The 72089-nt window shown below is 36.4% G+C and overlaps 4 protein-coding genes across 4 annotated transcripts; 1 reads left to right on the top strand and 3 right to left on the bottom strand.

Annotated features, from left to right (window-relative positions):
- Positions 1 to 20996: 20996 nt before the first annotated feature.
- LOC113339245 lies at positions 20997 to 24780 on the bottom strand. Its single transcript, XM_026584545.1, has 7 exons — positions 24432 to 24780; positions 23827 to 24336; positions 23455 to 23604; positions 22864 to 22992; positions 22700 to 22726; positions 21966 to 22471; positions 20997 to 21746 (listed from the first exon to the last, which is right to left on the bottom strand). Exons 1-7 carry the CDS (start codon positions 24667 to 24669, stop codon positions 21069 to 21071), a joined length of 2238 nt encoding a protein of 745 aa, XP_026440330.1. The 5' UTR covers positions 24670 to 24780; the 3' UTR covers positions 20997 to 21068.
- Positions 24781 to 25879: 1099 nt separating this feature from the next.
- LOC113339803 (desiccation protectant protein Lea14 homolog) lies at positions 25880 to 26794 on the bottom strand. The gene is made up of 2 exons (XM_026585028.1): positions 26457 to 26794; positions 25880 to 26357 (listed from the first exon to the last, which is right to left on the bottom strand). The coding sequence occupies exons 1-2, from the start codon at positions 26708 to 26710 to the stop codon at positions 26006 to 26008; spliced, it is 606 nt and encodes a 201-aa protein (XP_026440813.1). The 5' UTR covers positions 26711 to 26794; the 3' UTR covers positions 25880 to 26005.
- A 13140-nt stretch (positions 26795 to 39934) lies between these two features.
- On the top strand, positions 39935 to 44699 carry LOC113339879 (guanine nucleotide-binding protein alpha-2 subunit). Its single transcript, XM_026585101.1, has 14 exons — positions 39935 to 40107; positions 41184 to 41340; positions 41440 to 41512; positions 41719 to 41756; positions 41860 to 41949; positions 42091 to 42168; positions 42276 to 42383; positions 42474 to 42575; positions 42652 to 42707; positions 43199 to 43333; positions 43458 to 43551; positions 43633 to 43692; positions 43836 to 43915; positions 44050 to 44699. Exons 2-14 carry the CDS (start codon positions 41254 to 41256, stop codon positions 44225 to 44227), a joined length of 1179 nt encoding a protein of 392 aa, XP_026440886.1. The 5' UTR covers positions 39935 to 40107; positions 41184 to 41253; the 3' UTR covers positions 44228 to 44699.
- A 91-nt stretch (positions 44700 to 44790) lies between these two features.
- On the bottom strand, positions 44791 to 48783 carry LOC113339878 (fatty-acid-binding protein 2-like). Its single transcript, XM_026585100.1, has 11 exons — positions 48642 to 48783; positions 47258 to 47842; positions 46821 to 47046; positions 46639 to 46714; positions 46383 to 46485; positions 46083 to 46151; positions 45954 to 45990; positions 45805 to 45879; positions 45672 to 45723; positions 45476 to 45520; positions 44791 to 45284 (listed from the first exon to the last, which is right to left on the bottom strand). The coding sequence occupies exons 2-11, from the start codon at positions 47761 to 47763 to the stop codon at positions 45187 to 45189; spliced, it is 1287 nt and encodes a 428-aa protein (XP_026440885.1). The 5' UTR covers positions 47764 to 47842; positions 48642 to 48783; the 3' UTR covers positions 44791 to 45186.
- Positions 48784 to 72089: the final 23306 nt, after the last annotated feature.

Here is a 72089-nt window from a genome sequence, read left to right as displayed (position 1 = left end):
TGCGAAGAAATAGTTCGATGAATGAGCGAAGGATATCGCATACAGTATATTTAAGATGACGCATCAGATGACGTCAGAAGAATCACGAGAAAAGTGTGATGATCGTGCGAAGTTATAGGGTATGTGCAAGAAGAGTCAAAGTAAGCGTGCGTTAATTACGCATACCAGATCCGAAAATAAGGGTTTTATTAGCTGTCATCCACTATGTAAAATCCTTATATAAGGGACCGAGCGACCATGTAAAGAGGAGAGATCTTTTTGAGAGGTTAGACTTGGAATTTATGAGAGAGAAAGATATTGTTTGTTCTCCAAGTTAGAGTTCATCTCAAATCTTGTAACCATATTGAAGATTCTATGAATGAATGTATGAATTTTAAGATGATTACTTGAGTTGATATTGAGATTACAGTAAGGGTGTGGTTGTAGGATTTCCTGCAACTACAATCTAATTGCTGACTTTGACTCTAGATTTCTCTAGTCTAATACTTGTTCGGGAATACTCCATCGTCACATTTCTTTTACATTTTCTTACTAATTAAGCCTTCTAGAATATTCTTGATTAATCCAAATCAAGTTTATTCTTTCAGCACCATGGACCTCACTTTCCTGTATTTCATATGTAACATATAGAAATTGAATGGATATAGTGAAATCCAAAGGAATCAGATTGCATTTGTTCTGTCAAATTGTGGAAGGAAGATGTTTGAACGTGCACTTAAGTGTTTGTTGAAATTTCTGTTTACAAACAGTTATGTTTTACCGGGTAATAATTTAATGTCATTTAATCATTTTATAAGGGCATTTTGGTAAACAATTGTGGCAGTCAAATTTAGTCTACGACCCTAACACATCAACGGTATGTTGTACGATCCAGACCCTAATTACATCTAAAACATACAACCTTTCACAAAAGGGGATTTTTTTTCTAGCCCAATTTACATTTTTCTTATATAAAAAACCCACCATTAAATTTCAATATACCACAACCCAATAATTATTTATTTATAATATGTCTTAGATTACAAAAGTAACTTTTTACCTAATAAGGAAATTAATTTTGTTAAACAAAAAATTACAAAAACGCTCGTCATAAATTATAATCCCTAAAATAACTCTTTGGCCTCCCTAAAATACTCAGTTTTACTTATTTATATTTCTTTAAAATACTCTTCCCTTGAATATCTCCTTTGACTTCCCTAAAATTATTTTTTTTACATTTTTTATTTTTTTTCAAAAAACTATAAAATTCTCATACAAAGCTTTTGGTTCCCTAAACTATATTAATATTTTTATTTATCTCGTTAAAAAATATTAATATAATTAGGATTCATGCAAAATTGTTTTTCAAAAATAATAATGCAAGGCTGGTGAAAATCCCAATTTTTATTTTGTGAAAATTGAAATTTTCAGAGTGACGTCATGGGTGAAAATTATATTTTTTTTGGTGAAAAATGGAATTCTTGGATGAAAATTTCAATTTTCACGGTGACGTCATGGGTGAAAATTTCAGTTTTCACATGTAATATCGGTGAAAATCACAATTTCTTTTAGTAAAACTGTAATTATCACGTGCAAATATACCCATGAAAATCTTAATTATCACTAGTTCATATTTACGTGAAATCCTAAGAAACCCCATAATTAAAAGATTATGCGCAAGAAATCATAAGAAAAAATAAGAAAAAAAAAGGAAAACTCAAAGAAAACTTGTGAAAAATCGGTAAACAAACTCACCAAAAAGAACTAAATCAAATACCTATAAACAACTTTGAAGCCACTAGATATTGAAGAAAAAGTAAAAAATCAATAGCTAATATTACTAACCACTTACCTTGTTAAAGAAAAATGATCAACGTTGATTTCAACATCAACAAAACTAATAAGACTCTATGAAGAATTTAACTAAAGCAACTATGGTGGCGATCAACCGAAATTCTAGAAAAAAATTGAAAGAGAAAAATAACCCGATGTGCTCACATGCAAATAATTTTACAATTAACTAAGGTAATAAGATCAATTGCCGGCCATAAATAACGACATCAACTAATTGAGGTCAAAAAGGTTTTTTTCTTTCTACTAATTAGTTAGCAGAATAAATTAGTTAGTAGGATAAAGGTTAGAAGTAACGTACACCAATAATGCCAAGAAAAGCGCCCAACATTATTTGACTTAAATTAACAATTTTTTTTTTTTGATTTTTTTTTGTTAATGAATAAAGGTTAGTTTAGTCCTGCAGAAAGTTTGAAAATTTCAATTCATTCTTAAACTACTAATCTTAGCGGTACATCTTAAATTTTGGGCTAGACATATATACCATCTTATTTACGGGTTTGTGGAAGAGGGAGGGTACTAACTTGGGTTCCTCAGAAATTTCCACTTTTACAAAATATCTCTTAAAATAATGTATTTTTGTAGGCTTTGGGAGTGGCTTCAGCCAGAAGAAGTCCAAATGTAGCTCAGCCCCTAGAGATATCCCTACTCTAAGACCCAATGTTCTCTTCCAGGTGAGGTTTTTGATGTCAAATATTAGATTGGATGGATCCTGAGTGGATTCGACAACCTATTATGGAACTCAACTTGCAAGTTTACCATATACAAACTCAACGTTCTCATCCATGTGAGGTTTTTGATGTCAAATATCAGATTGGATGGATCCTGAGTGGATTCTGCAACCTATTATGGGACTCAGCTTCCAAGATTACCATATACAGGCCCAATGTTCTCGTCCAGGTGAGGTTGGTGAGGTTTTTGATGTCAAATATCAGATTGGATGGTTCCTGAGATGATTCTGCAACCTATTATGGAACTCAGCTTGCAAGATTACCATATACAGACCCAATGTTCTCGTCCATGTGAGGTTTTTGATGTCAAATATCAGATTAGATGGATCCTGAGTGGATTCTGCGACCTATTATGGAACTCAGCTTGCAAGATTACCATATACAGACCCAATGTTCTCGTTCAGGAGAGGTTTTTGATGTCAAATATCAGATTGGATGGATCCTGGGATAATTCTGCAACCTATTATGGAACTCACTTGCAAGATTACCATATACAGACTCAATGTTCTCGTGCATGTGAGGTTTTTTATGTCAAATATCAGATTGGATGGATCTTGAATGGATCTACAACCTATTATGGAACTCAGCTTGCAATATTACTAATATGTGTCTAAAACACCCAATTTTAATAACAATTTCTCATGTTTTTCTTTTTAAAGCTCATCGACAAATTCTTGTCATCAATAACTAGACGAGATATATAGGCTGGTAACCCCTTGGGATGCATACAAAAGAAATCAACAAGGCACTATGACTTAGTGGTTCTCAAGTACTCAGACCATCTGAAATTGCGACATGGGCCTAGCACTAGTTTGGCTAAGTGGTACCAAGTTTTTAGAACGATTTTTTGGGGACCATGGATTTTTTGGGGGACCATGGTTTTATTTTGGGTAAAGACATTAGAAGTAAATCTAAGTCACCCCTTATCTAGATATTTATATTAATACCTAAATTATCCTCCTGATTAATTTTGGGTGATGATTAGTTAGTGTTAATAATAGTTAGTGTAATGATTAGTGAGATTAAAAAATCAGATGGTTTTTTTTTTAAAGAAGTAGAATTATTGAGAGAGTAAAGTTAGAGAAGATGGAGAAGGAAAACATGAAAAACGATGGATTTTACCAACCACAACCGGAGGAAGGGTATTTGGGTACCCAGGTGTGCTTCAAACTTAGATAATGTTGGTTGAATTGCTCCAAACTTTCAAAAAAAAAAATGAAAATTTTTATGTAGATTTGGGTCAGTTCGGTTACCATATGTCAAGAACATGTAACCAAACACACCTGAAAGTGTAGTTCGGTTGCGTTTTTCAAACACGCAGGTTACCGAACTCGCTCGTTAATGGAGGTTCTGGTCGTAGTGTGATGTTCGGTTATCTAGGATAAAATGGTAGGTAACCGAACTTTGAACTTAACAATTTATTTGGGTACATCTTGTGTGTTCGGATAGTTCGCAAACTTCAACGCAACCAAGTTCCCAACCGAACTGCAGGTTAAAAGTAACCTAGTGTTAGAAGTTCGGTTGGTTCGCAAACTTCAACATATTTTGTGAATCAACCGAACTGGACTTATATATGCATATATGCAACTAGGCAAACGTTCGGTTACTACGAAATTTATTTCTTGGAGAATTAGGTAGAGTTCGGTTACGAAGTTTCAAAGCTAGAGTTCGGTTACAAAGAAAACTTAACATTTTTGCGAATGGACCGAACTTGTGGACTTCTCATTATTTTCGTAAACTAAAGTTCGGTGATATCCTTATTTTGTGAAGGAACCGAACTTATGGACTTCTGTTGTTCTAATACAAGGAGTTCGGTTAAAATTATTTTTTGCGAATCAACCGAACTCTATTGGCTAAGTTCGGTTACTTTGTAGTTTTAAATTTTTTTGCGAAAAACCGAACTCTATTGGCTAAGTTCGGTTATTTTGGAACTCAAGATAGTGGCCACAACAACACAGTTCGGTTAGACTGGATTTGTTTTTTTTTCGGTTCTAAGGGTGGAGTTCGGTTACTTTGTAGTTTTAAAATCTTTTGTGAAACAACTGAACAGAGAGTTCGGTGACTTAGTTTTAAATCCAATAGAACCGAACTGTTCTTCGTGTTCTTCATTTTCAAGAAGTTCGGTTAGTAAATTAGGGTTTTTTGGAAAATCGGTCTAACCGAACATGGCTCTGTAACTCCTACTAAAATCCTATTTAGATGATTTCTATTCGATTGAAGCAATCAAAATCAAATTAAAATGAAGGGTTTGTTGGAAAATACCTCCGGAGTGGTCCCATGGCAGAATCAGGCTACGACTGGCGTCTTTTATACTCGATAAAATTATCATGTAACAGAACTTAATTGTGATTGCATTGATGTTGTTACATTTCTTAAATAGACGGTGGTGGTGGTGGTGGGAGGAGGTGGTAATCGGCGGTGGTGGGCGGTGGTGGTGGGAGGAGGTGGTGGTTATATATATATATATGATTATTAGGTTGGTTTTAAATTTAATTAGGTTAAGGATAGGTTAGTCATTTCAACGTTTTAGGACACCCCTTATCACTATAGGGAATGTGGCCTAATAAAACCATGATCCCAAAAATCGTTCAGAATTTAGGTCTCTTTGTGAGTTGTGACCATTTCTCTCTTAATTCAACCCAGACGCCTCTCTTCTTCCAGCGACTAATTATCAACCAAATCTGCTGCCGGTTCTACTAGCCATGATACCGATGAGTACTTACCAAGGGCTGAAGTTTAAGAAGTTGAGACAAAGACGGAATTATCTGGAACTGTTGAAGGTTTGGACAGAATTTACTCATGCAGAAAGACAGGGAAGAAGGATGAGCTCTGCCTCAAAGATAATTAGTGATGATTATCTGAATTCAGGAAGGTTTAAAAGAATGGGTTTGATTCGATTTTGATCTTGGCAGCAAACTAGATTAGTTTAAGGGTTTTGAATGAGTTTCCAGCCGCAAGAACACAAGGAGGAAGATGAACTTGCTGTCATGAATGTGGGGTTGAATTGAAGAGACTAATGAATGAGTTAGAGCTCTGAATGTATTATGAATTAATGGGTTTGTTTATGGAATTGAATTTTACAGGAAAGGAGTTGATTTGTGTAGCTTCCAAGGTGCTGCAGTTATATGTCCCTCATCAGTTTGCAAGATGCGTACAAGCTGTTCGACGAAATGCCTGAACCACAAGTCTTGTCTTGCAACATCAGTTCACGATTCTCTTCTGTGCCTCTACTCTAGCCATGTGATTGGGGGTCATTTTCCAGGGTTAGGACAAGTAATTGACGCGGAGATGAACTGGATTTCACTGCCGGGAAAACAGAGAAGAAGACTTTGTTCTGCTGCCATGTCCCTTTCTGTAGACCAGGTGCCTTTGCCAAGTCTTGCCGTAGCTAGCCATGAGTCAGGTGGCTGAGCACGTAGAAGGGAGAGTGTGTTCGAGATTTTGGTTCTGCTATGGGCGGAAATTCAGTGGGTTGTGTTCAATGGGTCAAGGCATATTTCAAGGCAAGGAAGGACCAGTTGAGGACGATTTGATACAAAATTTATTGAAGTTTATGCCGACAAGTCAGGTGATGGAACTATGTAACTTCTGTTCAATCTGCAGCTGAACGGTGGCGATCAATGGCTGAGATATGGAAGTTCTAGTTAGGGAAGCTTATGGGTATCAATTAGATTCGAAAATATAGCAAGAACTGGAGATATAAAAAGACAACAGAAGAGACAGATCTCATACCCCATACCTCTCGCGACTGTTTTCATCTCAACAGAGAGGAGCTTTGCTCCTCTCCAAACCCTACTATCATCAGCATACCCACCCGCATACACCACCAACAGTAGCAGCTGGAGTTCGGTTCAGTTCCATCCTCCATCACCAGCACCTGTGTACATCAGCACCAGTCCATCTTGCACGTCCATCTCCACAGCATCAAGGTAGCAGACCTGCTGGAAACTATATCAACAACTGTTCTATCTACACCACCAACTTGCGATCACCAACTCCCACCAGGCCGCAGTTTACAAAGCTGCTGTTCCATCACTACAGTCCACCACTTCATCGCGGCTGTTTGGTTTTGTATTCCTGTTTTATTTGCTGCTTTGTTTACTATGAACTCCAGTAGCTAATTGCATCTTGATTAGGGACGATTTCGACGTCCGAACTTGAATTCGAATTGATATTTAAACTGCTTGTTTCTTGCAATTTATTTCGTTATTGTTCATTCTCTACGGTGCTAATAGTGGTTATGAGTTATTTGTGAATCATTTAAGTTGCAAATTAAATTGGTTTGTGGAAGATTCTATTGCTAATTCGAGAATTCTTCGACCCGTAATTGTCTATGTATTCCGAGTACAAGTAGTAATATGTGGCTATTGACGATGAGATTTTGTTAAGTAATCATATGTATTGAATGACACTAATAGATGAGTCGAGCTTTTGTATTTGTCACTAGGAACAATCTTATCTCATAAAACTTAAGGCATTTGTTTAAGTCACACCTAGAGAGCGTACTTCTAAGAAACTTGACAAGTAGAATCCGGTAGTCGAGTGCTTCCCTGTCCGGTGAATTAAATATTCTAGGGTTGTTAGTAATGGGTACTTTGCAGAAACATAGCTATATTGATAAGATTCATGTTTAGTGACCAAGAAAGAGTCATTGATCATTTTCATCCTCATATTTGCATTTTCTTATTCAGAAATTGGATTGACAACTTTAGCTCAACTCTCCCTTAGGAATGAACCTGCTTATCCGTATACTACTAGTTAGTGTAAGAAGAGTAAGGATATATATTTGCGAGTTGACACCTCGTCAATTACCATATACAGACCCAATGTTCTCGTCCAGGTGAGGTTTTTGATGATGGATCCTGAGTGGATTCTGCAACCTATTACGGAACTCGCAAATATACAGACGCAATGTTCTCGTCCAAGTGAGGTTGGTGAGGGTTCTGATGTCAAATATCAGATTGGATGGATCTTGAGTGGATTCTACAACCATTATGGAACTCAGCTTGCAAGATTACCATATACAGACCCAATGATCTCGTCCAGGTGAGGTTTTTGATGTCAAATATCAGATTGGATGGATCCTGAGTGGATTCTGCAACCTATTATGGAACTTAAATTGCAAAATTACCATATAGAGACCCAATGTTCTCGTCGAGGTGAGGTTTTTGATGTCAAATATCAGATTGGATGGATCCTGAGTGGATTCTGCAACCTATTATGGAACTCAGCTTGCAAGATTACCATATACAGACCCAATGTTCTCGTCCAGGTGAGGTTTTGGATGTCAAATATCAGATTGGATGTATCCTGAGTGGATTCTACAACCTATTATGGAACTCAACTTGCAAGATTACCATATATAGACCCAATGTTCTCGTCCAGGTGAGGTTTTTGATGTCAAATATCAGATTCGATGGATCCTGAGTGGATTCAGCAACCTATTATGGAACTCAGCTTGCAAGATTACCATATAAAGACCCAATGTTCTCGTCCAGGTGAGGTTTTTGATGTCAAATATCAGATTGGATGGATCCTGAGATGATTCTGCAACCGATTATGGAACTCAGCTTGCAAGATAACCATATACAGACCCAATGTTCTTGTCCAGGTGAGGTTTTTGATGTTAAATATCATATTGGATGGATTTTGAGTAGATTCTGCAACCTATTATGGAACTTAGCTTGCAAGATTACCATACAAACACCCAATGTTCTCATCCAGGTTAGGTTTTTGATGTCAAATATCAGATTGGATGGATCTTGAGATGATTCTGCAACCTATTAGGGAACTCAGCTTGCAAGATAACCATATACAGACCCAATGGTCTCGTCCAGGTGAGGTTTTTGATGTCAAATATCAGATTGGATGGATACTGTGTGGATTCTGCAACCTATTATGGAACTCAGCTTGCAAGATTACCATATACATACCCAATGTTATCGTCCATGTGAGATTTTTGATGTTAAATATCAGATTGGATGGATCCTGAGTAGATTCTGCAACCTATTATGAAACTCATCTAGCAAGATTACCATATACAGACCCAATGTTCTCGTCCAGGTGAGGTTTTTGATGTCAAATATCAGATTGGATGGATCCTGAGATGATTCTGCAACCTATTATGGAACTCATCTTGCAAGATTTCATATACAGACCCAATGTTCTCGTCCAGGTGAGGGTTTTGATGTCAAATATCAGATTGGATGGATACTGAATAGATTCTGCAACCTATTATGGAACTCAGCTTGCAAGATTGCCATATACAGACCCAATGTTCTCGTCCAGTTGAGGTTTTTGATGTAAAATATCAGATTGGATGGATCCTAAGTGGATTCTGCAACCTATTATGGAACTCGGCTTGCAAGATTACCATATACAGACCCAATGTTCTCTTACAGGTGAGGTTTTTGATGTCAAATATCAGATTGGATGGATCATGAGTGGATTCTTCAACCTATTATGGAACTCATCTTGCAAGAGTACCATATACATACCCAATGTTCTCGTCCAGGTGAGGTTTTTGATGTCAAATATCAGAATTGATGGATCCGGTGACGACGAAAGCAAAATTTCCCTCGAAAGCAAAATTTCCGGCGACGGTGAAAGCAAATTTCCCAGCGACGGTAAAGCAAATTTTTCGGCGAAAGCAAATTGTCCGGCTACGCTGAAAATGACCAAAGCGAAAGTATATTTACCGGCGACGGTGAAAATGACCAATTTACCCTTGCCGGCAGCAAATTTTCGGGCGACTGTGAAAATGAGCAAATTACCTTTTATAGGCGTTTTTTACTCTTCATAGCAAGGGTACCGTTACAAATTGCCCATTCAATTTTTCAACCACAAAACTGTGTGAACTCAGACGAAAACTGGCGGTTATTATTGTCAGGTGTTATTACCGATTAAAGCTTTCTCTAGGGAATAGGCGTGACCCTACAAGAATTTAGAGTTTATTTATGTTACCAACTGTTGTGTCTTTTAGGTTATACTAATTTATAAGGGGAAAACCAAAGGGTCAGAGAGCAAATAATTTCAGAGAGAAAACTGTAGAAGGAGATAATTGTTCTCTGAATTTTTTTATAAATCAAATCAATCAAAATGGCTGGTGATGATGATCATACGATAGGGTAAAGCCCCCGTGACTGAAGAGCAATAATTGAAAGAGTGGGAAAAGAGGAAAAGACAAGAAAGGTTAATGCAGATGATTAGGCAGATGACCAAGGATGATCTCCAAAAAGTACAAAAGAGAGTAAGTGACTTCTTGAGTGATATTGAACTCGATCCTCTCTAGCAAGAAATGCATGCTGCGAAAAATAAAGTACAAGAGAAACCGGTACAAATTTTTCCAAAGAAACCAGTAGAGATTCCTCCAAAGAAGCGTATCTGTGATCCCTTCAAAGATGAAGAAGAGAAGGAAAAGTACTATGCAGTGTAGGACCAAAGGATTAGGTTGGCAGAAATGGCGGAGATCAAGGCGGCAGAGGAAAAAGAATATGGGACGCGCGATAGTGATGGAAGTGCTACCGAAGATGAAGAGCCAGTTTTTGTTGTTCATAATGTCAGTGATATCTCCACTACAGATTCAGACGAAGCTGCATCTGGCCTAGAATAGTCACTTGAGGATTTTTGCGAAGATGAGATTCTTGGGGTCAATGATGAAATTTTGTCCCAAAAGACCGATTCCGAAGTGGAGTCAGATGAAAATGAAGAGGAAGAGGGGTCTGATGAGGAGGAAGAGTGTTCTGAGAAATCGAAATCCGATGATTCTGATTCCGAGTGATCGGGTATAACGAGTAAGCCTTATCGAATGGAAAATGGTAAGTCACTGAATCATGTTTTCTTTTTGGTCATGGAAATGGAGACTGAAAATGCAGGAGATGATACAGGGGAAAGTTGTGTTTATTTGATTTTTTCATTTTGTTGTTGGTACTTGGATTTTTTGTGTGTAACTGGATATGAACGTGATAGTGTTGCTGCTAAATGTTGCTCAACACTGATGAACAGAAAGGTTGTAACTTTATGAAATGCAATATGATGAAGTCAGATTATTTATATTGTCCGATGATTGTGTGTCGATAATGTTGGAGATGTTGGTTGTAATATAGAAACTAAAACTACAATGCAAAGAATTGGAACATGTAAAAGACTAAAATGTAATGGAAAAAAATGCATAATGAAAATAATTCACTTTAGTGTTTCTTAATAGTTGTCCCGCATCTTTGAAATTGTAGAATGTTTGAAATTGCATCTTTGATTCTCTATCCAGTCTAATTCACTTGTTGGACAGGCATATACACACTTAGTCTTAATCTACAATTTGACAATGAATACAAATCACAAACATTCCTGAGATGCTGATTCTCAAAACAAAATAGAACCTTCATTCACCAATGCTGACATCCTACAACCAAATACTATGTCTGAGTCTAAGATCATCTGTCAACTGACATATAAAACCACTTGGTGGAGGCATAAAGCATGCAATGGAGATGTTCTTAATCACCAAAACATTCTCAAAACAGGATACAATTCACAACAACATAAAAATAAACCTAAAATCTGAAAGATAGAGATGTTCATACTTCATAATCACCATCAGAAATTATACCATTCAAAATCATGAGTGTGTAACCTCCAATTTGTAAAATCATTAAACCCCCAAATGAATGAATGAGAAACCCTATCTTATTTCCCTCTCACTTTCCCAATCTAATAACTCTCTTTGATATCAATTCCCTCACAAATTTGAAATCCTATCTGATTTCCCTCTCAAATTTCATTTCCCTCCTCTGACTCAATAGTTTCAACTCTCCTCTTGTTTTATTAAAAGAGTGAGACGAAGAAATCAGACCTTTTTCCCATCTTTCACTGTATCTCATTCAATCTCAAGGCGTTTTCTTTGTGCCTTTTAGCTACGAATAGATTTATCAAAATTGTTTATTTTTCTCCTTTATGGTATCAATTTGTTTAATAGATCTGTATGAAGATCACTGGTATGTTTTAGATTTGTACTTTTCCCTTTAAAATTAGGCTTTTCCTGGTTGTAATCTCAATAGATTTTAACAAGATATTTTCGACTTTTTTTGTTTTTTTTTTTACTGCTTAACATCTATGATGTACTGCTTAACATCCATGTGTAATGTCTTTCAATAGATTTCTTCTTTACATTTAAGGTTTATTGATTTTTAGTGGTTTGCATTATCTTTCAATAGTTTGTTCATATGCTGATTTTTACTATTTTACATTCTGTTTTCTCTTGGATGTTGTAATCTCTTTCTATAGATTACAACCCAAGCAAGGTTTATTCAACTGTAATCTCATTCATCAGATTGCTTATCTAGATTTATGGTTGTTTGGTTGTAATCTATTTCCCTCTTGTTCTGTATGCGGTTTGTTGTTATGTTTCCTATATGAACAGTATTGGTCCTGCAAATTTGTTTAAGCGTTTGAATAAATTCATTATTAGACAAAATCAACTTTGTCAAAATGAATTTATTTCATCCTTTAGAGATCCTTGCAGTATTTGTATACACCTACATCGATATGAGTTGTATCCTTCATCTAGGATTCTAGTCATTCCCATAAGCGCGATGTTGCTGCCGGTTTCATATATGGACAGTATTGGTCCTGCAAATCTGTTTAAGCGTTTGAATAAATTCATTGTTAGAAAAAATCAACTTTGTCAAAATTAATTTATTCCAACCCTTAGAGAGCCTTGAAGGATTAGTATACACCTACATCGATATGGGTTGTATCCTTCGTCTAGGATTCTAGTCATTCCCATGAGCGCGATGCTGCTGCCGGTTTCCTTTTTAATCGCAGGTTTGTTTTGTCACCTATTATGATCTATTCAATAATGAAGTTTCTATAAATGATTTGATTCCAAGTTGTTGAACATAAATTGCAGGATTGGCATACAACCACAAAAGTAATGGAAATTTATTTTTATGCCTAAAGATACAACACCCAACACAGAGTTTTCGGAGACAAAACATACTACTTGTCTTGTTTTTTAAGACTCTGTGCATGTGGGTTGTATCTTTTGGCACAAATCATGATCCCCTCATAGAGATGGATGTACCAAACTAGAAAAGTAACCTCATTAATTCCAGTTGGAGAGTGAACATGAGGCTGCTACATGTTTTTTAAGGTTTGTTTTTTACCTATTATGATCTCTTCAAGTATGTTTTTAACATAATTCCCGACAAAAGATGCAACTTACCACCATACAGTTTCCGGAGTTGAGATGTATTAGTTGTTACGTTTTCTCTAAATGAAGGACATCAATGAAGCAAACCTTCCAACTGACTCATCTCCACTCTAATTTCATTGGTGGGTAAACTCGTATCATAATTAGTTTGTCTTGGTTTTAGGATAGGTATACAACAACAAAAGAACAAGATATTCATTTTTATGCCAGAATAAACAACTCACCACAGAGAGTTTTCGTAGAGAAAACATATTACTGTATATCTTAATTTTCCGTAAACTCTATGAAGGTGTGTTGTTTATTTTGGCACAAATCAAGCTTACCTTATTGAGATCGATGCCAAAAACCTGACTAGTAACCTCTTTAATTCCAGTTGGTGAGTAAACTCTTAACACATTAGAGTTTATTGCATTACTTATTATGGTCTCTTTCCTTTGATGAAAATTGGTTGATTCTTACTACCCTTCCCTTTGTTTTGCCAGGATTCATTGATGCGACCTGAAGCTGTGTAAGTGTGGCAAAAATACATAGGTAAAAAGTGCATATCTTGTAATGTATTTTTTCCAGCACTTACATAGCCTTGCAGGACCAGTGTACACCAAAATAAGAGATGTGGTAGTTTTGAGGTACCTAGGATGTGTTCGCATAGCCGTTATATGAGACACCGTTGATGCGGAGGTTCGAGTTTCCTTTTCTATCTCAGGTTTGTTTACTTACCTATTATGATATTTTCAAATATATGTTTTACATGACTCCTTCCAATAGGTGCAACTTACCACCATAGATTTTTCAGAGTGGATACATATTAGTTGTTAGGTTTACTGTATATGAAGGAGATCGATGCAGCTAACCTGAAAACTAGTGTGTTTTCCTCTCTAATTCCATTGGTGACTAAACTCTTATGATAATTAGTTTTCCTTGCCATTATTTTATCCAGACTGAAATACTCACTTACTACCATTCTATTTTTGTTTTTTGAGGACTCATTGACCGGAAGACTTGAAGTTGGAGATGTGTTAGTGTCGCAGTACCATCTGAAGTGAAGAACAAGATAAGAGACTGTTGTCTGTTCCTGCAAGGATAATCAAGAGCTGGAATAAATGAAGTTGCTTCAAATGATTTTATTCTGAGCTCTTGAACAGCTCTTGTAGGATAGGTATACAACAACGAAAGAACAAGATATTCATTTTTATGCCAGAACAAACAACTCACCACAGCGAGTTTTCGTAGAGAAAACATATTACTATATATCTTAATTTTCTGTAAACCCGATGTAGGTGAGTTATTTATGTTGGCACAAATCAAGCTCACCTTATTGAGATCGATGCTGCAAACCTAACAAGTAACCTCATTAATTCCAGTTGGTGAGTAAACTCTTAACACATTAGAGTTTCTTTCATTACTTATCATTATTATGGTCTCTTTCACTTGATGAAAATTTGGTTGTGGGTTAGATATACAACAACAAAAGATCAAGATGTTCATTTTGATGGCAGAAAAAACAACACTACATCGAGTATTTATAGAGACATATTACTTGTTAATTTTCCGAATACTCGATGCATATGTGTTGTTTCTCTTGGCACAAATAATGCTTACCTTATGGAGATTGATGATGCAGCAAGCCTGACAAGCAACCTACTTAATTCCAATTGGTGAGTAAACTCTTAACACACTAAAGTTATGTGCATTACTTATCATTACTATGGTCTCCTCTAAATGAAAATTTTGGTTGATTCATACTACCATTCTCTTTGATTTTCGAGGATTTATTGATGCAACCACCTGAAGCTGGACAAATGATGAACAAGTGAGACTGTGTTGGCCTTGCAAAGTTGTATAAGCGAGGGATTAACTTGTAACCAAGATCAAGATTCTTGAATTAAGTTTGTCCCTGCCCTTGTATTGCTTTGCAGGACATTGATAGAGAAATATAATTAGAATTTATTGATGTGGAAGAATACCTAGACATGTGAACAAGTTAGAAGATATGAGACAGTGTTGGTCCTGCGAAGCTATGGAAGTAGGAAAAATGAGAAGTAACATATTCTCGTCTCTAATTCTTATGGTGAGTAAACTCTTACTACCACTCTCTCGGATTTTTTCATATGAACCGTGTATGTGGATTGGAAGTTACATTTCTGTCAAATAAATATAAACTTTTGATACTTCGGTTGTCAATGTTCAAATTATTATGATTGAATGGTATTCAACAATGAATATGTACTAAATCCACAATGACAATGCACATGTAACTGAATGATTCTTTGTCTCTCCTGCGAACATTGTTCCTAATTTGATTGTCACTAATTTTATTGTTTGCAGAAGTATCACATCCCGAATGATCATGTAAAACGAAATTCCCAAATTACTGAATGAATCTTTCTCTCCTATGAGATCTGTTTCTAATTTTGGTTTCTGTTTCATTTATTGTTTTGTCAGAATACTGGAATTGATGGCAAGATATGGTTAAGGCTACTATTATGTCAATGGATGATTTCTTTTGGCGGATGAACAACTTTTTCAGCCAAGGTATATATAATGCAGAACAACACTTGCTTATATTTAGAAACTGCTGAGAAACACAACCCTTCTCATTTGATTATAACCATATATGGAACCATGTATTTTTTTAGGATTAAACAGTTCTTCTAATGTAAAGATGATACTCATATATACTTTACGTATGTGAATGATTGAGGAGTATGTATTCCATAATATTTGAATGAATGAATTCCTTATGCTGCTAGAATGAGAATGTATGTATTGTGGAATGAGTTTGAATTCCAGGATAATTGAATGAACAAATTCCTTGTGCTACTAGAATGAGAATGTATGTACTATGGAATGAGATTGAATTATGGGTTTCATATTCAGTGTCGCAGGTTCAGAAATGAATTGCAATGCAGCTTCAGAAACTAATTGTATTGCAGCTTCATAAATGGATTGCATTGCAGTGCAGGGTCCAATTATGGGAGCTTATTTATAACAGTAAAAAACTTTTTTTTTTTGAAAACTATTTTTTTTACCAACGTCGAATCAACATTATAAAATCTGTTAGTAATTAGCACAGCTGGCAAATTCATTACTGTTGTTAGAGCATTACACGGTCGAACTCGCATGCGTTGCTATCTCAAGCATGTTTGTCAATGTTAGTGATCAAAACTATAAGTCTTTATTTATAGTCTACTATAGCTAAGTCTTGGACTAAGATAAAAAGTGTATGAGCTCAAAAACTCCATGGAAATCATCATTCAAGAAGAAGGACTACTCAAGGAACTGGTGGATCTTCATCGACTAAAAGGTATGTGGAGACTTGAACTTATCTATCACTTAAAAGTCTATCTACTCTATCTCTTATTTTGAGACAAAAGTCGTTTTGCTATATATACTTTGACTATACACATTTGCTTTTTTTAGCCGAGTTTATCTCGCCTATCTATTTCTCGAAATATGTGTTGGTAAGCTTTTGCTTTGGCCAAGTTCATCTTTACCTAGTGACGAAAGTCGTGACACATTTCAATCACCTTGAAAATTGCTTACTTTGACGAAATGTCCTCTAAGAATGTTTCAATGGTTGAAATGAGAGTTTAGATTATATAATCAATGATGGATATAAGCATTGTGTGGCAACACATATATGTTTAAGTCCTTTTTCCTTGAACCGAAGTTTGCGAACTTTGTTGATCAAGAGAACCGAAACAAGAGCCTAGAACTCAGTCCACAAACTGGAAAAGTTCTCGACCCAAGAAAATCTGTTGGAGTTTGAGAACTCCTTCCAGGAACTTAAGTCCGCGAACTAAGTCTGCGAACTTAAGCTGGTTATATCTATAGACGATTGTTTGTGAACTTATTTATATTAACTAAGGAATGCTAAATGCAAATTGTGGCTATATAGTTCATGAACCGATTCGAGTGAATCAAATCGTTTTTGCTTCGATTGTGTCTTGTGTAGTTACATAAGATTTCCTTGCAATCGAACAACTCTCTAACTAGTTCATTTGAGTCATTTGAACTAGTTATGGTGAAGAAGAACATGGTTGATACGAAAATGCTCATATGGCTAACCAATTGGTTAACTATTATTGAACCAACAAATGTTCATGTTTGGGTACGGTTACATAAACCCAAAATAGTACATTTCATTTGTGTATAACAAGCTAAGTTTTCGATCCAACGGTTGAAAGATATTAGCTTGAATCTAATCAGGTTTTCATCCAACGGTGAATATTGAATGTTTTGTTACCAAGCTAACATTGATTCCAAATTTAACCCTGATTTGAAAGACTATATAAGGGAGAACTCTAGCAACTGGGAAACCTAATCCCCACACCTCCTGTGTGATACTAGTTGTATTAGCTAGAGTCGATTCTCCTTTAACCTTTGGTTTCTTCTTAAAAATCAGGTTAACGACTTAAAGACTTCATTGGGATTGTGAAGCCAGACTGATACTTTTCTCGTAGTTGTGTGATCTGATCTTGCTGATTCTATCGCTTTGAGTATAATCGTAACGATTGGCTTGAGATCTTTAAATCCGATAGGAAAGATAGAAAAGTAGTCACAAACATCTTCGTCTCATCGTTTGTGATTCCACAATATCTTCTTTCGCCGCGTCGATTAAGATTATTGTGAGGTGATTGGTAATACTAGGATGTTCTTCGGAATATAAGTCCGGGTTATCAATTGGTTCATGTTCACCTTGATTTATCAAAAGACTGAACAAAACTTGTAGGTTTATCTGTGGGAGACAGATTTATCTATTCTGTAGACTTTTCTGTGTGATACAAATTTTTTTATTAAAGTCTTCGACTTTGGGTCGTAGCAACTCTTAGTTGTGGGTGAGATCAGCTAAGGGAATCAAGTGTGTAGTATCCTGCTGGGATCAGAGACGTAAGGAGCGCAACTGTACCTTGAATCAGTGTGAGATTGATTGGGGTTCAACTACAGTCCATACCGAAGTTCGTTTGTAGTATGCTAGTGTCTGTAGCAGCTTAATACAGGGTGGTGTTCAATCTGGACTAGGTCCCGAGGTTTTTCTGCATTTTCGGTTTCCTCGTTAACAAAATTCTGGTGTCTGTGTTATTTTTATTCCGCATTATATTATGTTATATAATTGAAATATCACAGGTTGTGCATTTGAATCAATCAATTGCAAACCCGACCTTTGGTTGTTGATTGAAATTAATTGATCCTTGAACATTGGTCTTCGGTACCATTCAAGTGATTTCTATTGTATTCAATTAGACTCGCAGATTTCTATTTGCTTGAGAAAGAATTGAATCGAGAAAGAGAGATAAAACTCTTTGATATACTTTTTGTAGATTGAGTCTTGTTGATTCTCTTAAAAATATATTGGAGTTTGTCCATACAGATTGCTAAGAGAAATATTGGGTGTGGTTGTTGTACCCCCGCTTTTTCAACTGTTACAATGAATTGTCAACGTCTGAAGACGTTAGTCTATATGTTACAAGCGATAGACAAGTGGCAGATGACAAACGTTACAGTCAGCTGTTACGAATCGAATCGTTACAGCAAGCTGTTATATCCAAAATGTTACAATTAATCATCAATGAAGCCGTTACTTTAAACGTTAGAAATGATTGACACGTGTCGTATGGAAGCCGTTACACTCAGCTATCACAGTTGTGAATCGTTACAATAACTGTTAAATCCAATCTGTTACAATCAACTAAACAACGATTAAAATCGTTGCTGTAACTGTTACAAGGAAGGACAAGTGGAAATAAGTCAACCGTTACACACAAAGTCGTCGTTACAGTATTTGTTACACCGAACTGTTATAGGTTAACCGTTACGATCTGTACAATAATGGCTATCCGTTATAATAAAATGACATCAGATAAATCTTGTGCTGACTAGATCACCGTTTGTGTATTTATTCCAACGAATGAAACCGTTATTTAATAAAATTTTATGTAACGAAATGAACCGTTGACAAAATATTTTAACACTAATAATAACGGCACATTTCCAACGTTTTTTTTGACGTAACAGTATATAGATACTAACGCTTTTTAAACGTTACAAATTCCCTGATTTCTTGTAGTGGAATTAAAGACTAAAACCCAAAACTCCTAGTAAATGTTTTTCCTTAATCACTACAATGAAGTAGGTAATTCCTATTTGTATCTATTAATTTTTAGCTCTCTCTGAAAAGAAATTCTCTAATTAGGAAATTGATTTCTTATACACATAAAATCTCTCTCTTCCATGTCATGGCTTCGTATGAAATTGATTTCTCGAACTCATTTAAACTAGGGTGAAACTGGATATTCATTCATTTAGGTTTACAAAATGGTCATAACATATGCTATGAAATTGGTTCTATTGAACCTCATTAAATTATGATGAAACTGAATTCATTCAGATTTAGTTAGAATGAAAATTACATGATTTATGCTATACATGGATGTAGCTTGAACTCGTATATATTGTTAGTATGTATGGTATAGTATTTGTACCATTGATTTCATAATTTGCTATTACCGGATAAAACTAATTTCTTCATTTGTTGTCATTCGATGAAACCTTTGTACAACCCGTTTGATTGTTGGATGAAAATAGTTTCATTATGTGTTTCCTTGGATAGCCCTGGTTTCATCTTGTGTTGGTTTCATCATATATATTCACTGGGTGAAGCATGACTTTAAACTAGATGAAACTGATTTCATCATGTGCTATAAGTAGATGCAACTGATATTGTCATGTGTTGCCACTGAATGACACCTTTGTCCACCCGTGTTATTTCTGGATGAAACCGGTTTCATCTTGTGTTACCACTGGTCCATTTGATCTACTTTTTATTGTTGCGGGAAGCAAAAGTGGGACGCAAATGTTAGTGAATCAAGAACAAAAAATAAGGATGTTGTGAAGGTTTTTGGTGAATCAAGTATAAAATACATGCATGGTGTGTAAACATTGTTGGTGATTCAAGAATGTTTGAATTATCATGATGTGAACAACTAGAAGAACTAATTAAGACTATTTGCATTCGTTTATTTGTTTAGCACCATGTTGCCATACACATACAAAAAAGAACACACTATTAATGTAGCTTGTTTTAATGTTTTTTTTTGCTTGTGAACCTTTATTTTTGCAGTTTTGAGTTACATGTATCTCAATTGAAGTATAAGTTTATATGAAAACTTACTTAAACCCGTATATGGTGTTATTTGTATGATCATGTCAGAAATGTTGAGGATCGAGGATGTGCCTGGTTTCATAATTAAGAAAGTATATTTTTTGTCAGAAATGTACATGATGAATTCAGATATATTCTGAGTAAAATTTATTTTTGTCAGAAATGTCTAAGATGAAACCTAATACATCTTGCAGAATTATGTTATCCTGACATAATTTGAAGGATTTTGTTTTAATTTGCGATGTACCTTAAAAACTTTTAGTTAGTGATGTACATAAAAACTTTTAGTTAAAAACGGTAAAAATAGTCATTACTTTTTCCAATTAATTGATCAACTGACCATTCAAATCTCTAACCATAATGTACGAAATTGATCAATTCAAATCTCACGTGCTACAATCCCCAACCCCCGGGGAAACCTGAAAAATGATGAACAGACAATAACAGGAGAAAAGGATGATCCTTTCCAAATACTGCCGCTCCTTCAAATCCACCAAAACCACATCGAAACTCCCAAACCCCAAAATCAGTCATCAAAAACCAAGCCAAGATCATCAGTAATACCACCGAAACCACATCGAAACTCCCAAACCCCAAAATCAGTCATCAAAAACCAAGTCAAGATCATCAGTAATATCAGCATCATCATGTTCAGTCTATTTGATTCTCTCCACCAACGCACCTCTGAAAACATATGTTGGTGTCACCACCAATTTTTCTCGCCGGCAAGTAAATCAACACTTATTTATTAGTTTAATAAATCACTAATTTATAATTTGATTGGACGAAAACAATATGGCATCTCAATATTGCATAATACCAAGTTATGGTGTTAATGGTAGTCGTTACATAGCGAAAAACTTATTTTAGTTAGCGGAAACTAATAAGGATATTAGAACAGTCATACTTTACATGTGTTTTTCACCCATGAATTATTATTTTAGGGCTATTAGACCAATTTTGTGTAAAGATTAGAAGTCTCTTCCGGCCTATATATATATGTAGCATATCTCTTCATCAATAATTATATTTTTCATAATTACAACAAGTTAAAATTGTTCAGACTATTTAATTAAAATCATCCATACATCTCAGCGAAAAATAGTAAATTTCTCTCTTGCTCTCCAATCAGGCATTACTGTCTCTTATTTTTATGTAAGGATACACTCCCACTAGTCTGTCTTAAGATCTTAGCTAATTTCCCCTTTGATCTAAAGAGGGTAGGCCAATAAGTAGCACGAACCATTTCGATAAATAATGGAAGCTGCAAAACTGCATAGGTGATCAGGAAAACACAAGTGATGATTGTAATAAAGAGTGGAAACCATGAAAATCTATGTCCGAGAACGATAGAAAGTGCCGCACTGAAAGCTATCATCATGGAAACTACAGACAAGAAGAGACTCAGGAGACCAAGTATCAACTTCTTCGGCAATGACTTGAGAAAATCTTTTTCGGTATAACTCGACGTTAAGATGGATAAAAAGGCAAGAACTGATGTGAGGGAAGAAAAGAGACCAAAGGCATCTGCAGCTAGAAATAGTAAGAATGACGTGTTATTTAGAAAAATTGGTGTACCATTTTTTTCGCTATTGCTCTCGCTATGGTTTCCACCAGGTATAGTAAAAGCGGCAGCAAACACTACGGTAGTCACGAGAGCAGCAACCACCATGCATGACCCAGCTGTTCTCTGCATCCATTCTTCTCCTTGCTTCATTAGTTTCTCATGTTCTTCTGTGAATAAAGCTCGAGCAGTCATCCCAGATTTGTTTGTAATTAGCCTATCTTTCTGTGGAGTGAAATGTTCCACCTCCTGAATATTTACAGATTAGTTTATAGATATTGGTTTGCAAATTTTTTGTAACTGAAAAAAGTGCTAAATTGCCTGCAAAAATCAGTCTCCCATGGAGTTGCAGCAGGTACATGGAATCCAAAATCTAGCGAACAGTCTAGAAATTACTATCTAGATAAGATGGTTATGGTTCCTTTGGTGGCAAAACTATCACAGGTCATCAATATATGAAGTACATACCTTAAACCACTGAAGTTCTCGTTGCATCCGGAGAGCTGGACCAGATATTTCACTTAGTCGTGTTGATGGTGCTAGCTTGGCAGCTAAATGCAACAATGTGTTGCCTTCTTTGTCTCTAACAGTTGCAAACTTGTCTTTATTGTCATTAGTCATATCAAGAATCAAGTTAAAAATCCTATCAGTTCTTTGTCCAATTGCAACTGCCAGTGGTGATTGCTTCTCCATATCAAGCATGACTAACTCCGGCAATATTTGAATACATTCCTCCAAGACTTCAACAGCCCCGGAGCTGGCAGCAGAACTCAATATGCTTGTATTTTCAAAGAAATCCTTGAGAAGACGTTTTTCATCTTTAATCGCCACATTTCTATTAATGTATTCAACTGCATCGTCTAGACTTTTCGTCGATGATAATACTTTTGGAAGCTCTTTACATATGCACTTAACCAACTCCAGTGCTTGACGATGCATTAACTTTTCCTTATAGGTGTAAGTGAGACCGAGGGCTGAATATTAGACAAAGGGGAAAACGCAATCAGTCATCAGCTAGGACCATTCAATGAAAACAACACCTCTGTCAGGTTTTCAAAATGCCTCTTCTACAAAAAGTTGCAACACCGCGAAGTTCAACAATTGATTTTATTTAGATAGAGTACATCTATAGCATACTGATAATTCAGTTTGAATTTAGCATAAACTGCTGGTGCACTTGCATATGTTCATCTATTACGTACCTTCGTGAAATCTCCTCGTGAAAAATCCTGAAGCAGAAAATAAGAACGGACTCAGTTAGAAATGAAGATGAGACTGAAATCTCAACTAAAGTAGTTTCTGGTGGTCGATTGTCAGATACGTTTATCATTATCAACCTTGAGTTTTTTTCTCATGGTGCTGTTACCTTGATGTTGTTGCAAGTACAAGTCCAAATCAGAGTACTCTTCACCCTTTTCTAAGTCAGCATCTGGGGAGTTATAAACATATGGAGAAGTGCGGCGCGGCTCATGAGTTGCCAAGTCCACCTTAATAGCTGTACGTGCAACCGTCCCCCAATCACAGTAAAGAGTCAAGTTCAAGGAACATACGAATTGATATAATCTGATGGGTGCCAATGGAATAGAAATTAAGAGAGCATGAAGTTTGTTTTTTCCGTAGCAACTAGCAGAATAGCTTGTTGTGAGGTTCAATTTTGCAAGTATTAATTAATTGAAGACCAAACATGGCTAGGTAGCATCATAAACTTTCCTTAGGCATCATTTGCACAAACACGTAAAAATAAAAGGATAAAATTTCATATTTGAAGTTTATGGCATCATGCTTGACAGTTTATGGCTAAATTCAATCAGCTGACAGTTCTTCTAGCCTCTGGAAACGGTTGCAACTTGCAATTCATGTGTTTCAGAAAGCATAAAAAAACTTCCTCCAAGTGATGCTTAGATAAAGAAAGCTATATTAGGAAGGCAAGCATTAATATGTATATATGGACACTTACCAGAGTACTTGATGCGTTGCCAGGGTGTTAGCCAACTTCCACTTTGAAAGGCGAAAGGCCTTTGAGCCAACACTTCTAATGCACATGAACCACTGTCATCTTTCGCGATAGCCAACTGTGGGAATTTCTTGATCAAGCGACAGGCAGTATCTATACCGATCAATATCATGGTCAATAAGTATTGCAAAGAATCATATATGCGTTCGAATTGAGACATGAGAGATGAGATGGAACGATCCATTGAGGTTTTCAAAAGTGTTGTTAACCGTTACCTAAGTTGTATATATGGTGCCAGATCAATAATCTGGCTTCACTGTAAACATAATGGGTTAGTTCCTTCTAGGAAAATGATGGAGAAGTATATAAGCGTACCGTAGTGATCAGCATTAATGATGTTGCAGATTAGTCGACCGCCTGCAGTAACATTGGTGAAGAGTTCTGTGCAATCTTTTGGAGTGACATCGCAAAGATGCTCCACCATCTCCTTTTGTTTATGTTTGAAAAGATTTTCTGCCGCAACCACAAGTGGGATGTTTCCGTCTTTATCGGGTATTCCGGTTAAAGTGGAACACTTGCTTGATATTGCCTTGACAATTCTTGTACATCCAACAATGGCAGCAAGGTGAAGCGCTGTACCACCCATATTTTTATGAGTTTCCTTGAGATCTTCACTTTCCAAGGTATTCACAACATCCTCCATGAATTTCAATTGACCTGTAGATGCCTTGTCATATATTTGTATATCGATTCTACTTAACATGATCTTTTCAATCATCTTCTTTTGATCAGATATCTTGTTATATCCATCCATCACTTCTTTCCCCTTCTCCCAATGATCTTTTGCTATTTGTGTTATCATCGCTTGGTATCCTGCTTCCGGCACTGGACACCAAGGGAAACACACAATCTAGCTTCATTAGATAAGTAAAAAAAAAAAAACAGAATAAAAAAGAGTGCATAAGATTAGTGGTTATTACCGAAATCATCGATATTGACAGAAATAAAATCATTGATGTGTATGATCTTAGGAGGCTCTTCAGTAGGAGTGAGAGTGAGTTGCTGCTGCCCCACTTGATCATTAGTACTTGCGTCTTCTTCAGGTACCGTCTCAATGGTAGTAACCTCCTTCTTTTTTGCACCTCCTGTCAACTTCAGGGAAAGTCTCCTACTTAACGATAACGAAGGAGCAGATGAAATTTTTCTTGGATCAGCCATTTTTTTTTGGTTTTTTCTTATTTTAGTATCAAACTCTATCAGTTCAATACTTATATCTGCTGTTTCTCAAAGCATTTCAGTATATACAATGGAGTGTGAATCAAACCTGTATTTGGTTTGAAATTGCTATACCTAATAATTATATGCAGTCATGTAGAGTTAGAAATTAACGTGGTCATAGCTAGATCTAACATCAAATTTGGTGCCAAAAAAATATATATTACTGACACTGCACATGCATCCCTTGTAGCCATCAAGTTGAACTTATCCAACTTGTTTTTGGAAGCGTCACAGCAGATTCATTCCATGTACTTAGCCAAGTTGAATTACAAATTTGCTGGCATTAGATTAAATATAGGTATATCACGTTCTCTGGGGAGCATTTACAAGTAAGGTTTGGTTATGATTTTGATTATAAAACAGGATTGCTAATTGGGATACTCCAACTTTTGGCATTTTTGAAAATCTGTCGATCTTTTCTTTTTTGGTACCTCCTTGATGTTGTTATTTTTGCAATGTTCAAAGAGAGGAAGAGGACTTTATGATTCCTAAACGTTGAAGATATATCAATTTTGTACATATTCTCGGGGAGAGGAAGCAGGAGATGCTTTAATGGCGCAATCAATTTTGCACCACAATAGGTGGGTCTTTGCTCCCCATGTTCATGCAAAACGGGTGTTATTTTATTAAATGTTGCATACATACGTCACGTATAAATTTTGTAGTGACGTATGACAGTTCTCATTCGTATGTATCAATGGTTGTCAGCAAGAAACAAAAACAACCAAACTTATCTGGCTACAGCCTATACAGCCTAAAGGCGCAGACAAATGAGCTAATGGTGTAAATGGATCCATTCAGACAGAATAAAAGTATAGGGGGAAAAAAAAAATCTCAAGCTCTAAATCTGCTTGAGATTTTTTTTTGATCATGTGGTCTGTCTTCCTGTGATCTAAAGGGTACTCTGTAACATTATTAATGTAGACCACTGGTTCTACAGCGGCCTTTAGATCTCTTTTGCCATAAGAAGACGATTTACCATTAAGTTATAATATGGCATATGGCAATGAAGGTATGAAACCGCCACCTAACTTTTGGTTGTACAGCTAGAGTGCATTTTGGCATAGTTACTAGTTCTAGTATCGGCACAGTTTTTTACGGCCTAGTTAGTTGAAATTTGATTGTCAACCCAAAAACAATAAACACCCTCTAATTCTTCATATTCAAAAATATCAAATAGGATGATACAATTCAACTATGAATCAAAGATACATTTATAATAATCTTAATGTAGGTAATAGGAGAAAGAAACTACGAAATGAGGGAAATATTACAGTCATGGTCTGAAAGCTACACTTTTCTGGTTAGCTGCTTCTTGTTTGACTACTTCATCCTCCTTCATTTCATCAACAATCTCATTTTGTAATCCCGCTTGATCAATTAAGAAATCAGACATAGTCGTCCTTGGACGTGCGAACTTTCCTTTCCCGGAGACTGGGATGATAACCAGACCAATCACAGGTATCTCAATAGTAAGATTCATACCTAGTCTATAATCGATATCCGCCATATGATCATTTCCTGGGCTCGTGAGATTACTATGTGGAACTTTTACTCGTACATCAATCATATTCTTCGTTTTGGCCTTCAACTTTCCTTGATCTTGCAAAATCCCATTCACCTTTTTCCTACATAAATCATCGGAATATCATCGTTAAAAATCTTCTAACAACTAGGAAAAAAAGGAAGTAAGAAAATTGAAATATAATCAAAAGTAAGTTACTCACCCATGATCACCGTAACTGAAGTCATAGGTTGCCTTAACAATGGAAATGTCGATATTGTATGGATTGTTCACTGAAACCTTCGCAATGATGGTCACTGAATTTGCATTATCTTCTTTGGTTTCTAGATCTGTTTCTGGTTTCTTTGTAAGTGCATTCACCTTGTTCTCTATATTCTCTACAAGGTTCTTAGCTACGCTCTTGGCTTTCTCAATATAATCAGACACAGTGTTTTTTTGCTCGGTCAACTCAGCCATTCTATGTGAACAACAATGATCTAATAACCTCTCTTCTTCGTCTTACTGGCTCTAGAGATGCTTGGAAACAAGGTACTAATTAACAACTCACTGAAGTGGAATTATAAGATAGATTGGAGAAATGTTAATTACTACTTATTAAATATTTATGGAATTATTAGTTTGACCAACTGGATCAATGAGACTGATATAAAATTATTATTTATTAACCAATTTGGATGCGTAACTCAAATATTTTGACCTTTTTATTGGGATCTATATCTACTTAGAGCAATGGCTTCAAAAACAAACTAGTTAGCTCATGGTGTTGTTGAAATGTTGCTTTTAAAACAAAGCAGTTAGCTCATGATGTTAACAGGACAGAGCCAGAATTTCAAAAGAGAAGGAGAAAAAGTGCATACTACCAAAAAAAAATTAACTAGCATATAGAGAAAATTACAACAAAGAACTTATAAGGCATGGAAAAAGATGTAATTACGGTCGAAGAAAAATAACAACAGTCGTTCAAAAAAGCTGACAATAGAGTACAAACTTTAAAGGTTTGAATTTTAATCTTAGCGTGGTGATAGACTGAAAAACAGAATTTGGGCTTACAAGAGGCAACTTGCAATAAAATTTTAAATGGGCTTTGAGAACTTGTGGTCAGTGCTGAATTTTTAATAGGAAGATGGGGAGTTGTACTCACTTTCCCTAGGCGTCGGGAAACTGAAGTTACCTCGAACCGGTATATTTTTCACGAAATATCCTATTTTAGATAACTTAGCTTGAATCATTTACTTACAATTTTAGATTAGTATGATTGATAATACTTCCACGAATATAACAAATACGATAGTAGATAATCGCACGTGATGCAAAAATTACATGGGTCACCGACACTTTATAGGCTACATCCACGGCCGAAACCACCCCGAGAATCTTTCATTATCATAAAAGCTATTTCATCGACATAGATCATATACTCAACTAGTTATATAACCCACTAGCGATAAACGACTTAGAAACGACAAGACATATTACGAAATGTTTACCTCTTCCTTTGTTTTTCTTCTTCCATAAACCTTCACCGTTATGATTTCTTCGACTTTAGACAAGAACATGAGGAACATCATGAATTCGCGCTTCTCCCATATGCATCCTAGAAATTTTAGATTTTTTCTATACTCACTCTTTTTATAAGTCACCCTCTCACTTAGATTTTGCTCCATCACCAACTATTGTAGAACACAATAGTTGTGACCCTCCCCTCCTATCAAGAGGATTTCCAAGAGGATGATTATTCTTCTCCATATAATCCTTCTTATATAATGCTAACATCCTAGATCCCCAAGTCTTAGAGAACCTCTGAGAATAGTCACATACCTTAATTAGGAAACCCTAAAAATGGAAACCACATACTTACGAAACACCCCAAGTTATGCTCCGAAAAATTCCAGAACCATCTTTACAAAACAAAACCTCAACAATCACCACCTTTTGTGACGTGAACAAAACCACCATTTTTACTCAAACAAGGCATGAAATGTTTATCACCTTATACAAGGCCATCTCTTGGACATCATCACTAGCACGAATCTTGTACTTTGAGCTTGAACCACCATCTAAGCCAAATTACTCCCTTGCACTTGCACCACCGTACTAGTTATTTGACGATCTTCGAAAATCATCACCACAAACATCTTTTTCATAAAATTTATGCAACTCTCTGCATCGTCATGATCACTCGTTATTCCACCTTGTGTACGTAGAAGACTGCTTCTTCAACATATGTCTAACACTTGAGATTGTTTAAACTAAGTTGTTCAAATAATTCCAGATGGACTTCACCAACTACAAGAACCAACAATCTTGAGTCATCCTCCATGTAGACAAAACAGACTACAATCTTCATATGTTGTGTATGAACGATTTTCACATAGCACCACCATGATTCAAAACATTATCTTGGAAATATTTGTAGACGTCCATTGAATCCACGAACGGTCTTCTTGTAAAGAAAACACCTTCAACTCGAATCATAGTCACATCAAGCAATTTTTCAAATCTTTCTTGATGTCGTCCAGTTCTCTATTCGACCTTTATGGACTCGTCATCTTGACGAATATATCCTTCCGCTAAGAACCAAAACTTTCTTTTCATTGAAAACTCTTGTTCAAATGACCGAATCACTATCATCTTTATCCACGCTCACCGCACCACCTTTCGGAAAACCGGGGTTATGTTCATCTAGAACCGGAACATTTTCATAAAAGGAAATTCCATGAAACATCCTACGTAAGATAACTTAGTACGAATATTTTACTTACATCTTTAGATTAGCATGGTTGATAATACTAAAACGAATATAACGAATAAGATAATAGACAATCAAACACGACACAAAGGAAAGCTGAACGGTTGCATGGTTCAACTTCCCTTTGTAGGCTACATCCACCGCCAAAAATACCATGAGAATCTTTCATTATCATAACAAGTTATTACATCGACATACATCATATAATCAACTAGTTATATAACCTGCTAGTGATAGACGACTTAGAAACGTCAAGACATATTACGAAAAGTTTACCTCTTCTTTTGTTCTTCTTCTTCCATAAATCTCCGCCGCCATGATTGCTTCGAAAAATAGAAAAGTTGCATTACGAAAGATAGATAAAGAAAAAAATCAAAGTCTAAGAAAAGAAAAGACTCATAAGTTGTTGATGCCCTGATTTGATTACACTTCATCAAGATTGCACTATAGCCAGTAGCGCTGAAAATCCAACATTGTTGATCTATTGAGAGACCACTGCAACAATTAAACCAGATGAACCAAATAGAGAAACCATCATCACCATAAACAAATCTACTCGATTTTGAAAATTACCGCAAGAAGCGAATCCCAATCTTAATATATTTCAAATGTATCCATTATCACAAAAACATTCATTAATGTTGAAATTACCTTCAAAGACTTGAAGAAGACCCATCGTCTTCAGCACCCAAAAATCCATCAACAACCATATCTTGACTTCCTTCACCCAAAATTAGAGTGATCTTTTATCATATACCACCCAAAAGAAAAAAAAATTACCAACACTACTATCTATCCCAAAAACACAGTATATTACCAACACCCAAAAACCATCAACAACTATATCTTGAGCACTGTCATCAAGATCAGAATGATCTTTCACCACATACTATTAATCCTAGAAAATACCATTACCAACATCATTATCAATCCCAAAACACCAATACCAACACACAAGACCAAAACATCACACCCGAAACAAAACAAATGTAAGGTTAGGTATATAGGAACGCGCAATTAGTGATATACCCAGATTAATTGGGTATATCGTAATAAGACAAAATGAGGATTTAAGTATTAATTTAGAATCACCCACTATATATATAATTAAATAATTTCTAATTTACCCCTTACTAGTCATACTTATTAGTTAATAATGTTTAAATAAAGTTAATATATTAGATGGTTAGTATATATCAATTTATATTTTTTTTTTGTTAGAATGTAGAAGGAAAAGTTTTGGAGGGTAGAAGGATTGGGTGAAGATAAGTGATGTTGGTGAAGGAAAAGATGTTACTGAATTTTTAGGTTATAGGTAACAAGGTGTCTATCTTGATAACAACTCACAATTACAACTTTTTTTTAGAACCAACACCTTTAAATCATGATATCTATGAGCATGCATGAAGAGTTTCGTGAAGAACCAACCCAAGAAACTAATAAGCTCAACATACAGCTACTCCTAATACTCAGGTATAGGTATTAATGTGTTGAAATTTGATTTTTTTTTTTTTTTTTGAAGTCGCCATTTTTACAGCTGAAAAAGCTCAGTGCCGACATGGTCATAGTATAAATACAATGCCAGCAGCGTCTTAACCGACATGGTAGTCATATTTTTACAATGCCGATAAACTATATCCCCCAAATTTAATTATCAGTCGGCATTGAACTTATATAAGAAAACTATGCCGCAAAAAAGTTACTTTTTACCTACCACGGAATATTCAACAATGTATACCGTCGACATGGTATTATATTAAACCTTCAATGCCGACAGCTTTGAAAAACTTACAAGGAAAAGGTACTCCAAAACCTCAATGCCAACATTTTTATTTATTTATCGAGCATGTCGGCACCAGTACCGGCATTGTATGCTGGTGAACATTCTATGCCGACACTTGATTCAATTTGGCCATAAATGTAAGTTCATTTCGCTTAGATGTCGGCATTGACAGTAGAAAATCGAGCATGCTGGATAGTTTCTTCCGGCGTGGCTATTGTGTCACACTGTGCCGGAATATGGAACCAACATAGATGTATTTTTTTATTCTATGCCGGTTTTTATGTATAAAAATGTCGACCATGCTGGTAGAAAGAGCCGGCATTGAATTTGAAAAAAAAAATATATCAAATGGAAAAAAAAATATCCTGCAAAGTTTCTTCAAGATTTAATATAAGTGCCGACATAGCTTGTAAACTAACCACAGAGTCGGCATTAATTTTGATAAGTCGGTCATGCCGGATGGGAACACATTTGTACCAGAGTTATCTGTACAAATTCTAGGACATGACGGCATTGAAAATAAATCAATGTCGAAAGACCAGTACCGGCATGGTCTTCATACTAAAATCAATACCGACAACCAAGTCGGCGTAGTATTCAAGCTCAAATCAATGCTGTTTTGGACATGAATAATTTGGTAATTATGGACATCTTCACCGGCATGGAATTCAAACTAAAAAACAATGCCTATAAATAGTATTGGTGTGGTATTCATATGAAATTCAATGCAGTTTTCACTTACCGGCATGATTGTCAACCTATATTCAATGCCAGCAGTCAATTTTAACTGAAAAATTTCAGTTAAGGTTTGAGAATCTAATATAAACCCAGAACTTTAATCGATTAAAACACTTATAAAACAGTTCAGAATCACTTACCTTCTCACATAATTCATTTGTTCGAGAGTTTGATCGTCTGATTCCTCTTTTTGTTCAAGAGGAATTTGAGTTAACATTTCTTCTTGTACTTAATCTATTTTCGATTTTGATTGTGGATTGGGTTTCTTTCGGGGAGGCATGTTTATAGAATCGATTAATCGACGAAGATTTTTTGTTTTTCTTTTTTTTTTTTGAAGCCGCGATTAATCGACGATCATTTTTTTTCTCCAACAATGGAGGCGACAGAGAAGAAAGGAGGGAAAAGAAGAGAAGGATAGGGGGATATGAAATGATTTTGACTTTTTAGATTTAGGTTTTTATTTTGGTGGAAGGGTATCATAGTCTTTTCCTTAGGTTTTTGATTAACTGAAAGGGTAATTTTTTTGTTTTTGATACTCAGGTTTTGTCCAGTTTTTGAGGTTGGTCTAACATTTGTCCATCTTGGTGTATGGTACTTGGAGTTCACGTTGACTTCTGTTGACCAGGCTAAATCTTGACTTCTGTTTATAAATTATTAATAAATATATATATATATATATATATTTAAATTGTGAAATCAGACTACAAGCATACCCTTCAGTTTATTAACATTTACATTACATCAAACTCATCTTCTCTCATTTCTCTAAACACATCACTGCCGCAGCCATCACAGAGCATCATCTTCAGTAACAGCACCTCTCCAACTCTAATGGAAGCAACATCACCAGCTTACTTCGATCACCAGCCATCTTCCTTTCTTTAATTAACAGCATCAGTAAACTCTCCTAGATTCACAACAACTCCAATCTTTTCCATTAATTCAACGACTATTATCAGAGTCTCTCGATCTTCAAACTACACAGCGAAGTTGTTCTTCTCTCTCATTCACGCATCGCTTATTCAAACCCATATTGATTCTCTTTATTTGCTTCTCGACAACAAAATCAATTAAAAACCCTTCATTAATCTCTTCCATTTATCATCGCAATCGACAGCGGCAACAATTCTTCCATCACCTCAATCAAACCCCATCTCCAATTCCTTTTCTTCTCTGCTTCAAATCTTCTCAAATGAGCAACAATCACATACCAGATCCCCTATCTTCTTTCAATTGCGAATTTGGGTAACAATTGATATCAAGGCTTCTCCATCGACTGCACGACATCATCATAAATCCTACCACCGTTAATGGCAACAAATCACCGAGATGCAAAATTTGTTCATTCAACTAATTTTCTTTTTTTTTTGCAAATCATCAATCTCTTCAATAAATCTTGACTACACCATTCTGAAACCAAAATTAGATTGGTGAATTTGAAACAAGAACCAATAACTTCTTCTTGTCTCATAGAAATCGCAAATTGAAACCCTAATAAAATCGTAAATTGAAAACGTAAATCACAAACCCATGTTAAATTGATTCTGTCAAGAAATCTAATTGAAAGTCAAAGAACAATCAAAACCTAATTTAAGTTTTTATTTGAAACCTCAATTCTTCAAAAAAGAAAAAAAAAACCTCTGACCACACTAGCAGTAGCTGAGACAAAACAGAATGATCTGTCGCAGGCCAGCAACTGGTAGATAAGGTGGAAGAGAAAACATGATCAATTTTTTTATATATGATTATTAACCGTTGGATCAAATCCACTTTAGGATATCATTGTAAACTTGGTATTTTGAAATTAATTAAAGCCTAGTTATAAACGGTCAATGGGAGTCATATGCCAAGCTGAATTCCAAATACCAAACACCAAGCTGGATAAATGTTAGATCAAACTCAAAAGTATGACAAAATTTGCTTATGAAAAACAAAATAACCCTTAAATATTTTCTCTCCCCAAAAAGTACCCCTTACGAGAATGAAATAGATAAGAATAATATTTCACGTCCCAATTAACCGTTCGTATTCAAGCACTCATGATTTCCACCTCCCATGATATTATTGTATTACTCCATTAATTTCAATAGAGTTTTTGAAAAAACAAGATCTAGCAAAGAATTTTTTTAAAAAAACCCTAACAGATAACTAAACTTGAAAGCGGTGTGAATAAGATCCTTGCTCAGATATAGGCCTACTAGCAAGAAAGGGAGGCCACTAATCTCTGTACCTAGGATTTGAGGGGTTTGAAGAATATAGAGAAAAGGTTTTTTTTTTATTCTTAATGTAAATTGGTTGAGTTTTTTGAAAATCGGTTTTTTTGTGGAGACAAATATGGATGATATAATTGGTATTTTGATTCATTTTGAGGTCAGATAAATAAAACTCTGATGGAAACTTTGTTTGCTTAGCCTCAGTAAAGAGAAGTCATGGGCTCTTGGCTCCTTCACTGCCGATTGCTTAGGGACTTGGAATGATGTTTTAACCCAACAGTTAATAAACAAATTCGCAAACGTCGAGTTCACACTAAATCGAAAACAATACTCTCTCAATCACATAAAAAATGATACTTTCATTTTATTTTATTTTAATTTATTTTTTTGATTTTAGACCTATTTCTTATATAATAGGTCCTGTATTTGTCTTCGTGTGGTTGTGAAAACAAAGTCCCGATCATGCATTGAAAATAACTTGTAAATTTCATTACAGATTGAGATGGGCAATTAGCAAAGAAAAAGTATGGGTGCACAAAAGAGTGATGCACTAACTTTTCTTGTTTTCTCATCTCATGTTTGACGAATGTTTCCTTAAATCAATTTATTACAAGCCCCACTATGGAAGAAAATATGTATAAAGTAGATTAAAGTTATGCTTATTTTTAAAATTTAACCCGGTTAAATTGGGGCCTAATCCACTTATTTGGGGTCTGCTACTAGATGATAAAAAAGATCATTAGAAATAACTTTCACACCACCCCTTATCCAACAATTATCTAAGTACCTATTTTACTCCTGATTAATTAGCATTAATTAATCGTATTAGGTGTTAATTATGTTTTACATGTGAGATCAACTTATGTTAAAGTGTTCTTCAAAACATCAAAAAACTTAAATTTTTTGATTTTTTTCGTAAACAGTACCCAGAATCGGTTTACGTTCATGCACTTGTAAGCCGATTATGGGTTGGTGTTTCCAAAATTAACAGAGGACTTCCATAATCGGTTGACGTTGGCATATATATAATCCAATTACCAAAATCGGGGTTTTCTGTGGCATATATAAACCGATTGTTGTCGTTCATAAGATTTTTTTCATTCATTTCATTATCGTAGGAATCATGGATGCATTTAGCACATGCATCAAGCCTTTAAACCCCTAGGCGACCCTAGTGGACGTGTTATAGTCTCGTGAGGGTTTACATAGAGATCTACCCACAAAACCTACACAAGAACTTCTGAAACCATCAATCTTCGTCAGAGGAATCCGAGTCCGATTCATCCACCATAAAGTCTGTCTCGTACTCCGGAATTTTGGATACTATAAAGTGATAGCTTGCATCAAATGTGAATGCTTCCTTCTTTTCTTCCAAGTAGCGCACTTTCACGACTTGATGCTACAAAAACACGACACAAACTTGCTTTGTTAGTGGTGTTTAATTGGAAGATCAAACCACATGGATTACGTAAAATAAACCACAAAATACTTACAAATTGTTTAATTGACAAGCTAAAGTGGCTAGCGTTCAAAATCCGATGTTGGATAGCTAAATAAGCAAGTATCGCATTTTCGATGACTTGGTGCCTATCATGGACTTGTTGAACACTTCTTCCATTAGGATTCCCAAAATCTTGCTTATATTTGTTATGAACCTTTGTCCAAAAGGTTTCGACATCTACCCTTACGGAGGACTGATTTTTAATTCGAGTTTCGGCGTACCATGCTTTGGTGATTGCCAAATCTTCGGCAGAGTCAAACGATGCCATTGTGGAGGTATGAAATGAGTAGTTGTGGAGTATATGGAGTTAGAGGGAATAGAACGAGAAATTTTGGGGCAAATGGGGTCCAAGGATGAGGTCTATATATATAGAAAGTCCCTAACAACTGTTTTTTTTTTTAAAGTGAAATAATTTGGAATAATTGGCCTTCTCAAAGGTCTGTAAAATCCGATTGTGTTTTTATGTCACCAGGAATCGGTCTTTCTTGTGACCAACATAAACCGATCAAAGATATGTAAAAAATTTGAATTTTCGCCGAGACTAATCGGTTTATATAGATGCATATGTGATCCGATTGTAGCTTGAAAAACATACAGAAAAAACAGCATTTCTAAGGCATGAAGAATCAGATGATACTTACCCCACACATAAATTGATTCCTTTATGGACCCTAGACAATCGGTTTATGTTGACATATCGAGTAGCCAAATTGTTGGAATGTGTTCAGGAGACATAATTATTGAGCATGTATAAACTTGTTTGATACACATAATTATGATTAAAACTTTATGTGCATTAAGTTCAACACCATGATCATCCAAAATATAAACCTTAACCATCTGAATTCTAAAGTTTTAAAAACCAAAAACTTAAACAACCAAGTCTTAATAAACTTAAACTAAAATCAGAGAGCACCAACATCAGGAGCAGCAACACCAGGAGCATTTGCAGCAGCAGCTTCTGCTTCAGCAATGGCTTGAACTTCATCCATTTCTTCAAACATTTCTTCCAAATGCCTGTGGCAATTCCTCTCAGCTTAAATCAAAACCCTCTTTCTCCCCGCGAACCTGATGACCTCATGGAGCTCTTCCGGTGCAAGATTGTCAATCAGTGCGAGTGCTTTCTCTAGACGGGTCTCACGCCCATATGCAAACTTGTAAAGGCTTCTTTCTGGGACAAGTTGTGGTCCCCTGTGAATATCCTCATGGGTGAGATCTCGAGCGTAAAATGCTAGGTGGATGAAGTCCATATCTACAAAAAAATAAAATAATAATAATAATCAAGTTAACAATCCATACATAATTAAACATATGTAATCCGATTCTCAACAACAAAACACACAGGAATGTCAAACATAAACAATCGGTTTATGTGATACATATATAAACATCGATTGTGGAATGGAATCTGAAGAGACAATCTTAATCGGTAAATTAACAAGCAAATAAAACTCGATTATGGGATCGCATAGTTAAAGAAAAGAACCATTGTACCCAGAATCGGATCATGCTAATGCACTTACATACCGATTCTTGTGATGTATTTTCATATTTCATTTCTATACCTAGAATCGGTGGATGTTAATCATCATATAAACCGATTACTCTGCATGCTCTTCATGGCCGAAGAACAAAACCCAGAATCGGTTTATTCGATATGTCAGCATAAACTCATTCTGGGTAAGATCAGAGATTTTGTTTTTCAAAAATTTAAACATGTAAATCATTGAAGAAATGATAAAACTACAACGGGTTGATGGAGATTTACCTTTTTCTTGGTTGGATCGGAGATTATTGGAGAAGAGAATCAAAAAAAAAAATTGATTAGAGTTTTGAGAATTTGGAAAGATTAGGATGAAAATAGAAAGTTTTTTAGGTTTAGGTTTTTTTTATGTTTTTGAATTTGCTGAAAATGGAAAGATTAGTATTTATATGAGATAGTTTTGGGAATTAATTTGGGGGTGAATTAGTATTTTTGAGAAGTTTGGTAGCCCATAACCATTTGGTGGAGTGGAAAGGTAAATTTGATAGGCCCCAAATAAGTGGTCTAGTCCCCAATTTAACCAGGAAATTTAATAGTCTTAAACATGGATAACCGGTCGTGATATTAAATTTCTCCATCTACCAACTTTATTTTCCACAATTATTTCTCAACGATTATTTTTCAAAGAGGTAAATGGTGGTGTTCTCATTTTCGATATGATTTTTTAAGAGAAACATACAACCAAATAAAAATAGTTAGAATTTATTGTCGTTTGGATTTTATAAGAAAATTACCACCAAAATTGTGAGACAATGTGAAAATAATCATGTTAACAAATCCTCCCTCGTGTAATCGATAGAAGTTTAGAACTATGATGGGAGAAGGTCGAACTCGCGATCACTCTCAACCTATGTATGGACGCTCTAAAAATGGTTGCGCGTCCGCATCCTTTTCATGACTAACGCTCGGATGCGCGCATCTTTGCGCCAGACATGTCGGTCACATTATATGCATATTCACACACTCTTTCAATATATGTATTAATACTGCTTAATTTTTTGGAATATGTATCGTTTTATAGGTTTATATACCTATTTGTTCACAATTTTATTATCTATCAATAATTTTTAATGTTGTTGAAGAATTATATTCGAAGGAGGATCTATTCATACTTCTGTTTTCACACTATCTCACACTTTGGTTATTTTCTTTTGCTAATAAATCCTAAAAGGTAGCGAATTTGAAGCTAATATTTTGGCGACTTGTTTCTCATATATGGATCTACGTTCCTACCAAAAATGAGCAACACCAACATCTATTACTTTGAAAATTAGTCGTTGAAAATTAACGGATTTTCTACTATTAAAATTGAGATCTATAGTTTGCGAGGTTTGATATTTCAGAATGTACTCATTTTTAATAGCTATGTAGAATTTTACAAAAATAATATATCCTCTAAAATATTAGCTTCCAATTTGCTATTGTTTAGGATTTTTTAAGAAAAAAATACACCCATAGTGTGAGATAATGTGAAAAGCTGAAAATAGAAGTGTGAATGGATCCTCCTCTTACGCTTAGTCCTATGGTGCGCTAATCTAGGAGCTAGATTAGCAGTCCACATAAAATAAGGCAACCTCCTAAGTCATACGGGAGTGCTAATCTAGCATGCTAGTCGCAGTATCAAGCAGCGCCCAATGATGTTTGATTCAGCGCAACCAATCTCAGCGTTATATCAAAAAATAAATTCATCTGCGCCGAACCATTCCGCGAAAAGGTGATTTTTGTAGCGCTGAACCATTCAGTGCAACTATCTCGCTGCTAGTTCAAGTGCAAGCAAACTAGGAGAGACAATACTTTTTTTTATTTTTTGGGACTGTAACACTTTTTGGCAAATCTAGCGCCTCAATGTAGCCCATAGAACTTAGCCCTAAGTATTAACTATCTAAACACAGGAAACCCATTTTGAGGCATACTAGATTTTTTTGAGGCATACTAGATAATGCCAAAATAGGGTCACTAAATAAAAAACAACATCACCCCCCATCCACCATTTTTGATAATGGCATAACTACCCTTATATAATTAGTGTAAATGATTATGATTAGAATTGATTAATAATGAATTTTAAGGATTGATTAAACATTAAATTATTAATGGTGAATTAGTAGAAAAATCAAATTTATGTGAGAGAGTTGGGATTTTTGAGAGGAAGAAGAAGAAGAAGTGAAGAAAAAAAGCTTGGGTTTTGACTTTTGAGATTTTAGTGATTAGAAGTGACCAAAATGTGTGATTCAAATCAGAGGTAAACTTCTATCGAGGTTTAATTTCCTTTTATAAGTTGAATCTACCAAAAAATTGAATTTTTAAAACCCAGATCTGCTGACCAGATGAACAGTTCGGCTGATAACTTTTGAGCCGAACCTCAGTTTTTTTTTGAAATTATACCTAGGTTCGGCTCAAAAGTTATCAGCCGAACTTCACTCAGAAACTGAATCATCCACTAGGTTCGGCTTGAAAAATTGAGGTTCGGTTGGAAAATTGAGGTCCGGCTGGAAAATTGAGGTTCGGCTGAAAATATTGTAAAGTCGCATTAGCCGAACATAGTGTTTCTCTAAATCATACACTAAGTTCGGCTCAAAATTGATACTGCAAGATCAGCCGAACTGATCTTCTGAAAACCCTAATTTCATCTTTGAAATCATATTCTACCGATCAAACAAAATAAAATCAATCAAAAACAAGATGGGTTTGTTACGCATACATTCTAAAATACATCTAAGAGCAATTGAGATTTGGATTTCGCATTCCAACATCGCTCACTTCGATTCGTGTTTCCTTTGTTTGATTAATTTCTTTATTGAATTGGAGTCCTAGATGTTTAAGTTTAAAGTTTATTTTGATTTTAATTTTAGGTTTTTGAGGATAAAGAAACTATGACAAATTGAAATTATTTAGGAATATATAGGTAATTACACTACCTTTAGACACCCCTTATAAATCCATCTTAGATAATATAATGAATGAGTATGCCTAAAAAAAAAAGTGAGTATGCCTCGTTTCAAACACAGAGGCTATAGGAATCCACTGGGCTACGTAGCTGTACGGTTAAGATAAGTTGCCAGTGGTAACATCAACTTTCTGTATTAGTCTTCGCTTTTTCTTTGTAGACTACACTAAGAAGAAGCCTATTTTAACTTATCTTTTGACTCATCACAGTAAGTAAAAAAAAAAAGAAAAAAGTGTTCTTTCAGAGCTTTCGGCGCACTTTCCTTCACTCTCTCTCACTACAAATTTGATTGATTTTTAGTTCTGGATTGATTCTCTCTTTTCACTAATGGTGGTCTAGATTTCCAAGCTTTAGCTGAGGCTAATTTCATTTTCTTCAGGTAATATTACATCTCTTAAAACTCTATTTTTTTTTTTTGTGGGTGTAAGATTTGAATGATATAGATCGAGGTATTTGGAATCTGGGTTTGGTTTTTAGATTGGTATTAACACTGGGTTGTGATTAATTTGATTGATTAGTTATTGATTTTATGAAAAGTTGAGATTTTTAGAATCAGAGTCTCTTTGTTATTTAGGGATTTGGGGATTTGAAGAAATGAAATGGTTCTGTGTGAATTTGAGGTCAGGGTAATGAGAGATTTGTGTAACGGGAATAAAGGGTTTGTTAATTTTTTGTGTATTCTGCATAAAAATATTGTTATTGTTGGGGATTTTTGTCTGTGAATAGCTTTGGTACCAATAGATTGAGGTGTACAACAATGCAACGCGCAGTTAATTGACAAATCAATAGATAGCTCGGGTTATGCGAAACTTATTTACGGATGGATAGATAGGAAATGATTAGTTTTACTTTCGTCGATTATATCTGATGTGGCAGCTTGCTTTAAAATTATCACTAAGAGAGGATAATAGATTGAGCAGTAGGATAGTGCAGAGTGCGTTGTTTATAAACTACTTGATTATGTGGGTTATGCAGACAACTGATAACCAGCAGCTTGTCTAGTGTGCACCAACTTATGAGCGACACTGACACTGATGGATTTACCAGAGAGATTAATGGGGGATATTGGGAGCGAGGGAAGAGGGATATAACATGGTGCTGTAGGAAACAAACTTTTTTAGGCTAATACATCAGGCTTCCGAGTGGCATGTTTAACCAATATGTATATTTTTTTTATAGTTTTTGTTATGATAACATTTGAAGAGAATAATATGTCCCCCATGTCCCTGTTTCACAAATGTTTTGATATGGCCGAGTTTGGCATCATGCCCGACACCCATACCATACTTGTGTTTGTGCAGCCTAGTCGACTACTCATGCATCTTTATTTGGTCTCTTTAACACTTTACATGAATATGATGCTGTCCCGGTATCCTACATTTGGTGCAACCCAATTTTAGCTTTTTTGGAAGACTAATTCTGATTTTAACTTAATTGATCTGGTCGTTGTTGAAGGTGTATTGTCGAATATTCGGAAATCATCTGGGGACTGGGTACTTGAGCTATCTTCACTAGTATAACTCCTATGCTATCAACTGTAATACAAGGGATGGGTTCAATCTGCAGCAGACACGGCCAATACAATGAAGCCGATACCGAAGAAAATGCACAGGTGTCAGTCCTGCACTAAAGATATAATGGTTATCTATATGTGTGACTCTTTATCTTTTTCTTTTACATGTATCTTATTTTCTTGAGGCTGGGTATACAGGCTGCAGAGATTGAGCGGCGTATAGCTCAAGAAACCAAGGCTGAGAAGCATATTCAGAAACTACTACTTCTTGGTAAGTTTAATGTACATTTGTATTGCTTAATGGATGATGTTCACAGTAAATTAGTTCGATAGAAGCATATAACTGGTGGTTGACTTGATATCTGTTTGGCGTCCACTTGAATTGCTTCTGTTGCTACAATCATCTCCCTCCTATGTCTGGTTTTGAACATGGCGTCAATCTATTTAATAACTTTGTGGTCTTGATTTGTTGATAAGGGGCTGGAGAGTCGGGGAAGTCTACAATTTTTAAGCAGGTAGAAAACTTAAAAACTTTTCTTATAATTAAAAATCAAACACACATAATTTTCATCCGTTCCTGTGATATATGTTGAAATCCTTGTTCATCGTAATGTGCAGATTAAACTTTTGTTCCAAACTGGCTTTGATGATGCGGAACTGAAGAGCTATACCTCAGTTATCTTTGCCAATGTGTATCAGACAATCAAAGTATGCATTACCAAAAAGGGTGTGTTTGTTGTTTCCTGTTCGCAAAAAAATATGATGTCTTAGTGGAAACAGCTTCAGAGGACATACTATAACCCTTTGCGATTGCTTAATGGCTAATTGGAATTTATTTTCTCTCGACAGATATTGTATGATGCTTCAAAGGAACTTGCTCAGAATGAATCAGATAGTGCAAAATATGTCTTGTCTCCCGAAAATGAGGTCTGCATTTAGAAAAAAATATTCTCCGTCTTCTGCATCCCTTTTTAATACTGTTCAAGAAGACTTCGGAGGCTTTGTTATAGAATGTGTCCATTACTGTGTATCAGGATATCGGCGAAAAATTATCAGAAATTGGAAGCCGGCTAGATCATCCACGTTTAACTAAAGAGCTTGCTAATGAGATAGAAACTTTGTGGAAGGATTCTGCAATTCAGGTATCGTATTCTAAGTTCCTTCTTGCTATTGATACCAAACTTCTCTAGGTGCAGCCTTTTAGTAATATTTTTACCATCAAACCCTTGCAGGAAACTTATACTCGTGGAAATGAACTGCAAGTCCCAGATTGTGCCAACTATTTCATGGATAACTTGCAAAGATTATCTGATGTGAATTATGTCCCAACGAAGGTATGATCTATTTGCAACTTCTCTTCTTCTTGCTTATAATTCTGGTCTTTGAACTCTGCGTCTGTTTGATTTTCAGGAAGATGTTCTTTATGCAAGAGTTCGCACGACTGGTGTTGTAGAAATACAGTTCAGGTGCTGTTTATGCATCTCATGTACTAATTTTTTAGAACAATGAGACATCCATCACCAATGTTATAGTTCTCCACGTATGCCCTGGGTACAAGAAAATCACTTTTAGTTTAGTATGAGCTAACATGCCATGTCAACTAGCAAATTTTCCATGGTGCAATTCTTGAGTATGATGAGCATATTCTCATTTCTCAGTCTTCAACCCTCTTTATTTCTCTCAACAACCATTATTACTCACCAGTTTTGATCTATAAGTTACTAGCTAGTACGTTTGCTGCTCTAGGTTGCGTACTTTAGTGCATCAATTTAGTATGCGGAGATAAAACTCTTACCTCTGTACTGCCAAAAGGAGTATGAGTTTAAGCAGCATGAGCTTAGTAGTTTCTTTGCATTGATAAAATGCTAAACTAGTCATCTCTAACAAAACCTGTTCATTGTCTATTTCAACCTAGCATGTTTTAAGAGTTACTAAATCGTAAATAGCTTTTACGCAGCCCTGTCGGAGAGAACAAAAAAAGCGGTGAAGTATATAGACTCTTTGACGTTGGTGGCCAAAGAAATGAGAGAAGAAAGTGGATCCATCTGTTTGAAGGTGTCACTGCTGTAATTTTTTGTGCTGCAATTAGCGAGTAAGCAAATTTTGGACTTATTTGGCTTACTTGAGTGCAAGTGATGTGAAAAATTGAATGTTCATTTTGTCAGCTATAATTCTGTCTTATCATTGGGGGAAAACTTAATGTGTTGTTCCTCCAGGTATGATCAGACTCTCTTTGAGGATGATAACAGGAATCGAATGATGGAGACAAAGGAGTTATTTGACTGGGTTCTCAAACAGCCATGCTTTGAGGTTTAACTCTTAATCACTCTGCACAGAAAGTCGTTTTCATTTTTATTATGCAAATGACCGCAACTTTTTTTTTTGTTCCAGAAAACATCCATCATGTTGTTCCTCAACAAGTTTGACATATTCGAAAAGAAGGTCCTAAATGTGAGAGCTTCTATCTAAGTCCTAGACATTTGTAAATTTGTTATTATCATTGTTTATGCTGCGTCAATGTAGGAGTAGAACTAGTGCAAAATCAGACTCAATTGTTATTTGTGTTGATTCTTCGTTTTATATCTCTTGCTTAGGTACCGTTAAATGCATGTGACTGGTTCAAAGATTATCAGCCTGTGTCAACGGGGAAACAAGAGATCGAGCATGCATATGAGTAAGTTTGTGTTCTTAAACAGCTGACACTCGTACAATTCCAAAAGATCTCCGAATGGAATGAGAACTATCCCTTAAAAACATAATTTATTTCATTCATGCTGATGATTTTCTTGGTGTTCAACTTCATTCCAGGTTTGTGAAGAAGAAATTTGAAGAACTGTATTTCCAAAGCACGGGTCCTAACCCTGTGGACCGGGTGTTCAAAATTTACAGAACAACAGCTTTAGACCAAAAGCTTGTAAAGAAAACATTCAAGTTGGTAGATGAAACCTTACGAAGGAGAAACCTTCTTGAGGCAGGTCTATTGTGAAAGTGGAACTGGTGATGGAAAATGGTAAAGTCGTTTTTTGGAGAAGTGGAAACATATCGAGACGAGCTTTTCGCTACAAATTTTTGCCATCAAAGCTCAATTTGAAGGTCTCAAACTCAAGCTCTCCAAATTCACGAGTGTTTATATTTATTCATAAACACCAACTTTCTGTGACAACCAAGGACTATTCCCACTTTTTTTTCTTCCCTTTTTTGGTTTAGGATATTTATTAGCAGGGGGATATATGGTATAGATGGCCAATTTATATGTATTCTTTAAACAAAAAGGAACTTTCATGTTGTATTGTTGTAGTCTATTATGTATAGAGACTTGTTAATGTAATCTTCGGTTCGAAGCTCTGAACTTGCATTGTATTGTTGTGTTGGGAAAGAAACAACTTTGTACAATTAGCATCACAGAGGAGTTCTGGGTGCAGTTTGACTTGGAAATGGTTGATGTCTTCTTAATTTAAGGCCATGCTCTTGTTTACTGCACCTTAAGTCCTTAACCACTCATTGACAGATGCATTTGAAAGGGTCTTGAAAAAAATCGATTTGCCGATATGAACAAACAATTAAGAACCTTTATTTTGAACTCTGAATCATAGATGTCTCAAATTACAGACAACTCTCTCTTTTCTTCTGCACTTCATGGAATATAATAATAAATGCGCCGTATATTCATCAAATCTAGCTAACTGTATACATCCTGCAAAACCAGCAGTAGTTGAAGCTACAGATTGAGCAGTAGGATGACATGACTGCTAAACTCTTCACTTGTCGAAATAGTGTTTCAGAACTGTATTTATCGCTGGATCAAGCTCTTTTATTCTCTCGACGATCATTAAATTCAGCAATAGGCATCTGCATGTAGCTCTTGTGATTACTGCTATCTAATGGATTCCAGTTAATAAAATATGGAACCTTAGATTGGGAAATGAACAACCAGTAATTTCTTTATTAGCATCTCTTGATGATACTGGCAACGTTTTTGGCTATTTCTTCTTTCGCGTAAGATGGGACAGATGCATCACCGATGTACATGTCAAAGAATGCCCCTGCAATTGAACAATGTCTTAGAATTTCATCTTCTTAAAAACAACACAAAATGAATTTTGAAGCAGTCGCGCAAGAGTCAGATGAGTTTTGCACCCCTGCCTAGGAAATTCAAACCAGAGTGCAAAAAGAGGATTGCAAGACAACATGATAGTAGTGAGGAACAAACACAACAAAGAAAGAATGTTCTTACTACATAAATCCTTGCTATGAACTGCACCAATTTGCTTGCCACCAACTACACAAAAAAATCATTAACTTGCTTTTAGTTATATGCAAGTAATATAAGTGTATCCTATAGTAATGAGACCTCTTTGCTGAATGTAAAAACCCAATAGGACCGGTTTCTAGGACCTTCTGATTACAGTAAATAAAAAAGTACTACTTACTTTCTGTAATCAGTTTCCCCTCGGCTGTTTGTCGGAAATCAACTATCGTACCCTGCGAAAATCATAGACATGTTAGAATAACAGTAAAGTACTTGTGAAGAGACGAAATGACGGGAATAAAATGGCTCATTACCACAGGAAATGAGATATCTTGAGTAAAATATGATCCGAACGCTGTGACGCAGTGATAATCAGTGTTGGGGTTCATCTGATGAGCAAATGGAAGAGTCAGCACAAAAATATTACGAGTTGTTTTTGAGAAACATTTGAAACAACAATCACCTTCAATAAGCGCGTTCTGAGGGATCTCTCGAAAATACTGGTACAAAGAATAGTAGAAAAACAACTTCATTATTTTTGGAAGAAACGATGGCTATTGGCAAAAGAATCTCGAAAAAAAATACAACTCACTCTCGCACGGTATTAACTTTCAATCCATTGCAATTAACCACAAGCCTAACGGTCATATTAATATCCTCCCTGAAACACCATCAGCAAAAGAATTTCGTAAAGGAAATATCCCAGACAATTACTAAAATTAAAATCTAATATAAACAGTTTAGACATGTCGAAGAAGAAGTTTGTGAAGCAGCTAATACGCTGCCCCTAAACAGAAGAAAGAAGCTCAAAGAAGTAATGAAAACCTGAAATGCGATACTGAACTATGTCATGTGTGTGTCAGATATAAAGGAAAATTGCTTGGACGTATACCTGAGAAGATCCTCAAAAAATTCTGGCTGATTGTTAAGCTCGCTGGGAGACACAGAAGCGTACTTAGGACCCAGTTTCTCACAAACTGAATCAGGGTGAACATCTACAAGTGAATCAAGAGAATGGGAAGTATTGGATCAGTTGAAGCAATCTACCATCAGATACGATTTATTTTTAGAATATGAGAACAGGCTGAACAATAAGCCAATTACAAATTTATCTTAAGGAAGTAGCAGAACTTAATCAAAATACTCACATAAACCGAATGCATAAACGTCCAAGGATTTAATTCTCAAAATTTTCATACTTCTACAACCAGTTCCAACAAGTAACTGAAACAGGAGAACTTGCTCAGTATCTCAAACAGAAAGTCTATCAGAGAAAACATATGGAATTTATAAGATTTAAAATAGAAAAGAAGAAGTGTGGAATACTAACCTCAGAAGTCAGACTAAATTTATTCCGTTCCGCTAGAAAGTTATCCAAAACTGCAGGGAATTTTATGCCAGTTTTGGGCTCAAAGGCATGATCTGTCCAGTTTATCTCTGAAAAAGAAACATCAGCCAATCTTCGGCGCTCACAGAGGCAGGGTGCTTGAACCATGCCTCCCTTAGTTTGCACATTGGTATTGCTGAGTGGGCCGGCTAAAGCCTCTTTACTTCTTCTATTTGTATATTAAGTAAAAAGTTAATAATTTCCACAGGATATCTAGTTAAAGACAATAAATTTGAACTCTCAAGCGTTCACATGCATGTTGAAGTATTGCATCAAATTTTATGGGATATCTAGTTATCCAAAGTTAACTCCTAATATCAAGGGAAAAAAATACAGAATGATGGATTACATAGAAAGATTAAGAGTAACAAGAGACTTACAAGTTGTCAAATGGTGGTATCAAAGCGGAAGCTAGTGACAGCACTGGAAACAATGGAAGCTGTTGAACATCATTTTGTAGGCATCTTATTGTGGACGCCAAAAAATTACTTATAATCGTGAACGGATCAGATTCTGGTCTAGATTCAGAACCAAATTTGAACGCCGTTAGCTTACGTGGAAATATCTGCTTTTGTAAACAAGATTGATGATTTCTGTGTTTCGAGCAATGCTGATCGCCCGAGAGATTATGACGTAGTTTGGACTTTGCCCCACTTGCAAACGGAAAAATTAAAGCTCCAGTAAACTTAAAAATGCAGTCAAGAACTTCTCGAATGACTGAAGTTCCAGTGGAAGACATGCATTTGGAATGATAGAGAGAACTGTCAACCAATGAAGTTATCTGGCACAACAAATGATCTCCACAACTATGACGCAAAAGATAATCTGTAGGGGACTTGTATGTAGATCTTCCATCGTGATCCATAAAAACAAACCTATTCCGCATTTTATTTATCCTCGACTAACTGAACCTTACAAAAATTACAACCCTCCGAATATGACAGAGTTCACAATGACCAAAATACCTGCATACATGTGGGGAATTTAAAGAAATCATCAATCACAGCAACAGGTGGAATAGAAGCACAACAAATGCAGTATGAATCATACTATAACAAGACAACCCTCTGTCTCTAACATAGTAATATCAAAAAGAGCTAACGTATTAATGAAAAAACTCAAACCCTGACACTAAAAGAAATTCAACTCCAACCGCCATAGGCAAGTCGCAAGCTACACACGAGTTGATTGCGGTCTAGCATGGATGGGAACATGGCACCCACCCACACACCCTAAAATCTCAAGATGTTGCACACCCTTAGGGGTGAACGGCATGCCATGATCTGCAAGCAACTAGCATGTAAGTGGATACCGTGCATTTTCCATTTAACTCGAGGTTTTACTATCGCCTAGATGCTAGACCAAATCAAGCTCCACACAGCACACAACATCATCAACAACCCATTCAAAAATACACATAAACACAAAACTTGCAATTGCTCAAACCAATGCAACATCATCCTCAATATCAGCATGGCTAATCAAAACCCACAATTCCAAAAATTCCAAACACATAATTATAGACACAAACACATAATGCGCAGACAAAAACCCCAAACAAAACCCCAACAAAAAAATTAGGCCTTTTGATTTCTTGAAATTCCTCAAGAGAAAAAATCAATAAACCCCCACAACTCAATACAAGAATTTCATATATGGGATGCTAATCAAAACACATATCTTGCATTATACAAACTCAAAATCCATCATAAAGGTACCATTTTTAATGTGAAAAAATTAGGGGAAAAATGGTGAGATCATTACCTGGAAAGAGATTGCAGCGAGAGAAGGAAAGAGAGATCCTGAGAGACAGATTCAGGGTTTTGTATTGGAAATCAAAGAAGAAGAAGAAAGTTTAAAGAATCCACGCAAAGAAGGAAGGAAGGAAAGTGATGGATGGATTTTGTTTTCACTCCACGGTAGGAATTGGAACTTTCTTGTTGCCTTTCTGGGGGGTGTTAGGCGGGGTGAAGTTTACCAAAATGCCCTCAACTTTGTAAGAAATGGCATTGCTCTTGTATGGAATCTCGAATATGTCACCAAGTGATGCTACACGCACCAAGAGAAATCATGAGCTTTTTTAGTAAAATTCTTTTGAAGACGCAGTGTTGATTTGGTTATGAAAACCATGTATCCAATTATCCAGAATAACCGGAAAAAAAAAATAATTAGAGATTTAAAGAAAAAACTTCCAAAGCTCAGGTTTAGGATTCAGATTTCATCCTTTGACGGTAGGATTCGTCAGGATGGATCAGCCATATTTTAGTTTTAATATTTTTTTTGGTTGTATGTTGTTTGGAATTTGATTACATGGGGATGGGTCAATTTGACATGGTAAAAGTCAACCATTGACCAAACCGTCCACGTTATGGGGTCTAAATAATGGAGTATAATGTGACTCATTTCCAACATAACATGAGATGTTTGTTTTTGTTTCTTTCTTTTTGGAAGGTACTTGAGATGTTTTATGTACTTAGGGTTCGTTTGCAGGGAAGAAAACAAATTCTTTTCATGGAACTCGATCTCATTTGATTGGAGTGTAGGGTGATCCTATCCTCTAACTTTGTAGGGATTGCAAAATAACAAGAAAAGAAGGGCCTATAAGCAGCTCTTAGCTTTCTGTAGTAGAATGAGGCCGAGAGCTCTGAACTCTTGATGCATTAATTAATGGATATAAATAAGGTGGGAAAATTTTGAAAGCATCACTAGGCTCAACAGAGTCGTGGTGGTAGACTAATCGGCAGGAATAACAATGAAGGTGGACTGAAAATGCTTATATCAATTGACCGAAGCTGTCATCATCTCAATGTTTTTCAAAGTAACACATAGTAGAAGGAAATGAAATGCACTCTAATCAAGAAGGTGCGAATTTATCAACAGGAGCACCTCTTAGCTCGGAAATGTCGACTTCCCCAGATGTGTCTTTTTATACATGGAAACATTAATAACAACAAGAATGTTAACAAAGAAACACAACAGGAAGAAGAACAATAAACACTGTGCACGTACAGCCAAATGATTCAAGTATGACCATGCATCTCATTCCACTCAACAATTTTAGGTGGAAATTATTCCATCCACCACGCTGACATAGAAAACAAGTACTGAGAATCAATAACAATAACAACAAGCAAGCAATTTCCATTAACAGCAGGAGCTAATTCTCGGGCTCCCCTCTGCCAATTCTGAAGCGTCGCCGTTGATAAATATTGTTGCTGAAAGTATATTATCTAGCAAACAATCAAGTTTTATTAGTAATTCAATGACCCACTAAATATGACATAGTATTTCATGAGCACTTGAAAAGAACATTATACGAGAATAGAACTAGCAAAGACAAGGGCAATCAAAAGGACGAAGTGGCCAAATCTAGAACCGCGACTTTGAGTACTTGTTGCAATAGCTGCTAACTCTGGTATGACTGATGTTTGTAAAATATAAACTCTTTAAAGGTTTTATGCACATATGAGAGATAGCTATTTAGATTGGAATTTGGTCAAATTAAGAACTGAAGGTATTTAAAAATCGGTACTCTCTGTTCACAGCTCCTGCTGAGGTGTTACGCTGACTTGGATGCTCCTAGTATTATTATATTTATGTTTCCCCTGTCTTCATTCTTTTTCTCTTTTGTTTTTCTTTCAAACCACAACAATCCTCTTTTCAGTCACTGCAAACTTTCAGTTTCAAGAATGTAATCTTCATAGCAGATCCAGGTTTGAGCAACATTGAAGAAGACCCCAGACCCACATCAACAGCCATGATATCATCACAGATTGGTAAAAAAAATTCTTTAGCCACCACGAATGAGTTCAAGCATTTCTGATTTCCCTTTTTCATTAAAATCTCAATCAAATCTGCACAAACAATTCCGTTTTAGTACTTCCCACCTCCATACTTGATGAAGAATCAAACAGATGTGGATACTGGTTTTTGTTGTTTAAGGGTGAGAATTTTTAGCCAGTAAGAATCAATTGTTGATCAAAAAATAAAGTGAACATCTTCTGTTCTTCGGTTTCTTATTTTTGCAGAGAAAATTGACCAAATAAATAAGAATGACGAGACAGAAAAAGAAAAAAGAGTGGAAGCATTTTTAAAATGTAAGTTGCAGAAATATCTGACGGGATGCTTTTCTCTCCCACGTATTTATTACACGTATAGGGACACGTCGTTTGAGCTGTGATTAGAGCTGTGTAGAGTGCGGTGCATAGCAAAACCGAAAAAGATACAGTAATCTAAGTCGTCGTGATCTTACTAACCGGAGCCACATCTGAGATATTCAGATGATCACATGCTGAATTGATACTTGAGCATTTGTCAACTATTCCACCTAGTCTTAACAGAGAAATTAAACCTGTTAAAATTAATAGTGAAATCTTTGAGTTGAGATTTTGTGGTACATATTTGTATTTATGTTTGATATAAGAATCAGGGTTGCACATGGGTCGGGTTGGGTCGGGTTTGGCCTCACCCGTCACCCAACCCACTGATGGCGGGTGACAACCCAACATTACAATGGGTCGATTGCCATCAGACCCACAATACGGTGTTCATTACAAAAGGGAAAATTATTTCAAGTGAACACTAATTTTGGGCATGCCTAAAACTTTCAAGACATACAAAGGACTAGTCCTAACTTGGGTGACCTTATAAGGGGTGCCCTATGGGTGGTTTAATTACCTATATACCCTTAAATCCTATAAATTACTAATCTATCTCTAACCTTAATACAAAAATCTATAATCATAAACCTAAAAACAGTTTCAACCCCTTCTTCTTCCTCCTCATCCTCCACAGCCGAACCCACCTTCTCCTTTTTTTTTTCATCGTATCATCGCCGAAATTTAATCGTCGATTCGTGAAAATTTAGTCGACGATTAAACTCATCCATATAATGGTTCGCCATAAGCCAGTATCTCGTTCTAATCGAGCGATTGAACAACCCATTGAAGAAGAAGAAGATTTAGAGAGTGAAGAAGAAACTCAAAATCAACCACAAAATCAACCGGAAGAATAGATTGAAGAAGAACCAACTCCAGAAATGAGAATAAGAAGGTTAGTTTTACAAACCCATCTCGTATTTGATGTTTTTGATTGGTTTGATTGATTTAATTCGTCAAAATCATGTTTCTGCGGCGGTTACAGGGTATGGTTCGGCGCAAAAAAAATCTTAGATTGCGCCGAGCTGTTCTTGAAACTGAACCCTGAAAGTGCATATGAACGACTCGGCGTATATCTGAAATCTGTTTTGAGCCGAACTTAGTAACACAGAGACTTATATTTAGGATCGGCTTATTCGATGGTGTTAGTTTTGTGCCGAATATGTTTTGTGAATTTCAGAAATTTTGCATGTGCATAGGATCGGCTTGTATGGTTTATTAGTTTTGTGCCGAATAAATGTTGTTTGAATTTCAGAATTTTTGTATGTGCTTAGGATCGGCTTGTATGGTTGTATTAGTTTTCCGCCGAATAAAGGTTTCGATTCATAAGTCTAGATTCGGCTTATTCGATAGTATTAGGGTTGCGCCGAATATCATTGTTAAAATTTCATAAATTATACTAGTGTGTAGGATCGGCTTATTTATATGATATCATGTTGCGCCGAATACATGTTTGAGTTCATACTTATGGGTTCAGATTATTCTACGGTATCGGTTGTGAGCCGAATATTTAGGATCGACTTATAATTGTTTTGTGGTATGAGCCAATCCACTCTCTGTGTAAGCTAATAAAAATTTCAAGACATGATTCGGCTCATATGTGTTATTTCGGGTAAGCCGAGCCATCTTATTTTCTTACAAGTTTTTGGCTTTCCAAATCTCTTTGTTGTTCGAATTAGTCTTATAACTTTCATACTTGTGTCAGGACCAATGCAGCTACAAAGAGGAAGAAGATGGAGGTAACACCTTCTACTTCTAAAACTCCCGATCCTAGAGGAGGAGGTAAGAAAAAATTGGGAGCGGGAGGTAGAGGAGGAATTTTAGAAGAAGAAGCTGAACAAGTAAGAATTGAAAGACAAGAAGAAGGAATAGCTGAAGATGAAGAAGTTGATGATAATCAAGAAGTTCATCAACAAACACAACCCCAAGGAAAACCCAAGAAAGACAAGAAAGGTAAGAAGGTGGCAGAACCCGAGAAAGAGAAGAACGATTATGATCGACGGATCACTGGTTTACACATTCCTGATGAAGATGACGTAATTACACCTCGATCAGATGGTTTGCCTCATGGTCTTCCGGAAGATGGAGGAAATGTGTTGATTGGTTATGCCGATTCTTGGGCGAAGAAAATTTATGAGAATCCTGATCACAACCGTGCATTCCGAGTATTGAGACACCAGAGGGCAGCGGAATGGAGTCTTGATGAAGAGGTTCCTGAGGTGATTGCTTACGTACAACGCAGTGCTTTATGGCCTATCATCAATTATGGACATAAGGAATATGATAGTGTGTCGGCCTCTGCATTTACCGAGCGCTTTTGTCCAGAAACTTACACATTTCAATTACCTTATGGAGAGATGGCAATCACTCCTGATGAGGCTAGTAAGATTACAGGCCTTAAAGCAAGGGGTGTAAGTGTGGATGCTGGTTTTTATGACATGAGTTGGGATGATATATACAATTTGTACCTGGAATGCCTTGGTTGGGGTTCAATGAAAATTGAGTTGGAGTTTTGTCGATCAGTTAAAGATGTCGATGCCGTTTGCATACCAGGTGGCAGAAATAAGAAGAATCAGAAGATCAAGTTGACTAACTTGAAAAGGGAGTTTGAGAACACAAAGGAAAGAGTCACATAAGGTTTGTTGATAATGGATCCCGTCAAAGTGAAGCAAACCGGAACCGCCTACTTGCTTTATACTCTTGGTAGAGACATCTTTCCCGACACTACCGGAAACAAGGTAAATGCTAATTATCTCCAATTGGTAAAGAATCTTGAAAGTTGTAACAAGTTTGCTTGGGGAACGGATACGCTCGCTTACCTGCTGGACCAACTTGCCACCGCGTCTAGGTTGACAAGTACAAACATCGGAGGGAACTTCACTTTGCTCCAGGTAACTTTTGGGAGTTCAGAGTATGGTTCGGCTTATAACCATAAAAACTTTTAAGCCGAAGTTTTTACTTACTTGGTGGTGGGCCCGGAAAAGCGTATAAAATTGAAGCAAAATGAAACGCGGGCCTACAGTAATACCGCAAGTGCACGGTCGTCAGTTGTAGCTCGTGCAAGTACGGGTCGATCCACAGAGATTGAGAGTGTTTGGAGTTTCTAGCTATTTGGGCTCTAAATTGCTATTGGGCTTCTAATTGTGCTTTGGGCTTAGTGGGTTTTTGTAACAATGAAATGGTTTTGGGCTCAGTGGGCTTTTGGATTGACTGTGAACTTATGGGCTTTTGGTCTGATTTGGGCCTTAGCTGGAGCTAGGCTTTTTAGCTATGAACATGGGCTTTTAGCCTTTGGTTTCAATGAACTGAACTTGGGCTCAGTGTTGAAGTGAGCTTTGGGCTCAGTTGGCTTGTATGAGGATCTGGGCTTGACAGTGACAGGCCTTAGCTTGGAAAGTGAACTGTGAGCTGGGATTGATAACAGTGAACTGGGCCTTAGGCCTTAACCTGAACTGTGGTCTTAGCTGAGCCAAGCTCAGTTGCAGCAGCAGCAGTGGCTTCAGCAGCAGCAGAAGCAGTGCACAGCAGCAGCAAAAGCAGTAGCAAGGGGCAGGTGCTCAGCAGGGAAAACAAGGCAGTGAATGCAGTAACAAAAACAGGAGAAACAAAAGAGAAGAAAGAGCAAATAGTGGCAGTGAAACAAACTAACAATGATCATGGGAAAGAAGCAAAAATCAGTGGCAATGAGGCACAAAGGCAGTTAGCCTAAGTCAAGGGAGCAGCAATGAAACAAATGGTAACAGTGGCAGGCAAACAGGAAACAAAACCAAATAAACCAAGGCTGTTAGCCAAGGGCAGGGAGGAGAAGAAGTAACAAAACAGTTAAGTTGCAAGTGACTGTGAAAACAAAATGTGGGTTAAGCTAAGGCTTTGAATCCACCCTTGTGTCCTAGCTAAACAATGCAAAAACTTAAGCATCCAACTAGAATGGGAAGAAAATCAGCTTGCTCACTGATTTGCCCCCACAGGCATATCAGAGCACCAACTACTTCCCATTACTCAAGCAAAACAGGCCTTCCTAGCAATTCATCATTCATTAGTGCACTAAGGTTTCATCTGAGCCTCAGCTAGTGAGACTTAGCTCATGACTAACATGCTAACACTAACATACATCATACAAGATAATTGAAACATGAATTCAAAAATTTAACATAAACAGAACATGAACAGAAATTGAAGAACCCTAAATATTAAATTGAAAATTAAAACTAAAATTAAACAGTGATTAACCCAAATTTGGGGGTATCTCGGCTAACCAAGAACACCCTTTAACATCCTACATCAGTTCCTATTTATAGTTTACAACAAAATTACAAAACCCTAATTCGAAACCCTAATTTTTTGGGGAAAATCAAATTCTCTCACCAATTTCCTGAATTGAGCTCGACCCATGCCTTTTCTGACCTTCCTGCTCCTCTCTCATGCTTCAATTGACGCCTCTGCAACCCTAGCTCGAGTTATTTTACTCACCCCAAAACCTAGGGTTTCAGTGGTTGTGAGATGGGGAAAATAACTAGGCTAGGGAGATGGGTTTGAGGTGTTGTCGGGTGGTTGTGGTGGTGGTGTGGTTCGAGAAGAAGGTGTAGCTGGTGGAGGTGATGGAGTTGCAGAGCTCTGCAAATTTTTGGGAAAAAGGGGAAGAAGAGCTCGAGAGAAGAATGGGTTAGGGGCTGTTTGTTTTGGGGTATAAGGGTTCGGTTGCTAGGGTGTTGAGCGGGTGTAGCGAACTTTGATGAACAGCAAGTAAAGAGCGTTGGATGATCCCATATAGATTGAATCGAACGGCTACGATGGAGAGGTATGTTGCGACCGTTGGATTATGAGATACAACAAAATTGACGACACCAGATGGAGTTAGGTGTTGTAGTGTTAAGCGGAAGTATCGAGGTTTGATGCGCAGGCAAAGAAGCGACAGTAGGATCTAAATGTGATCTAATCTGAAGGCTTGGAATTTAGGTACTATGGTGTTTTGCAGGGACTTCAGATTTTGATGAACGATAAAGAAGCGACCATTGGATGATGAGATGGATCCGATCTAACGGCTGAGAATGGAGGCGGGTATGGATATAGAAAATGGGTTTGGGTAAGGGTTTTGGGCCTTGGGTATGCCAAGCCCATATCTTCTTTAAGAACAATTCTTCCTTCTTGAGCCCATTTCTAGCCTTTTGGTCTTGTGCACAACATTCTTCGCGGCTTCCTTGTGTAATTCCTCCCGGCTTTTCACTACTTTTCTGCTCTTTTCCGCTCTGCTATTCATCCAAACTTTATTTATTACCTAAAAATGCAAAATTAAGTAAGAAAAATATTTATTCTTGAAAACAATGAAAATACAGAATATGGGATAAAATGTAGAGTTACTGCACAAAAGATGAGTTAAATGCCAACAAAAAGGGATAAATATATACATTATTTGGCACTCATCAAATACCCCCAAACCTGAATTTTACTTGTCCTCAAGTAAAACAAAACTAAGGAAATCCTACCTATACCACTATCGCTGGTCTCTCGAATGCATTTAGCGTATGCACTAAGCCTTTTAAACCACTAAGTGTCCCTAGTGGACGAGTTGAAGTCTCGTGAAGGTTTGCTTAGAACGTACCTACAAAGTTCTAGGTCAAAATATAAGCTCAGATTCCATCAAATATGACATGTGCAAGTCAGTTAAGCTCACAGCAAAATGGAGATGTCAATCTAGCTATCGAAGGCACAATCCTAGCACGGATAACAAATAAAGACATGTGATAAGAGTGTAAAGTGTATCTACACATGTGTAAAGAAAGATCGGATGTTATGACTACTAATCACCAAGAGATAGTTTCTCAGGCTAAGAACCAAGGTCGAAATCTAGCTAGCTGTCCGGACTTTACGAGAATTGTGAATGATTTGGAGGTATTTCACAATTACTCGCGTTGTACATCAATGGCATACACCCTTCCTTGCTTATTACAATAAAACACAAAAGATGACTCTTTACATGACTCTTATTTACATTGACTACTCTCTTTTATTTTTGGAACAAGAGATGATGGAATTGATAAATACTTGATTTTTTTGTATTTTTCTGATATATATATATATTTTTTTCTGAATATATACATCGTTTTTTTTTTTTTTTTTTTTTTTTTTTTACAAACATGAACACTTTTGATACAAATACAAAAGGAAACAAAAAATTACATGACACTTTGCAAGAGGTAGCCCTTTTTGATGCACCCAGTTAAATTCGATGGTTGTCTTTCTTAATGTAACCTCCACCTTCTATCCCAACCAACCAAAGAACAAGCTAGTCAAGTTTCGTTCAGTATTCTAAAGTGATTGGCAATCGTGACTTCCTATCAAACACCTTGAAGATCGAGGCCATACATGTATTGGTAGATCGTGCGCGTGCAAATTTCTTATCACTATGTGAATTGTGCTAGAATCAGGGTGCCTAAATATCTAGACTAAGACTCCTAAAAATTACATATTTGCACAAGAGTCAACATTTCAAGGTAAATGAGCTCCATTTTTATGATTTTTTAATTTTTTAATTTTTTATTTTGATTTTTCAATTTTTTTTTTTTGGAATTTTTCAATTTTTTCAAAAAGAAGGAATTCTTGTTTTCAATTATGGCATATTATCAAAGTATCTACTTTTCACCCCCAAACCTAAACTAAACATTGTCCTCAATGTTTCAAAATATGAACAAAATTATAATACAACATATGAAGAGGATCATGTTGAGTAGAGAAAAAGGAAAGAGAATACCCGATTTCGGCGAAAGCAATATTAGAACTCCGTTATTCAAGGCAAGAATCCAACATATGACAGCCGAGATCATATTGGATTAGCAAAATATATACAAAAGGAACAAAAGGGTTTTTAAGAAATTTTATCTACTGGATTACATACAAAAATTCACCATACACTAACAATCTAAAGAGTTGAGGATCAACCCAAAAGACAAAGTGTAGAGGTTTCAACAGCTTCACACAATAATAATATGATAGGCATGCAAGTGAAGCTGTGAAACAAAATGAGCTACCCCCAAACCTGGATTTTACAGAAGATATAATTTTGAAAACAAAATCGCGCAGTTTCGGGGGTTCATCATGCACAAGGTCTAGCTCGAAATGAACTGTGCTAGGGACGGGCAAACATGCTAATTCCAACTGTGGTTCCTCAAATGTATTATACTTAGAAGCAAAATAGTCCAAGAGGACTTGGGAAGCACACAGTTCCAAACCTAGATTAGGGACTCTTAGAAAAGTCGGTTTGACAATATGGGTACAAACCAAATCTAGGTTGGGTGGAAGGCCATCAGATTGTGACTTATGTAGGACGATAGGCACATCATTATTAATCACATCAACATCTCCTAAGTCTTCTACAAGTGTCATAACATGCTCACAATCATCAAACAAATTGGCAAGATCACAATCAGAGTCATCAACATCATCAACAAATTTATTCTCATACATCGGCGAATCAGGAGAAATATCACAATGTGACCTAGGTAGAGAATCAGACACATCAAATATATTTTCATGCATATTAGTGTCTACAGAAGATTCAACTATTCCTATGTCATGCTCATCTTCACAGAATAATTGTACGAATCCCATGTCAATATCAAAATCATATGAATTACAATGAGTATTAGAAAGAACAACATGCATGAAGGTCGAGGGCGAGAAGCCATATGTTTTTGAACCAACAGGTTCCACAATATTTTCATGTTCTTCTAACATATCATCATAATCATCATAATCATCATCATGGTAGCATGCATATTGGTCCTCATTAACAGTGGTGGTGTCATTAGTCGATTCATGTTCCTCTAAATTAGGTTCATATTCAACATCATTTACATGAATGGGACTAGACACTTCATTAGGGACAACATACATTTCCTCATGAATTTCCTCCTTTTGTAGGTGAAGCAAAATCTGATCTAAATATGCATGAATTCGTGATGTAGATCTATCGTAGTCTTGATTGCAGAGTCTTAAAGCTTCTGTGGTGGAGTCTAAATTCATGGGAGTACCAAATTCTTCATGTTCAAATTGTGGTGAATGGTACATGTGTGCATGGTCATTAGGGTTTACAAAATATTGATCGCAACCCTCAAAGGATTGATTATGGTCCCAATGACTACCATTCTCACAATTTATGGGCATTTCATACCTTGGATTTTCTCTAGATTGCCTAAAATTATGCAAAATATGACAATTCTCAACAGGGTGGTCTAAACTACCACATGCGGGACATGCATAGATTTCAGGTTGCCTAAGAAAATTAGATGTGACAGATTCCTCATGTGATTGCATTTCTAAAGCTGTGATTCGAGCTTCTATTTGATCCATAAGTGATGATTGTGTGAGTGAGGCTCTAGCAGAATGTTCATTTTCACGTTGCGATGAATGATGCATGTATGAATAGTCATTAGGGTTCATGTATTGCGGCTCGGGACTTTGAAAATGTCCATAATAATTCCTATGACTATTGACATCATGGTCCGTGGAAGGTTCATAACGTGAAGTTTGTCCATATGCAAGTTCTCTAAGGGATTTGTTGTACTCCCCAACTGTAGAAAAAGATCTATTCATGATTGGCTCAAAAGCTAAGTAAAGAATGTACAAAGCTCAGAATTTGGTTTTTAAAGGGTTTGGATTTTTGGGAAAAATTTGGTTTTGGTGGGAGACATTTTTTTGGTTTTTTAAAATTTTGGGAGCAAGTTTGGTTTTAATGGGTTAAAAAAGAAAAAATTTGGTTGTTAAAATGGGAGCAAGTAAAATTTGGTTTTTGAATGGGAGAAAAGTAAAAATTTTGGGTTTTTTTTTTAAAAAGAAAATAAAATTTGGTTTTTGAATGGGAGCAAGCCCACTGTTGGTTTTGTGTTTGCTTTGGCTCAGCTGGTTTGAAAACGTTTGGTGAAACTGAGTCCAAAATCTCGGCCTAGAATTTGGGTACTCGGCCCACTAACGAGTTAACCTAGCGTGATCGGTTACAAGCTCAGCTGGGTTTAAAAACCCAGAATACAAAATACCAGTCCAAATTAAGCAAGCTCACAAAAATTAAATACAAGCCCACAAATTAAACAAACAAGCCCACAAAAAAAAAAAAATTAATTACAAACCCAACAGAAAATAAAAAGCCCAAAAATTGGCCTTAATATTACAAGCCCACAATTAAAAATTGGAAGCCCACAATTCGGGTTCTCTTAAATGGGTTACCTTTTAAGCACAGCTCAGCTGCTCTGATATTGTTGCAAAAACCCAGTTGGGCTTTGGTTCTTTTCCTTGGTGGCGTCCCAGCAGAGGAAAAACTGGTTCAGAACAGCAGGCCCAACAACAAAAGAAGTGAAGCAGATGCAGATGCAAGTGCGATGAAGTGAAATGCAAAATAGCCAGGAAAACTACAAGAAAAACACAGCACCAATCCCCGGCAGCGGCGCCAAAAACTTGGTGGGCCCGGAAAAGCGTATAAAATTGAAGCGAAATGAAACGCGGGCCTACAGTAATATCGCAAGTGCACGGTCGTCAGTTGTAGCTCGTGCAAGTACGGGTCGATCCACAGAGATTGGGAGTGTTTGGAGTTTCTAGCTATTTGGGCTCTAAATTGCTATTGGGCTTCTAATTGTGCTTTGGGCTTAGTGGATTTTTGTAACAATGAAATGGTTTTGGGCTCAGTGGGCTTTTGGATTGACTGTGAACTTATGGGCTTTTGGTCTGATTTGGGCCTTAGCTGGAGCTAGGATTTTTAGCTATGAACCTGGGCTTTTAGCCTTTGGTTTCAATGAACTGAACTTGGGCTCAGTGTTGAAGTGAGCTTTGGGCTCAGTTGGCTTGTATGAGGATCTGGGCTTGACAGTGACAGGCCTTAGCTTGGAAAGTGAACTGTGAGCTGGGCTTGATAACAGTGAACTGGGCCTTAGGCCTTAACCTGAACTGTGGTCTTAGCTGAGCCAAGCTCAGTTGCAGCAGCAGCAGTGGCTTCAGCAGCAGCAGAAGCAGTGCACAGCAGCAGCAAAAGCAGTAGCAAGGGGCAGGTGCTCAGCAGGGAAAACAAGGCAGTGAATGCAGTAACAAAAACAGGAGAAACAAAAGAGAAGAAAGAGCAAATAGTGGCAGTGAAACAAACTAACAATGATCATGGGAAAGAAGCAAAAATCAGTGGCAATGAGGCACAAAGGCAGTTAGCCTAAGGCAAGGGAGCAGCAATGAAACAAATGGTAACAGTGGCAGGAAAACAGGAAACAAAACCAAATAAACCAAGGCTGTTAGCCAAGGGCAGGGAGGAGAAGAAGTAACAAAACAGTTAAGTTGCAAGTGACTGTGAAAACAAAATGTGGGTTAAGCTAAGGCTTTGAATCCACCCTTGTGTCCTAGCCAAACAATGCAAAAACTTAAGCATCCAACTAGAATGAGAAGAAAATCAGCTTGCTCACTGATTTGCCCCCACAGGCATATCAGAGCACCAACTACTTCCCATTACTCAAGCAAAACAGGCCTTCCTAGCAATTCATCATTCATTAGTGCACTAAGGTTTCATCTGAGCCTCAGCTAGTGAGACTTAGCTCATGACTAACATGCTAACACTAACATACATCATACAAGATAATTGAAACATGAATTCAAAAATTTAACATAAACAGAACATGAACAGAAATTGAAGAACCCTAAATATTAAATTGAAAATTAAAACTAAAATTAAACAGTGATTAACCCAAATTTGGGGGTATCTCGGCTAACCAAGAACACCCTTTAACATCCTACATCAGTTCCTATTTATAGTTTACAACAAAATTACAAAACCCTAATTTTTTGGGGAAAATCAAATTCTCTCACCAATTTCCTGAATTGAGCTCGACCCATGCCTTTTCTGACCTTCCTGCTCCTCTCTCATGCTTCAATTGACGCCTCTGCAACCCTAGCTCGAGTTATTTTACTCACCCCAAAACCTAGGGTTTCAGTGGTTGTGAGATGGGGAAAATAACTAGGCTAGGGAGATGGGTTTGAGGTGTTGTCGGGTGGTTGTGGTGGTGGTGTGGTTCGAGAAGAAGGTGTAGCTGGTGGAGGTGATGGAGTTGCAGAGCTCTGCAAATTTTTGGGAAGAAGGGGAAGAAGAGCTCGAGAGAAGAATGGGTTAGGGGCTGTTTGTTTTGGGGTATAAGGGTTCAGTTGCTAGGGTGTTGAGCGGGTGTAGCGAACTTTGATGAACAGCAAGTAAAGAGCGTTGGATGATCCCATATAGATTGAATCGAATGGCTACGATGGAGAGGTATGTGGCGACCGTTGGATTATGAGATACAACAAAATTGACGACACCAGATGGAGTTAGGTGTTGTAGTGTTAAGCGGAAGTATCGAGGTTTGATGCGCAGGCAAAGAAGCGACCGTAGGATCTAAATGTGATCTAATCTGAAGGCTTGGAATTTAGGTACTATGGTGTTTTGCAGGGACTTCAGATTTTGATGAACGATGAAGAAGCGACCATTGGATGATGAGATGGATCCGATCTAACGGCTGAGAATGGAGGCGGGTATGGATATAGAAAATGGGTTTGGGTAAGGGTTTTGGGCCTTGGGTATGCCAAGCCCATATCTTCTTTAAGAACAATTCTTCCTTCTTGAGCCCATTTCTAACCTTTTGGTCTTGTGCACAACATTCTTCGCGGCTTCCTTGTGTAATTCCTCCCGGCTTTTCACTACTTTTCTGCTCTTTTCCGCTCTGCTATTCATCCAAACTTTATTTATTACCTAAAAATGTAAAATTAAGTAAGAAAAATATTTATTCTTGAAAACAATGAAAATACAGAATATGGGATAAAATGTAGAATTACTGCACAAAAGATGAGTTAAATGCCAACAAAAAGGGATAAATATATACATTATTTGGCACTCATCACTTGGTTCGGCTTATAATACTTGCTCCATATAAGCCGAACAGTTCTCTGAGTTTGCAAACTTTATTTTTACTTTGATGTTTCCAAGTAAAACTTGTTTCTATCAATTCAATTCCTTTGATTTTTTAATGTGGTTCTTTGGATGTAGCTGTGGATATATGACCATTTCCCAATTTTGAACTTGGACAAAGTATTTGAGAAAGATGTCGATTATGTTGATACTGAGCCAACTGCAGCACAGTACGCGTACGAGGACTCCAAGAAAAGGAATAAAAAGAAGTTGGTGGCAAGTTTGAGAGAGACGTTAGACCGTCTTGGTGTTGATGATGTCGCTTTTCAACCATATGAGAAGGAATATGAAGAAGATGAAGTTGTTGAAGATGAGGATATGCCGGTAGGTATGTATCATGGGCCATTGTGGTATCCCGGTGGTTATGTTATATACGATCCTAGGCGAGTACTCCGTCAATTAGGATGCGTCCAAAAGGTTCCTTTGTTTGACGAGAAATTCAGGTTGTTACCAAAGAGTGGTAAGGGAACTAAAAGCACCACTTCATCTTGGGAACCAAAGTATGATCCTGATCCCACCGTTGAGTTTTGGAATAATTTAGACAATCACACATTAGATGCGTCCAAGTTAACACCTTTACTTGATGATCCATGTGAAGAGGATCCGGGCTATATGGATTGGTATAACCAAATTTCTCATCCCTTCATTATCTATAAGAAAATGCAAAAGATATTTGATAAGGGGAAGGCGAGGCCAATCAAGATCACCAACAAGTCTACTTCCGAAGATGTAGTCAAGGCTTTCAAGATTATGGTAAGAATGACTTCACTTTATACTATTTTCATATATTATTTATGGTAAAAATGTCTTCAACCTCATGGTTATAAGTTGTTGACAAATGAAAAAATAGGTTGCCGCGGGTAGGGAGATGTTGAAAAAAATGAAGGCCAAACTTGGTTGCAAAACAACAATGACCGTGGAAGAACAAAAATACCTCATCAACAAGTGGGATGCAATCATCAACAAAGGACAAGGACCCGAGGAACCCGAACAAAGGCCTACCACTAAGAGGTCTCGACAAGTTGGTGAAGGTACAAGCCAAGGTCGTGCTACCGTCCAACCCGGTAATGATGCGTCGGAAGATGAAGACCAAGGTGGAAGAAGAGGTGGTCGTGCAACTAAGAAGAGGGGCCGTGGTTAAATGCCCTTTTATGTACACTTTTATGGTACACTTTTTCTTAAGTTTTAAGTACATTTTTATGGTGTTGCAAACACCTTTGCTTTAAGGTGCTGAACTTTGTTTTTAATGGTGCTGGGATTGGGTTATGGACACCTTCAATTTCATGTTTTAATGAATAGCTTAACAGTTATGTGCCGAATTTACAGAGTTCGGCTTATCCTCTAATGTTAGTTACGCGCCGAATCATTTGTCCTTCAGGTTCGGCGCATTCGATAATAATATTATGTGCCGAACTTTAAACATTTACAGGTTTCGGCTTATACGATATCCTCAATATGTGCCGAACCACGAACAATATTTTAACCCAAAAATTAACAAATTCATGTTCGGCTCAGACGATAATCATATTATGTGCCGAACCTTGAACATAAGAGGTTTCGGCTGATACGATATTCTCCATATGTGCCGAACCAGTAACAATATTTCAACCCAGAAATCAAAAAATTATGTTCGGCACATACGATTTTGGATATGTAAGCCGAATTAGAAATGATTCTACGGGCTATTTAGGATGTTGTTCGGCTTACTATGAAACTTTCATATAAGCCGAACTAGTGTCTAACAAAAGGGTTGGAATTGGAAATTATAGGTTCGGCGCATGCAGTAAACAGATTCAGTAAGCCGAACCGTTCATCAATTGGTAGATTCGGCTCATAGATGTGAGCCGAACCTCAACCTGTTTCGCCGAACCATGATTCATAATCTAAGAGATCAGCCATTTGGGAATCATAGGTGTAGTTGATGTGTATTTTCCTAGGTTTTTTAGATGATATATGACCCTCCTCATCCTAAATTGAATCAAGAATTAGAATTTTCTCACTTTCTCCTTCTCTTTCTCTCCTTTTTAACCAAACCAAAACTCTTTGATTTTTTTCCTCAAATTTTTCATCTAAACAACTCTTATAATTCTGAAAATTATCTTAATCACTAAACAAAATATTTAATCACTAATCAAGATTATTAACACTAATACGTAAATGGCAGATTTGCCATTAAAAATTTTTTGGGTTAAGGGGTTATCTGATTTTGCTATTCAACAACCTTTTTTGTCTTCATTCAGTATGCCTTGGAAGATTTTGGTATGCCCAATATTATGGTTCATTTGGTTACATGGGGTCAATTGGACATGTGTAGAATGTTTGGGAAAAGTTAATCACTGACCAGTCGTCCATGTTATGGTGGCCCAAAATAATGGAGAATGTGACTATTTTTTCTTTATATAGAAAAACTTAGGCAACGCCTGAGAGATTGACAGAGTGGTAGTAATACGAGTGCTAGAATTAGTGGCAGTGCTACTTTCATAGTTCTTACGAGAGATAGCAATATTAAGGGATTGCGAATTTTGAAGTCTATGAATAAGAGTAAGACTGATTTTGAAGACTGAATTTTGAAGTCTATGAATAAGAGTAAGACTTTTTAAAACAAAAGTAATAGGACTGATTCTTAATGGAGTGTCTTCATTGGTGTTTTGCAATTCTGCATAATAACTACGGTTGAATCTTCCCTTGATAGCCTGAGTGTAGAGAAATTGGAACCTTAACAGAATTTCATTGGATTCAGCTTGTACTTCAATGATCATGTGTTGCTGCTCTTTTTCCCAGTTGTATGCTAGGTCTGCACCTCCTGTTGCTCCCCATTCTCCTAATTGACCTGAGTATCCTCTGCTATCAATGTTGTTTCCTGCAAAGTCCCAGATAGTTAGAGCAGAAAAATACTTTAAACTTTCAGGATCCTGTATGGTACATATTTTGATAATAAAACCAAAGTCATGTGGATTCCAAAGGTTCAGATTATATGGTACTGTAAAGTCTTCCTGATATTTCCAACATAACGTGAGATGTTTTATGTACTTAGGGTTCGTTTGTAGGGAAGAAAACAAATTCTTTTGATGGAACTTCATCTCATTTGATTAGACTGTATCGTTATCTTGGCATATAACTTTGCAGCGATTGAATTCATTTGTCGTGCAAATGCAGAAATGACAAGAAGAAGCGTAGCTAAGCATAGTCTTATAGTGTGCTAATCTAGCAGCTAGATTACTAATCCACGTCAGCTAGGATAACCTCCTAAGTCTTATCGCAATGCTAATCTAGCATGCTAGTCATAGAATCAAACAGCGCCCAACGTTGAATGGTTCAGCGCAATCAATCTCAGCCGTCAGATCAAAAAATAAATCTAGATGTGTTGAACCATTCTGCGAAAAGGTGATTTTTGTGGCGCTGAATCATTCAGCACAACTATCTCGCTGCTAGTTTAAATGAAAACAAATGCTAGAAGAGAGAAGTAGTGTTAGCAAATAGACAACATTTTGTTTTTGAACTACAACACTTTTTGGTTAATCTATCAGCTCAATCTAGCCCATAGGAATTAGCCTTAGGCTAACAGCTTTCTCTAGTGATGAGGCCAAGAGTGTTGATGCATGAATGGCTGTAAGGTGGGCAAATTCTCAAGGCATCACTAGACTCGTCTTAGTGGGTGACAACGACAAAGTCGTATGGTAGACTCATAGTTGTCTGTAGCATGTAAGATATACTAATCAATATTATAACTGTAACTGTGATCTTACTGACTGGAGCCGAATCTGGAGATATTCGGATGATCTCGTATCTCACATTTCTATTTTCTTGTTTGGCCGCAGGCCCTATAACACAAAGCTAATTATTCAATTATTACAATCTCTCCTCATTTCTACACATTAAAAAAAAAAAGCATGATAATCATCAACAAGAAGAAGCAAGCAAACAATATCGTAACGGCAGGAGCTAATTCATGGCATGCTTGCTTCTGCTTCTCCTGATGCTGCTCCTTCTTTTCATGCACCTGCCATCAATTTCGCGATTATTGCTTTCAAATCCGGTTTGGGTTACTCCTCTTCTGCAAATTTATTAATTGCCGAACAATCAACTTTTATTAGTAAAATTCATACATATAACCAACTAAAATGACACTGATGCCTAAGCATTTCATGATCACTTTAATGGAACATTACTTACCACCCGCAACAGATGTGAGAATATAACTAGCGAAGACAACAACAATCAAAAAGAAGCTTAATCTGGAACCTGTAAGTTGAATTGTTGTCATGGCTAGCTAGCTAACTTTGGTACAAATGATATGTATAAAAAAAACTCTTAAAGCTTGTATACAATTATACGGTAAGAGGTTAGCTATTTATAGATTGGAGCTTCACAATGAAGACATAAAGAAAAAGATATTGCTTCACAGGTGTACCTACAAGATATATACTAATAGTTGTAACCGTGTTTCATCTGACCGGAGCAAAATCTGAAGATATTTACTTTATAACAAATCAGAGAGAGATCTCGATAGATAGATTCAGGGTTTTGTATTAAAAATTTGAAATCAAAGAAGAAGAAAGTGAAAAATAAAGAATCCACGCAAACACGAACGTACAGAAAGAAAATGATGGGCGGCCTAGTGGATTTTGTTTTCCTCTATGTTGTTGCCTTTATGGGGTGTCGACGGGTGAAGCTTACTAAGATGACCTCACTTTTACAGGGAATGACATCCAATACTATTTATTCCCTTTTTTTGGCTGAGAAACACACCACTGCATTAACTTCAAAGAGACTTACAAACTTCAGCCAAAGGCTCTTTCCTCAAAAAACTGTCCAAAAGAGGAGGAAAAGAAACCCAAATGTCTTTCAAATTGAACTTTCTAGCCCGACGTGCAAGTCGGTCTGCTAGTTTGTTCTTAAGACGCTTAATATATACAACTTTGAAACTATTAAAACTAGAAAAGGAAAAACGACACTCCTTTAAATGATCATTGCAACGCCAATCTACGACACCTTTGCCTTCATTAACAAAACCCACCAATTGAAGACAATCACTTACAAACATGACTTTTGAAAGATTCATCTCCAATGCGCATGAGATAGCCAAAATTAGGGCAGTTGTCTCAGCATCAACAACACCTGAAATCCATCCAAAGTCCGCTCTAGACTGTTTTATTCTTCCTGTAGTATCACAGAGAATAATACCAATACCCATATTAAAATTCTTGAAAGAGCCATCAGCGAACATAATATGATCGACAACTTGAATGAAAGTTTTAACATCCAATCTGATATATTTTTTAGTCAAAGGAGGAACAACATAAGTATTTACAAGTCTTCTAGCATCCATAATAACTCTGTCAAGATTTATCGAAACATTTCTAAACACTACGTCACACCTAATTTTCCAGATACACCACATTACTATAACACCAATGCTTGGCCAATTAACAGCATAAGGAGAGATACCCAAGATTTTATCAAACCACACCTCAGGAAAATATCTTCAATCCAATCACAATCAGCAACAACTAAATGTTGCAGAGATAGAGCAAACCAAATATGAGAAGCTATAGGACACAGGAAGAACAAATACATAACAGATTCACATCATTCCTACATAATGGACCAATAGCAGGATTATAAAGCATAAGGGTAGAATTTACTGGTAACATCTGAGCAACAACTTTCTACATGAAGAATTTGATCTTTGGAAGACAGTCCAAAGATAAAACTTTTTTCCAAAGAGAAGCTTTCTCAACTGAACTAGACTCATTTGTATAAACATTGTAAGCTGTCTTAACAGTAAAATTATCATTTCTTGTATGAGCCCACAAAATACTATCTTTTTCATTAATATTTATTCGTAAAGATCTTATCTTTGTAACAACATCAGGATCAAACAAAGAATTTCGAAGATCAATATTCCATTTTTTATTCTGAACATCTATAAGTTCACTAAAAAAGTGTAATCATTAAAATTAGGACTAATCGAAACCGGTGGTGAATTACTAAAAGATAACCAATTTGAAGACCATATTTTTGTATAAGTTCTATCATTAATCTTACTCACAGTATTAGCTTTTAAGATGTAGTTGCAGGAAATCCTACACTACACCCCTCATATGATTTCATTATTAATCAACGCATTTTTAGGTTTACACTCTTAATTTTATTGATCAGCCTTTGAATATTCTTACAAGAAAAGATAAAGAAATCAAGAATGATCTCTGCTCTAGACTTTCTCTCTCCTATTTACTTGTTTCTTACTCAAAAAAGATCTCTCTCTCTTTACAACTTGAATGACTATTTATAAGGAAATACATAGTGGGTGACAATTAATCTGTCCTTTATTTTCGGGTATAGTATGCGACATTCTCGCAACCTTACAAATGTTAATTTCGCAAGCTCTCTAATTTTCGCAGGATTATCACATCTTTCTCGTGATCCTAGCTGACGTCGTTTATCGTATCATTTCTGAAATTGTTCTGCGACGCTGTTGTGCTGTGTCATTGATAATTTCGCTGAAACATTGTCATTGCGAGATTCTGATCCTACATCTTGCCTCTTCTCATATATTCTCTGCAAAGTAGAGAATGATGTGAGAAATGCCGCAGCTGTTCATCTTTTCATATTCTGCATTTATCACACGTATTCTTTCTTCCATTTGTTTCTTGACACGTCTTATGTAACCGCTGCTTTTCAACCGCTCACGTCTTTTCGTCTTAATGGTGTTTATTTCTTCGAGTAAAAAAAATCTCCTTTATATACTCTTATTTCCACTTTTCTTTTTACTTTCTCTTCTATTTTTATTCTCTCATCTCTGCAACTCTTTTATTCTTCTGCAAATTCTGCTACAGTAATTTTTTCCTCCTTCAATCCTCTTACTTTTTATTCATTCCCATACTCTATATTCAAATATGGCTCCAAGTGGTCATAGATATGAGAAGAATTTACAAGATGTCCAAAAACATCTTGCTGATAAAGGTTTCACACTCTCCACCATTCCTGGTGAGAATGCCAAATAAATTCTTTCTGTCAAAATTTTCTCTGATCAATATTGTGATGATCAATCAATCATAATTTCGCTAGGTCAGATTCTCGCAGGTCTCCCTATTCCTCTTTATAACCCAGATCTTCCTTTATTTTATGAAATTCTCGCTCACTCGGGATTTTTGCGAGCTATCTTCCAACTGTGTGTGGACTGCATCCGTCTGATGCTAGAGTTCGCTAACCGTGGTGCTGGTAGAGGATCTCTGTACTCCAAAGAACTTAGGGATCCTAAATTCGCAAACCTAGAGATAATTGCTGAGAAATACACAGTAGCGAATTTCTTTGAGAACTATGAACTTATCTACATGAAGAAAGAGAATACTCGCTGGGGTATTCGCTTAAAAAGGAAAGATAACATTGATGAAGCCGAAATTCTCATGCAAGATATTGACTGGCATTCTGGTAAAAACACAACTCCTCACCAATCCAAAGATGATAAATGGTGTGTTTTTCCTTTAATGCTAAAAGGACCCTATATTGCTGGGTCAAATGTTCTTCATACGAATCTTGCTTCTTATCAACCTTGGGTTTTCTCTTGCCCCGAGAAGGAGAAAGAGGTATGTTTATTCCCATTTAACTCACTTTATATTTCTTTATTGATTTTTATTATTCTGTTCGCTAACTCTTGCGACATTCCGCAGATCCAAAAACTGAAAGATAGTTATAACAGGACTGGGAAAGCTAGTACTCTGTTATCTCTTCGCTCATACACAGATGAGGTAAGAAATTTTCTCTTATGATTTTAAATTTTCTTCAATTTTCTCTTATGATTTTAAACAGTATACTGCTGCTTCCATGCTTCAATTTCGTATTTCTATCTGTATGTGAAGATTATTGCCGAAGTAGAAGAATCTGCCGATGTTGCGAAGACTGGTGCTAAAGGTAAAGGTGCTCTTCGCAGGAAAAAATCAACTGGTCCGCCTCCAAAGAAAAGGAAAGTTCGTTCTTCTTCTCCTTCAAATATTCCTCCTCATGAAAATTTCGAAAGTGACAAGGGTGATGAGGACAATGATGATCTTGCTGCAAATGAAGATTCTCCACCTGAATATTCTATGGCTAAGCTCTCTGGCCTCTTTTTTGATTCTCTACAAGGAATGAGAGATAGCCAATTCGAAAATACATGCAAATCTCTCGCTACCCTTTGCGATGTCCCTTTACTGGATGGTGATAGCTCTCTTCATGGAGTTTCTAGATCAGTGACTCCGGACTTCTTGCATTCTCTCAATAGTCTGGTATACTTTTATCCTTTTACTTCTTCATTGTTATAACTCAAAATTTCTTTCTATATTAATATTTTTTATATTTTCTCGCAGGCTGGAAAAGCTTCTTTTGCTGTTGCCTCAGATCTAGAGAGAAGACGCGAAAATCTTGAAAAGAAGAATCTTCAATTTCGCAAAAAGAATGAAGAATTGGAAGCTGAAGTTAAAGGTCTTCGCGAGAAAAATAGAAAATTAGAAATTGATTCTTCTTCGTAAGAACAAAATATCTAATCTTCAGCAAGCTAATAATCAGCTTTCCGGTATGTTACTTTTCTATTTCCTTTTATTCATTCATCCTGTTGTTTTATCTTATTTAAATGATCCTTTTGCAGACATTTATGGTCTTTCTGATGAAGCTACCCTTCTTCGTTCATTTCCTAATTCCTTGGATAATGATACCCTTCTTGAGCGTCTTAACAATTCCTTAAATAGCTTCTCAAATGATAGAATTTCATCTCTTTCTCTAAATGAGCTTAGATCTAAATTTCGTCTCTTAGAAATTGACCATAGATCTAGTTTAGGCTTAGCCAACCGATTTAAGCGTCTCCTTATTGATTCTAAAGAGAAAACCAACAAGTTAAGAACCAAAATTAGCAGTCTCATAGATGATAAGGATCGCATCTCTGATCAAGGTGCCAAGGCTTTGGCGAAATTCCAAGAGGCTCTTCTTGAAATTCAACTTGAACGAGATGAAGCTAACCGCAACAACATCGAACTGTGCGAAAGGGAAAATCAAATTCGTTCTCGTTTTCTTATAAGTAGTGAGGATGAATTTGTTTGGGCTGCGAAAATCTTAGATGATGCTAGA

The sequence above is a fragment of the Papaver somniferum genome, unplaced genomic scaffold (genome assembly GCF_003573695.1).
Source record: "Papaver somniferum cultivar HN1 unplaced genomic scaffold, ASM357369v1 unplaced-scaffold_21, whole genome shotgun sequence".
NCBI lineage: Eukaryota > Viridiplantae > Streptophyta > Magnoliopsida > Ranunculales > Papaveraceae > Papaver > Papaver somniferum.
The sequence above is the reverse complement of the archived record's forward strand: the minus strand, read 5'-3'. Positions and strand labels throughout refer to the sequence as shown.

Coding starts and splice junctions, on each gene's coding strand:
- LOC113339245 (XM_026584545.1), bottom strand. CDS start 24,669: ATGGCTGATCCAAGAAAAATTTCATCTGCTCCTTCGTTATCGTTAAGT. Junction 23,605..23,826: donor CATTAATGCTGATCACTACG/GTACGCTTATAT, acceptor TGATCGGTATAG/ATACTGCCTGTCGCTTGATC. Junction 22,472..22,699: donor CACGAGGAGATTTCACGAAG/GTACGTAATAGA, acceptor TCTAATATTCAG/CCCTCGGTCTCACTTACACC.
- LOC113339803 (XM_026585028.1), bottom strand. CDS start 26,710: ATGGCTGAGTTGACCGAGCAAAAAAACACTGTGTCTGATTATATTGAG. Junction 26,358..26,456: donor TTCAGTTACGGTGATCATGG/GTGAGTAACTTA, acceptor TGATTTATGTAG/GAAAAAGGTGAATGGGATTT.
- LOC113339879 (XM_026585101.1), top strand. CDS start 41,254: ATGCTATCAACTGTAATACAAGGGATGGGTTCAATCTGCAGCAGACAC. Junction 42,169..42,275: donor TCTTGTCTCCCGAAAATGAG/GTCTGCATTTAG, acceptor ACTGTGTATCAG/GATATCGGCGAAAAATTATC. Junction 42,576..42,651: donor TGAATTATGTCCCAACGAAG/GTATGATCTATT, acceptor TTTGATTTTCAG/GAAGATGTTCTTTATGCAAG.
- LOC113339878 (XM_026585100.1), bottom strand. CDS start 47,763: ATGCGGAATAGGTTTGTTTTTATGGATCACGATGGAAGATCTACATAC. Junction 45,724..45,804: donor AAGATATCTCATTTCCTGTG/GTAATGAGCCAT, acceptor TGATTTTCGCAG/GGTACGATAGTTGATTTCCG. Junction 45,521..45,671: donor GGGGAAACTGATTACAGAAA/GTAAGTAGTACT, acceptor TTTTTTGTGTAG/TTGGTGGCAAGCAAATTGGT.